Here is a 72,089-nt window from a genome sequence, read left to right on the forward strand (position 1 = left end):
GAGTGGATTACATGTAGATATGTGTGAGTTGATGCATGAGCCTACTGTATGTACGGTATGGTTTCTGTTTCTGTTGTGGAGTTGAGGGTTGTCTAATAGTTTGAGGGTTTTTGAAGGCCGCTTCCAATATTTATGTGTTTTACTGGACAATTATGATACCTTGTAAAATATATATACAGTATATACAGTATATATATATATACTGTATATATATATAAAATTGGACCATTTTCATTGTGGAAAAGTGAGTGTAGTATTGGTCAATTCTACAAAAATAATATCCATCTGAGGTGGATGATGTTGACTGGATCTTATCTCATTTTTCACACAAACCCAGCTGAGTAGTTTATAACCATTTAGAAACAACATAACACAATTATGATCAATTTGGGCTTCTAAGTGAAGACCAACAATTGAAGAGGGTAATAATCATAATTAGAATCACAATTCTCCCATGTGATTTTGAAAATCTAACAACACTGGATTGTACAGAAAGTGGGTCTACAGAAAGATGATATACTTTAATTCTTCAAGTTAAAACAGCAGTCAGTTGACTTGCTCTTGGCCTTTCTAGTGTTAAGAAATGCCAAGTCGGGCTGCATGGTGAAGCTCTGGTGTCTGATCTCGCTTCCATCCCCCAGTCCCTATTCTTCCTCCCTTCCCCATAGACACTGAGAGCAAGTCTAAATGGGCTGAAACCAGACTCTTGGCAGCTGCTCTCCGTGGCCTATAGTGAAGTGGAGACCTGTTCTTCACAGATCACTGGTCAGAGAGAGAGAGAGAGAGAGAGAGAGCATGGACAGCACTTCCTCCTGCATGATTGAGAAAGCAATAAATATGCATTTCTAAATTCCAAAATAAAAGCAATAAAAACACATTTCTAATTTCAAAATAAAAGAAATAAAACACATTTCTAAATTCAAAATAAAAGCAATAAAAACACACTCCTAAATTCAAAATAATAGCTATTTATTCAACTTAGCTCTCAGATTATGTAGATGCTTGGCAGGGTGGTCCATTGGGTCCAATTGGTTGTTCAATAATGTTTACATGTAACGTCAGTTATCCAATTCCGGACATGACGGGAAAATAAATCACAATGATGTACCAATATATTTCATCCTCTACTGTTTCACTGAAATGGGAGCTGAACATCAGAGCTCTCACCAAGAAGGCACAGCAGAGGATGTACTTTGTACGGCAGCTGAAGAAATTCAAAGTGCCAAAGGCCACCTCCTCCATCACCGTCTGGTATGCTGCTGCCACTCTCAAAGACATCAACAGACTTCAGCTCATCATCCGCTGCGCTGAGAAGATAATCGGATGCAACCTGCCATCCCTCCAGGACCTGCATGCAGCCAGGTCACTGAAGCGGTCTCTCAAGATCATGGCTGACCCCTCCCACCCTGGCCACAAACTCTTTAAGACACTCCCCCACGGCAAGAGACTGAGGTCTGCCAAGACCAGAACCACCCGCCACAAGACCAGCTTCTTCCCACCGGGAAGAAGCCTCACCAACAAGGCCCGGAAACCCCTTCCGCCAAGGACCTCACCAACAACCCCCCCTCCACACACACACACACACACACACACACAAACTCACTACCTCCTCCTAAACTCAACTGAACCCCCCCCCCCCATAAAACTGTAACTCATATCTAATTTAATGCCTGTTTAACTGGGACTGTAAATTCCCTGAACATTTAATGCCTAGTTAACTTAGCCTGTAAATTTCATGTACATTCAATGTAAACTCTTATCTAACTCTGACTGTAAATTCATGTAAATCCACTGCCTATTTGACGCCTATTTAACTCAGTCTGTAAATCTCATGTAAATCCAACGTAAATTCATATTTATCATCCACAGAACACTTCACCACTCATGTACATATTGTATATATTGACTCGATTTGATTGCACTTGCAACTTTGTGATTGACTTTAGTTATCTCTCCTACTTCTTATCTCTGTATATTGATGTAACCGCTACGCTGCATACAGACACTAAGACACATTCCTCGTATGTAACTTGCATACTGTGGCAATAAAAGTGATTCTGATTCAGGTGGTAGGAGGTTATTGGGAACCATCTTCAACATTGCGAACTCATGAGGGGCAGACACTGAAATAAGTGGGAGTCTGCCTTCAGCAGACTCCCACTTAGGGGGGCAGCTCACCAAGAACCAGGTCTGCTCAAGGTTTTCTTCCTCATTAAAGTTTTTTTTATCCTTGCCATCGTCGCAAAGTGCTGCTCCTGTTGGGAAATTGTTTCAATTGCCTCATGACCTCACAGTATAATCGGTTAATCGCCAGTGCATGTGAGAATTGTTTCAATTGTTGGGTCTAAAATACGGTAAAAAGCCTGGTCTTCTTCTACCTGCTCTGTTTGTAAAGCGCCTTCAGATAACTCTTGTTATGATTTGGCGCTATATAAATATAAATTTGATTGATTGATTGATTTATTGATTGATTGAGGCGTTAGGACAGGTCTTGTAAGGAAAACGAGGGGATCCAAAATAATACATTGCGTTGAATCGGATCATATCGTAACGCTGATTCGCATTGCGTTGAATCAAAATGGTGTCGGACCACACTGCATCACAATATGGGCGAGTCGTATCGTATGACATTGGTAGTTGCTTCATATATCTTTACCTCCTCCAAGGTTATGTTTTTGGTGCAGTTTTGTCTGTTTGTCCATCTGTCCGTCTAAATGATGCTGGAGAGTCCAAAAGTTTTATTTTTATTTTTTATAAATATATCAAGCTCGTTAAAGAATCCAAGAGCAACAAAAGGGCAGTGAACCCAACCCACCCCACAGTCCCCCCTCTCCACCCCAGTTATTTCTCATGTTGAGACACACACCACTGTTCATTCACTATCTGTTGCAGCGTCGACCTCTGCGTGACCCCACTGCTCATCCATGATAACAGGAAGCCAGGGCTGGAAGGGTCCTAAAGCCAAACCTGAAGCCGTTTCCTATTCATGTGGATCATCAGCCCGCGGAGGATCGTGGCGTTAACAGCGGGTCATGCAGGCATTGAGGGAGTTTGCACCATGGGGAAAAGATCCGAGTGTGAAGGAACGAAATGACAAAATTGCTCTTGACATTGCTGGGGAGTTTTACAGTATTTTGAATAAACTGTTTACTCTTTCCAATCGGAAACATTTGCATAGCTTGCCGTAACCTTGTTATTGATCCGACGATGTGCTAGGGAGTGCACATACTTTGTGGCTGCACACACACACACACACGCACACACACACACACACACACACACACACACACACACACACACACACAAATATCAGTTGGCTTTGGGGAACTTGTGAGGGATTATCAACATCAAAGTCAATAGAAATGTCAGCCTGGCTATCTTTGGAAATGCCAGCAACCCTTTGCATATCCGTACCACACGACCAATAGCACACACGCACGTGCACGCACACGCACACACACACACACACACATGCACGCACGCACTCGCACTCGCACACACACACACACGCACGCACACACACATGCACTCGCACACACACACACCTGCCCCCTAGCAGTGGAGGTGATTACTGCAGCTCTGCTGAGTGTGGCGTTTGATCGTAACATATTGGAAAGCACTTAAAGGTGAGCCCAGCACCGGCTGAGCAGCAGAACCAGATGACAGCACACCCAGCCGGGCTCTCCCGCGGCACCCTCCCGCGGCACCCCGGGGCCCCTCCCACGGCACCCCGGGGCCCCTCCCACGGCACCCCGGGGCCCCTCCCTCCCTGCACCACTATCAATTAGATGAACCGGATTATGCAAATACACCCAGCTCAGATTGGCTCTTTGGCTGGAGCGTATCAGTCATATTCTGCTGTTTCCAGCTCATTTCAGTGGCATATTAGTAGGCGGATAAGCATAGTCGAGAGTTAGGATCCCAGCAAAGAGTTTGAATACAATGTTGAAATATAGCTATACGTATAACGTGGTGCGTCCAAGTCCACTTTGCTCGAGTCCCGACTCTCAAGTCAAGTCCATGTCATTAATGTCAAGTCTCAAGTCTAAATGTAGAACAGCAAGTCATGTCCGAAAAAAATCAAGAGGCCAGTATCAATTTAACTATATATTATATATTTCTTTAATATCTAAAAGAAAACAAAATAATACAAAATAATAATACAATTCAAGGCTATCTTGGCTCAATTGTTGAGGTTCAAATCCGACCCGAGCTCCTTTGCCACATCATCCCCTCTCTCTCTCCACCTTTCCTGTCTGCCTACTGTCCTGTCCTATCTAATAAAGGTGAAAATGCCCAAACAATAATGTAAAAAAAAAAGTCTCAAGTGATTAAAACTGTTTGTTGAATATGTTGATGGGGACACATAGTACTGTGAGCCATTTATATGTGAGGGTTGGTGGGTGTGGGGGGGTCCTGCTGGGAGGTTTATGTAATGAGTAGTCTCGCTGGCTGTATGGAAACAGGCTGCTGGTATAAGCCCCTCCCCCTGCTCTACAGCTGCTCTCCCATTGGAGGCGACCATTTCAGTCGCTGCCGGATTTCCGCTCCGCGCTTATTACAAGCTCTGTCATTGGCTCCGACCATGTCAATCAGAGCGGCTTCCGCTCCCTCCTCCCGGTGTGTCGCTGTGGTGTATAAAGTACTCGAAAACCATACTTAAAGTCCCTGGAAACCAAAATCCACAAAAACGTTCTAACTATGTTATTTAGGGTCTTATGTTAGTAATTTTGTGCCTCCGAAATTATTATACATTACTTTCAACCCAAAGCCTTAAAATCGCCACTTTTCTACAAGATTCTACAAAGTACTTCCTCATTGAAGACAGCAGTGCGCGAGGTGCTAAAACGCAGGAGCTTATGACGTCATAAGCTCTATATAACCAACCTTTGTACACGCGCGCAATCCGCACCCACCCTCCTTTTGTCCGTCCGTTCTTTGCCCCCAGTGACAGCGCTCCCTCGCTGTCCGTCTCCCTCCCACTCTGTGTGCCGTCTGCCAAGCGCTATGCTTCTCTCTCTCTCTCTCTCTCTCTCTCTCTCTCTCGGGACTAGTGAGAGAGAGAGCGAGAGACACACAGGCTGGTGGCTCACACACACACACACACACACACACACACACACACACACACACACACACACACACGCGAGTGCTGTGTGAAAACACACCGCACGCGTCTCCTGCACGTAAGCTGCGCGGCGCGACCATTTGCGACCTTGTGCGCAGCCAGTTTTCATTAGGACACCATGTTAACAGATCTGTCAGTCCACACCGAATTGCGCGCAGCGCGCCGCTCAGCTCCGCGGACGCTCAGGGCCGCTCAGCTCAGCCTGGAGTTCTATTTTCCTGCGCGGCCGTCTGCGCCTGTGAGCGACTCTGTCAAGTTGAACAGATCAGATAAGGGCAGACAGGAACTCCGAAACCGGACATTCGTCAAATAAAATCAATTTCAAAGTGAAATAATGTTTATTTACGTTGTTGATTGCCCATTTGGAAGTGTGAAAAGAGAGAAAGAGCAGTGGGAGAGGGGGAGCGGCTTCTAGGGGCTCATTGCCTGCGGAGCAACAAGTAGAGAGCTAGGACTCGCCTTCTCTCTACAACAGCACGCACTGGGAAAACGGGAGGAGAACAGACAAATGATGCAATTGCATTTTATAATGAAGGTAGCCATTAACTGTTATCCCAAACATATTACTTTAGATATTTATGTCATCATTTACTTGGCCATGATAAGGAAGACAGGAGATCTGGGGCAAAATATATAGTGGACGAGCAGAGCGCGCAAAGAGAGCTGCGCTCTCTGTGTGGACACTTTAAGCGACTTCTGAGCGGAGGTGCGCTGCGCGGCGCATGCGCGCAATTTTCGCCTCTGGTATGTCCCCAGCGTCGATCTCTTTCTCCGTTTCCCTCCCCCCTCTGTCTCGCGCTCTCTCTCTCTCGGAAAACCTGCTGCAGATGGGACACGCCCACACAGTCCGCGGGAGAAAATACACTCTAAAAAATAATGATTTTTCTCATGAGTTTTGCCAGACTGTCAAACCTAAATTTATATACTTTGCGACGTTCATCATCGTTCAAATTTGGCTGGTGGCTTATTAACATAGGGTCCTGTGATGTGATGAACTCAAAATGCTAAATAATAAAGAAATATTTCTGGTTTCCAGGGACTTTAAGTAAAAGTAAAGATATCTTCCCAGAAAAAGACTTTGGTAAAAGTCAAAGTCACTCATTAGAATATTACTTGAGTAAAAGTCTTTAAGTACTTGATATTTTCTGTACTTAAGTATCAAAAGTAATTTTCTGATATTAAATGTACTTAAGTATTGAAAGTAAAAAGTACAAGTAAATGCTGCAAAAAAATCAAGCAAAAGACATGCCTGGGCTTGAGTGGAAGTCTATTTCTTCTTCTTGACTTTTATAGCCGCTGGCAAACAACGTTATGTTGCATTACAGCCAACAAATGGAATGGCGTGTGGATCGTGATTAACGTAACTTGCAAACTAGGAGCACTGGTTTGCCAAACCTGACCGACCCAATTTCTCCTGATTTTACTTTGTAACTAAGATGCTTGGGGGAAATGTAGTGGAGTAAAACTATCCATTTTATTTGGGAAATGTAGTGGAGTAAAAGTTGACAGAAATATAAATACTCAAGTAAAGTACAGATACTCAGAAAAAATACTTAAGTACAGTACTTAAGTATTTATACTTAGTTACATTACACCACTGACGCTGTAAATGTCCCCGGCCGCCGAAGTGAAAACAACAACACTATAGCTAGCAAGCTAGCGGCAGAATCCTACACGCTAGCTCATTGCTACACGCTGAAAAATGGCAAGTTTTGACGAAGATTTGGATTGTGCAGTAAAGAAGGCCTGCTTGGCACTGCCGCTAAGCGCCGCCCAAGACAAGTGTGATTGGTTAAAACTGAGCATTTTTTCACAATTCCAGAATATGGACCAGCGCTGCCAGACTCCTCTCACGGAAGGGAGGGGAGGCCGGCGAGCAAGACTATGTTATGAGTGAATTTGTTTGTGTATTTTATATTTTTATATATAACAGGTTATGTTTGTTTCTAAGTGATTGATATGTTTCTCCGCAAACGCGGCGATGTTTTGCGAGACACCCCCCAGAAAGCAGGCCCGCCCACAACACTCATGATTGGTTCTCCGATGCAAGGCTTCCAACAGCACCACCTAACGTTATGAAAAGATTTAAATAGTAATATTCTCAGTCTTACAGTAGTGAAACGGATTAAGACTGAGGGCTGAGTCTAGTTTGACTACATTGAGCAGTTGTTGAGCTCTGACTTTAGCCTATTTTTGGTCAACGTCATGAAAAGCATTGAAACCCCCCTGCGGTCGGTCTGCTGCGCTGTGTTTTCTAAGCCACACTGACCTTTCAGAGCGGGGGATCCCGCGCCTGAAGGGCACAGAGAAATGGATCCGTCAGGCTGCGTCTCCTCCCCTCTCTGTTTAGGACACAGGGTGGAGGAAGCCGAGGTGACCCTTCACCCCAAACTCACTCATCTCCATCCACAGGTCGGTAACAGGAGACCTACGGAGGGGTCTACGTGTCCGGGAACCTGCACCGCCCCGGGGTCTCTGCACAACTCATCTCCCATGTCCCCCCCCTCCCTCCCAGCAACCCCACCCACCTCCACCCGGCACCTCCCTGGGCCAAATAGGAAACAGCAAGAATGATGGCTTTGTTTAAAGTCCTGATCCTAACCCCCGTCCCCTTCCCCTTCCCCACCCCCAGGTATCAGAACACACGGAGCTCCGCGATGGAAACTTGAACTGCTAGTCTTAATTAAAAAGCTCCTATGGTAGGTCCACCCACCCCCTAGCACTATTACCAGTATCTTCTCAGTCCCATCCTATAGACATACTTGAACTGATATGTCTGATTTCATGCAAAATTCTCTCTCTCGTATACAGTATCTATATTTTGTAAACAGTCCTGTGCAAAAGTCATAGGCACATATAAAGAGGAAAAGTAAGAAAAAAGGAAAGAAGATGATTTCAAAAATAGTCAAATTAAACATTTCTAAATATAAACAATAATAATATAAAGACTGGTTTAGCTACTGACACACTAATGCAGAAAACAAACATCTCCACTATAATGCTGGCAGTGTCTCTCTCTCTCTCTCTCTCTCTCTCTCTCTCTCTCTCGGAGGAGCCCCTAAAGTTCTGAAAGGTAGGTTGTGTCTGTAATGCAAGGAAGCTTAATATAATCTAGTTACCTAACTAGATGATTGTTTAATTAGGTATCTCATTTTAATATAGGTGATTAAAAAATAACTTGTTTCAGACGTCCTCATTCTTGAAGGTAGCATCGCACGCGACAGGTGGCACTGGTGCTGTTTCCATTGAATAGACAGACCTTTTCTGACCAGGCTTGATGAAGTTGTTTCCCAAAGCATTTGGCAATAAATTAGTATAAAACTGCATGGCTGATGGCTGCTTTCTCTAACGTTATTATAATCCAAACAGGTCGAGGCTTCACAGGCGAACGTTTCATTGTTTTTACACTTTTAATTTGAAGGCGAACACGGGAAATGGTACGTGTGAAATGTTAGAATTGACAGACCAGTGTCAATTCAATCTACTCAAACCATTTCCCGTTTCGGCCTTCAAATTAAAAGCGTGAAACCAAGCTAACTTGGAACGTTGCATTTGACAAACAAATTGGTAACGTTAGTTAAGCAATGACTGGCTGTACAGTGTAGTCCTGCTTTGGGGCACGCGGAGCAGGTTTTCTAAAGTAACGTTAACGTTAGCTAGCAACCTAACTAGCTGGCTGCTGTCCACAACAGAGTCAGGTAAGATGCTTCCTACTAATGTTCAAAAGTGACTTTCCTGACACTGTACAAACATCTGACTGCACTGAAATTAAGTAAAGGTTGATGTTATTGACTATTCTAGAATAAAAATGAAAAGAAAGTGACAGATGTTTGTTATTTAGCCAACGTTGTTTCACTTTTTTCTGATGCGGTCGGCTTTGTGTGCGTCGCCATTAGGGGCTCGCTCAGGCTCGCTTCGTTCTTCTTCGTCGATTGTAAGGGTCGCAAGGTATCATGGGATATCCTAACAAAACAAAGGTACCATGGAATGGTATAGTTCCTCGAAAATTATCCATAACCAGGTACCTAGAAAGGTTGCAAATTCAGTGAACTTATGTATAAAACTGGTTTCAGACAGCCTACTTACAACTTCTTACCTAGAAATGCCACCTATATTGCTCGTTCACTTGAGAATCAGACAGGCCGACTTGAAAGGCTCATAACCAAACTGTGCCGCATCCTAGAGACTGAAGAATAAGTCTTCCTTCTAAACTAAAGGGATGTAATGTATACTTTATTTTAGGATTTTCCCCCAAATTTGAATGTATTGAATAACCATGAAATATGAATGAAATACATGGAAATACATGAATTATATATGGCTCCTTTTTGTAATTTTAAGTAATTGATTTGTTACAGGAGCTGCTGTGTAGGAGCCGCATTTGAGATGATTTAATTCATGCAATGTATTACAATTAATATTTTTTGCTCCAAATTCATCCCCATGAAAGAGGCCCAGTGGCCTATTATTTCTGGGCCTATAAAAATATTAAATTATGGTCTTCCTACTGTAAAAGGCATTCTAGATTATTTCATTCATGTGTTTTGTTGACTAATTTGTTCTATGTTTGTGTGTGGAAGAAAAAATATGCGCCCTCTGCAGGTGGTGAGGTGCGCTCCTTTAAATTGACGGCTGTGACGCGCGGCGGGGAGAAAGCGGGTTACAGCAAATACCGTCTTTGACCTCAGGCCTCCATGCTGCATCTGTGGTTGTTTGCTCTTGAAAGACACCACAAGGACATTGAAGCCCACCTGCATTTATATTTGTATTAACACGTTCACTGCCATTGACGAGATATCTCGTCTTACAAAATCCAACGGTTGACTGCCAATGACGAGATATCTCGTCTTAAATTTTTTTTTTTTTTTTTGACGGTGGGACGTGGATCAACGCCCCCCCACGTCTCCTATAAAAATATTGGAGCCACCGAACGTGTACAACCCATTCCACCGACCCACTAAGTGGCGACAGTGCTCTCCAGACTAGAAAAAGCAGAGCCAAAACTGCAGGGGAACGCGCGAGGAAACCATTCTCTCATACTGTAAAATGGATTGGCGAAAACGCTTTCGCTTTCGCGCATTATCGCGCTGGGAGCTGGCGGTGGGGGATTGCAAATTTGCATAATAGATTATGGGTGAAACACACTTTGAAACACGGCAGAAAGCCCACAATCGCACGCAGGCAGCTTCATTGCAGCTGAGCTCAACCGAAAACCCAGAAACGAACGAGCCTCATTCTCATACTGTAGGCGAAAACGCTTTCACGCTGGTGCACACGGGCGCACAACGGTGGGGGGTTCCAAAAATAGACTGGGTGGAAAACACACTTTGAAACACGCAGCATAAAGCCTAGAATCGCACAAAGCTTCATCAAAGCTCTCAAACCCAAGAAACGAGTGAGCCCCATCCACACAAAGTTGGGCCGCCAGGGAGGGAGGCTGCTCACTGCTCAGACAGGCAGTAGAAACTGCTTGTGACAAACGCTGCTGAAAGCCACCAGACACGCCCACGGAGGGAGGAGTTTGAAGGAGAGGGCGTTCAGAACTATATTGTTTAGATGTCTGATCTCTCACTGATGCCAAAAATAAATGGTTAAAGTGACTGTTCTGCCTGTTTGATTGAATTTCACAAAACTGCGATTATCTCAGCTTTCAGTCTCAGACGCTGAAACCATGCTGTACTCAACGGCTAATATCTACATAACTACTAACTCTACAAACTAACTCTTTTAGACAGAGAAAGCACACATTCTATTAGTACTTTTGTGAACTTTGTGTTCACAAAGTCCAAGCAGAAAATAATCCTCGGCTCTTGTAAAATGAGCCAGAATCCTCAAAAAAAACCTCTGGCAGAAGCTACCTACAGTAAAAAAAAAAACGCCTGGCAGTGAATGTGTTAAGTTTATTTTGTAATAAATTACAAGCAACTGTGAATGGTAACCCTCTCTCTGAATATTCTTTGGATATAGTTTTTGGGAAATAACAACAAGGCTGTGAGTCCGACATACTGCACCCGTTTCTCCAGGTGGTAAAAACTAAATGAAATGGGAACATTGGGAATGGGGGTTATTGGAAAAGCCCAAGTACAAGGAGTGTTGCCACTACATTAACAATCATTTGATGATACTGTATGGACATGCAGGGAGGGGAAAGGAAATTGAAGCCTAGCCTACAAAGTATTATGGAAAGAAAATCCAAAACGGCACTAACGATTGCCTTAGCAGTGTTCCCGTAAAACTGATTGAGTGCTTGGACACCTCTCGGAAGTGAAGTTGCCCGGGGGCAGAACTCTCGGGTGTTTTCCCCACTTCTCGTTCTTAGTGCAGCGCTGAACGCTTGTGATGATACCCCTGACTGTGGGGATGAGGCTCAGTGTCGGCCCTGGCCCCCCTCACCTCTGACAGGTTATCATTACCTGAGGAAGTAATAGTACAACTTCTGACAGCTGCTGGGGTGAGAAGGAAGGCTTTTGTTTTTCTTGTCTTCTTATAAACGTCATGATTTGGACTCAAGCTTGCCAGCCACTTCGTCTGAGTTTCAGAACAGGAAACAGCAGGAGATCTGCCACATTCCCCCACCTCCAGAAGAACACAGCCGACCAGCCATCCTTCCTGTCAGGAGTCATGTGCAGTGATGTGCTTCCTGTCAGGAGTCATGTGCAGTGATGTGCTTCCTGTCAGGAGTCATGTGCAGTAGGGGTGTGCCACCTTAGGCACCTCACGATTCGATTACGATTAAGGGTGCTACGATTCGATTATTAAACGATTATTACGATTATTACGATTAATCACGATTTTCGATGCATCTTTTTCACCAAACAGGATTTTTTTTAAGCAAGGTATATTTGTCAGTATCCATTAATTAAAGTAAACAAACAAATGTACCTCCATTATCTTCAGTTGCGACTGAAGTCCACACATCACATGTTACAGCCACCCTGCATGCTTTCTTCAGTGATTCCAGTTTCCAGTACTTCGGTTTTGGTCTCGTTTTACAGTTAAGGAACTGCTTTCCGGGCGAAATACCGTATTTTTTGCAAATAAAGCAAAAAAAAAATTGCAAAAAAATTGCAAAAAAAAAATCATCATGTGACTCATCGCGATGCATCTAAAAAACGATTAATCGGCACACCCCTAATGTGCAGTGATGTGCACTTTGGAGAGATTGATCACGCTGCTACCCCCCATTGCTGCTGTCTTTTACTTCTCTCTAGTCTTTGTTGTTTTTACTATGTTTTTATTGCGGTCCATTGTTGTTTTAGCTGGTTGTAGTTTCGATTTTATTCATTTTATTTTAATTTAATAGAGCCGTTTTGGTTTTAGCTACCTATTCTACTACTACTATTCTTAGCTACCAGTTCAGTGGCCTTGTGGTCTGAGTGTCCGCCCTTAGACTGGGAGGTTGTGAGTTCGATCCCCCGGCCGAGTCATACCAAAGACTATAAAAATGGGACCCGTTTGCCTCCCTGCTTGGGACTCAGCATCAAAGGGTTGGAATTGGGGGGTTAGATCACCATATGATTCCCGAGCGCGGCGCTGCTGCTGCTCACCGCTCCCCCAGGGGATGGGTCAAATGCGGAGAACAAATTTCGCACACACAGGTGTGTGACAATCGTTGGGACTTTACCTTTACCTTTACCTATTCTTAATCCCTAATAGTTCTATTTTTATGCTATAGTTTTGAGGTTACTTAGTACTCAGACCCGAGTATTGCATTTCACTCATTATGTTTGGCATGATGAATGACAATAAAGTATCCTTGATCCTTGATGTAGTGCTAAACTCTGACCTCCAGGCGGACATCGTAATAAGGCAAACAACCAATATAAAATAGTCAAGTTATAAATATAAAAAAAAAGTGTAACTGTTGCTGATGTAAAGTCAGGGTGCAGCCATCTAAGCAGTTTAACCTCTCTGGAGTTGGAAATGTTCCACGCATACTTCAGTAAGAAATTCACCCATTGACTTGCCATCTGTAATTATGTCCTTCTCCTTGCCTACACATCCAAACAATGACGGCATTGAAATCTAACTACTAATTAATTACCCAATTAACTAATTAAAAATAACTAGTATTTTGATCATTACCCAGTGGGTCTTTCCAAAGTAACCGGCATTTTTGAGGCGTTCATTTCCATGTACAGGTATCCTATTCATACATCAAGAAAACAGCACAGGTCACAGTTTGCAGATTTAATAGTTCGACTGCGCCTGGAAAGATCCCGTGACCCTCGGGGCAACATAATATATATATCAAATAAGCCGGCTCATTTTACAACTGGATAATGAGAGGAAATAGAGCTGGCAGAGTTTTGATCCACATTTCCTTTTCTGTTATAAATGGTCTAATCTAGATATACGGGTAATTGGCTCCTTGAGTGAGTGCAGAGATTTGGGGCGGATGTATTGTGCCTGTGGGCTCAGGTCTTAGGTTTCAGCGGTGCAGGGGGATGAATGGGTTTCCTGTCATTGTGGGTCAGATTCTGGGCCCTGTGGTAAAAACACACCAACACAACACCCAGATCCACTCATGTTAGGTGGAACGGGACCAAAGGGCCGGACACACCTACACCAATGCAGGATGCTCAAAGACAAACACAGGGAAACACAGAACAAACAAGAACAACAAACGTTCAGACAATCAAAGGCCTTGGAATGTGGTATAGCTTTTGAATTGCTGGCTAATGTGCATGTAAAGGAAGTCCAACTGTGTTGATGAAGGAAAAATGGAAGGGCAAAATAAACAACGGTGGATTTTGCGAATCTGTCTTTCTTCTACTGATTCATGCATGTAGAGTTATTGTTCATTTAAATGGACAATACCTCCTTGTCGTACTACGGTATATTCCTTTGGATTGTAGCCTTGGTGTGCTCAGATGTGTAAGATTAATGAAAAGGTATTCAAATGAACACTGGAGAAAGTCTGAACTGCAATGCACATTTCAAAATGTGATGATAATTATTTTTTACTTGACCTTATACTGTATAAAATGACCTATTGTAAGCTCTAGCATAATCACATCCTGTACATCATTCCAAACAAAGTTAGGAAATTCCCCTTTTGTTATTTTATTATTTTACTTTTGTTTATGCCTACAAATCAAATGTTACTTTGTACTTGAGTTCTTCCCTGGAAGTGATTTTGGTATAGATGGGCCACCATTGTATTTAAGCCAGCAGTATTCTACCTACCATTCTACCTGTATGCAGAATATATATAGCGAGACAATTATTTTTTCATCATCATTGTAAAGCAACAGAACAGTAAAGAGGATATTAATAATGATGTGTGTAGTTCTTCAGAGATCCAGCCTCTTCATTTTGCTCTCAAAGTGCACCAGATTGATTAATTTTTTACTTTAAAATGTACATTTTCTCCCGGGGGGTGGATGGGGAGCGGGGGCATGCCCCCGGACCCTCCTAGGGGATCGGCGGTCCAGGATATTCTGATAGGGGGCTGAGCCATCGCAAAGGTCTAATCCTAAAACCGCCCCTGCTCCAAAAGATATAGATCTGACGTGCAAGATCTCTGCACTAGACTCTCCAACATCCAACTAATCAACGAGAAAGAAAGCTGCTGATCGATACTAATTATTTATTAAACTGTCGTCATGTCTATTTAAAAAAAAAGAGAGCTACAGTGTTGCTGTAAAACAAGTGAGGTATTATTGTAAAACAAAAATGAGGTACAGTATGACTGTAAAACACTGCAGGGTTTCTCCTCACCAGAGGTAATGATGGCCTCATTTCTGCCAGAGATTTGGGAGGAACAGGAAATTCTATGGCTGTCCTCCTGTTACTGGGACACCACTAATAAAGGCTGGTGCCGGCCTGGGACTCAACGTCTCTCTCTCTCTCCATCTCCCTCTGTTTCTCTCTCTCTCTCTCTCTCTCTCTCTCTCTCTCCCTCTTTCCACACAGAGAAGCACTAGAATATTTGGGACTCATCAAAAAGCACATCCATCTTAAAAGGTCAAATTTGATGCTATTTTTAGCTGGGTCTTTAAAACAAGGTTATGAATTCTGCTCCAAAAAAATCTAATCTAGCCTCTGTGGCACTTTTTTATGCGCTCTGTCTCTCCCCTCATGAACTATGTGCTGTTTTGAGGGGGCGGGGCCTCTGATCAGATGAACTGTTGGGATAGAGCCATCTTTGGTGCATGTTTTCTGGACATTTCTTCCATACTGTGCAGCTATGCTACAGACAAGGGGACCTATCTTAGCGTTTGCGCTCGTTTTAACGCCCTGTGCAATGCAAACTGGGGGCGGGCACAAGCGCATGCCTGTTATAATTGTACTGGGCATATAGGCGCGCCACATGCCAAAGCAGGCGTTTCAGCGCTAAAATGTGGGGATAGATGGCATTATCCTATCCTCAGCAGCAAGTTCTCGCGGTGAAATCGCGCGAGACAATTTGTGTGTGGGATAAATACAACAACAAACAGGCAGAAGATCATTGTTCCCAACTGGAGAAGCAGAGGGGTGGACTTGCTTGGTGTTGTCCTTGTAAAAAGGATGTGTCGTGTCATATATTATTTTGTGGTTTTCCACTTCAATGATGAATTTTCCTCATACATGTTTGTCCTCTGGCTTGATCTTGAATGCTGTAAGCACCTCTGCCCTGTTGATTTCATGCCTGGCTCCGCCCAACTTTTTGCGGCTTTGCTCCGACATCCATGAAAAATAGAAGCCTTGCGTATCTGCTTCGGAGAGCTCCGGATCGTCGGAGCTGGGACGGAGTAGACACGCAACGCAGCGGAGTAGGTGGAAGTTGACACATTGATTAGAGTGGAAACGTATCGGCTCCGAAGCCGTACCGCAGCGCAGACGGACCGAACACGGACCTAGTGGAATGTAGGCGTAATCTCCACGCTGCACAGCGCAGAAACGTCATTACGCACGGACGTTCCACGCCAGGACATCAAATTCTGCTGCTAAAATTGGGTAACCAGCAGCCAGAAGAACATTGCAGTAGTCCAGGCGAGAGATGACGAAGTGCCTGGACCAGGAGTTGTGTCGCTTCCCTTGTGAGAAACGGACGGATTTTGTGGATGTTGTACAGGGAGAACCTACAGGAGCGAGCAGTTGCTGCGATGTAGGCTGAGTTGGACAGCAGATTGTCAAGGATCACTCCAAGGTTCTTAGCTGTTTAAGAGGGAAACACAGTAGTGTTGTCAATGGAGATGGAAAGGTCGGTGAGGGGACCGTCTTTCCCGGGGAGGAAGAGTAGCTCTGTCTTACCAAGATTCAGCTTGAGATGGTGTGGACAGACATCCAGGCACCAATGTCTTTGAGGCATGCAGCGTTGGTTGGGCATTGTAAAAGTGCATTTCTGTCAGCGGAACAGTGATCATAAATGCAGTATAGATTATACCGGACATGTATTGGAAACATTTGGTAAGTCTGCTTGTTGCACAACACTGTATTGTCTGATGGTGCTGCTTGGTTAGCTAACGTTAGCTGCTGCCTGCAAATGCTAACGTTACTACCGGTATAACTTCCCATCTTTCCAATAAAACACAAAGTGAATGTTACTTGTTTGAAATATGTTGGCACACTAATCATCATAATTGGGGATGTGTCGGCCCCCCAATATTTAAATATTCTCAAAATGGATCCCCCCTCCCCCCCCTCCGCAATATCAGGCTACCATAATAGGGTGACGTTCCGGTGGCATGACCCACAATTGCTCGCGCTGCTCGAGTTCCCCATGACACACACACACACACACTGTTGCTCACTCATCACTGATGATGTGACATCAGAGTAGGACTGTATGACATCATCAGTGATTTATGACCTCATCACTGTCTGTGACATCATCAGTGATTTATGACATCATTGGTGATATTACATCACTAGTGACCTGGCCACCAGGTCGAGCCGTCTAGAACTGTGTGACATCATCAGTGATATTATGACCTCATCACTGTCTGTGACATGATCAGTGATTTGTGACATCCAAGACCTCTAAAGTTGTATGACCTCAGTGACCTGTCCACTTACTTAGTCTTTCTTTCTTCCTAGTGGCCACAGCGTAAAGGCTATTTCAGCTCAGCAGCAGCGGCTCAAGTGTTCAACATGTTGGTTGGTGGAAACGCCCCCACCGTTGCTGTTCTACTGTTACAGAGACCTTCACTGGTCAAATCTTCAGAGTATCTGTGTTAAAGTAGAGAAACAGCATGTGTGTGTTACATTACCGGCGTCATATTGGCAAGTGCGTCACACGGACATCACACTAGGATTACATATGACGTGAGGCAGCGTGTCTGGTCTTCATCTTGAAACTAGGTCGAGACCACCATTTCAATCATGAGAGACCAGAGGGTAGAGTTAACAAGCAAGCTTTATTCAAGTATGGCATGGCGATAAGATATATGGCATGAAACGGCATGGCAACTAATTCTGATGGCATGGCAAAACTAGTTCTTTGGCGTAATGACTCCGTGGTAAGATGCCTCTCTTCTTGAGGCATCTGCTCGGACTAGGATGGCAGTATTTATAGCCATGCTCAGCACGTCATCGTCCTCTTTCCCTGATCTTCTGGTCGCTGTACCTGAGCTGATCGCATCCCATTCTCTGAAAGCTGTGTTTCGCCCCACCCACCTCCCCAGTCCACCACCAATGTATTGACTCCTGAAGAATCCCCCCAAAGGGGGATTCTCTATCCTAGTCCGAGCAGATGCCCTCTCTCACCTCAAGAAGAGAGGCATCTTACCACGGATGACACCTTGACTCTGTTCCAGTCCAGACTCACTCTGACCCTCTGGAGCTTCTTCTTCACTGGGAGAACAGTGACTGGGGACCTGGTGGGAAGTGTGCTTCATATTGACCACGACACAAACATATTCTCCATAATCCAGACCATGACTCCCCTTCCTCTGGACAGACTGCTGCCACACCCACAAACCTCCCAGCCCGAGTCACGTTCCTGAGTTAAAGCCCTCAGATCCCAGGACACCGTAGTAGTTAGTATCCAAGCCTATCTGGATTGTCAGCAGAACTGCTCTCTTTCCACGTCTCACACTGGTCAGATCTTCGGACATGATTAGTTTTGGATGGGCAAGTGTTTGGGTCCAGAATCACAGGGGTGTAGTAGGAGACCATCTCCTTCATCTGGTCACAGACTGTGAAGCTCAGTTTGCCCAGGTGTTTGGCCTCGTCTATCAGAGGTCCTGAGACCAGCTGTGCATCCTCCAGCAGGGGGCGCTGGACTCTTTCCACTGTATCCTTGTCGTTTTGCAGGACTGAGACATCTTCAGCTCTCAGCTCTTATGTCTGCTCAGACCGTCCCTCGGTCTTCTCCTTCATCGTCTGACTCGTCTGCTCCTCCTCCTTGCTCAGTGCAGCGATCCTGACCTCCTCTTTCTCATGTAGAAACTGGTGACACTTGAAACTCCTTCATCTGCCTCTGTGTGTCGGGGCCTGGACCTGAATGTGTTCTGCTGTTTGATCAGTTTCCTTTGACCAGTGGGAGTCGGCAGAACCATCTAGGCTGCTACATCACTACATTAAAGATCCCACCCACGGACATTCTTGGCCAGCACCTGCCGCGAAAGCAATGGGCAATTCTCAACCGCCTGAGGACAGGCGTATGACAGTGCCCACTACGAGTGCGGCGATCCATTACAAACTGTGGAACACATAATAGCCCTAAACACCGGCCACCGAATGGCGATTGTGGTCTGACTGACGTGGACAATGACACACTGGACTGGCTTGAAGGTCTAAGGACAAAGGCCAGAAGAAGAAGTTTCCTTTCACTTTGTTAAAGAGCTTGAGCTTCACGGACTTCAGTGATGGTCCAAAAAGAAGCGCTTGAGTTTCTCAGAGTGCAGAGGCTCAGATCCCCCAACGCTGCCCCCTATGTTACTTTAAAGGACTTTATATTTTGTCTTCCACTATTAATGTGCATACTTGCACTAAGTCAAATTCCTTGTTTGTAATCTGATTACTTACTGTGGCTATTAAAGTGAACCTTAAACATTGAATCTTGAATTTCAGTTGACTCCTTTACTGCTCAGTGTAGTACCGGTGCACGGGATACTGAAAACTGGAAGTTGGCTCTTAGGTCGTTTGGCGACTTCGCTAAGAGAGTCATACCGTCTGTGAAGAAACTCGCCTTTAACAGTTCTCCTGGTTCTTACTTCTGGTTTCTACGAGGGAAGAGCTCTGGTCCCTGGTAATCCCACCATTAGTCTTGTACAGACTATCTCCGTTTAACATTGTGCCAGCGCAGGACAGTCTGCCTCCTCTTACTCTCACTCTGGTCTAGCGGGAAAAAAGGCTGTTATCTTTACAATCATCCACCAAAAAAGTACCAAGCAGTCCTGCTTTATTGCACAATCAAAATTTTCATCAAAACATGCCATTTTCAGTGTACTAGCTTGTTAGCTAGCGTTGAGAGTGACACGCAGGGAGTGGAAAGATTGAAATGGTTTCTTAGTTTTTATGCATTGGCGTTGATTATGTCAACAAATTCTGCCTTGAGGGAGGCTCCGCCCACAAGGAAGCCATCCACGTCCTTCTGGGAGGCGAGCTCCTTGCAGGTGCCACCCGTCACAGAGCCCCCGTAGATGATCCTCACAGAACTGGCCACAGCCTCGGACACGTTGGTCTTCAGCCACTCCCTCAGTTTCTCGTGAACCTCCTGGGCCTGCTCTGGGGAAGCGGTTTTGCCCGTGCCGATGGCCCACACGGGCTCATAGGCGAGCACCACGTTGCTCCAGTCCTTCACGTTGTCTGCGATGACTTTGGTCTGAGCGAAGACGACCTCCTCCGTGGTGCCGGCCTCTCTCTCGTCCAGCTTCTCGCCGACGCAGGCGATCACGCCGAGGTCGCTCTCCAGAGCGTGGGCCGTCTTCTGACCGATCAGCTCGTCGCTCTCTCCGAAGACGTGGCGCCTCTCCGAGTGTCCCAGGATCACCCAGTTCACTCCGCAGTCCTTGATCATCGCAGGGCTGATCTCGCCGGTGAAGGCGCCCGTGGCGACTTTGTAGCAGTTCTGAGCGGCCACACCGATCTCGGCGACCAGCGTGGACCTGGCAAAGTCCAGGTAGATGGACGGGGCACCGCACACCACCTCGACGTCGGGATCCAGCGTGGCGTTGTTCAGGGTTGCCATGAGCTCGCCAAGGCTTCGCTTGTCGCCGTTCATCTTCCAGTTTCCGCCAACAAAGAATTTCCTGCTCATGTTTGCGCTTTGGGATAAGAGGGCCTACGGGGTCATATTTATACCGCCAGCAGCGGGGGATTTATGACATCACTGATGATGTCACAATGGGTAAGTAGCGAAAGACTTAGAACATCACTGATGATGTCACTAATGTCTTGGTGGCATCACTGATGATGTCACAATACATGAGTAGAGAGGGATTTATGACATCACAATGGAAGAAGATAGCATTTGTATTATAATAGTCCTGTCGTATTGCTCAATATCTTATACTACTAGAATAGAGCGGCGTTCCGGTGCGGGCCTGCGGGGGCAGTAGCGATCCCCAATTGCTCAAATGAGCAAGCAAAGGCTGTTAAACGATGCCCTATCATAATGATAGGAAATCACACCCATGTGAGAAGTAAGCGGTGCAGACATCATCAGCTATCAGTGTCTGCCATCTGACATCACAGTTGCTTAAGTGACATCACTGGTGATGTCACAATGTCTATGCCATCACTGATAATGTCACAATGTTTATGACATCATCAGTGGGTCATCATCAGTGGGCCAAAACTCTTAAAGGAACACTCCGCCCATTTTCAACCAGCTTTGTAGTATATGAGAAAACTGTAAACGGTTTTGAAGTCTGTCATTTAATTTGACAGTTATTGAGTGTTAAAGTGTGGACCAGTGACATCACTGGTCCACACTAACTCAAATTAATAACTCATTAACTCAAATCAACTCTCAATAACTGTCAAACTAGATGAATGATGAATAGTTTGACAGTTATTGAGAGTTGATTTGAGTTAATGAGTTATTAATTTGAGTAGTGAGTCACATTTCCAATTTGTGTGTGCAGTCTGACTCGAAGCATTACAGTTTCTGCTGTACATACAGTTTTAGCGGAGAAGAATAAAAAGAAAGAATCAGAACACTATTGCAATAGGCATCCACGCACTTCGTGGTTGGACCCCTAATAATAAAAGTTGGATATAGTTCACGGGGTTCTACCCTCCACTACATCTGTGGTTATAAAAATCACTACACTGTCCTGCCTATCTGTCCGTTCAGGTTGTTATGAAGCCGTCTAGGTAGGAATACTAGTTGCGTTCAACCATTAAAACCATGGCTTCTCCAGTGTAGCTCCGTTTGTCGCAGTGGCATTTCTCTTCCTCTCCCTCTGCTGCTCTGAAAGGCATGAAACTCTATATAGCCTCAGTGTTCAGGCCTCTCTTCTCCTCCTCGTGGCTCTTATCTGCAGCTCTTTAAGAAACGGTCAAGGTTGAAAACAGACGGCTTCCATTAGGAATTTTCATGCTTGCATAGTTTCATTCAGCTCGGCTTCAGACGTGGAATGGACGGGCCGGTGCATGCGGCAATTCAATTGGAGCTTTCTCCTCTTCTACCCCCCTAGCCCACCCCCCTCTTGGGTGCAGCTATGGGGCGCTGCCACACTCCGCACTGACTGGACCACTGGATCTGGAGGGTGAAATCTGACTCAAACTCTAAAATGTACGTGGGTGAGTGGGATCATTATGTGCTTCTTCACAGAACTTTTTTAAACTTGATTGTGGAGCAATAGTGCACGGAGCACAAATAGTCGACTTCCCAATGTTCCCATTCTTCTCAAATGTATTTTTTTTTACAAAAGAAAAACCAACAGAGTAAAACGAGATGGAGAAACAATGCAACAAAAAGACAAAAAACAACAACTTCCTACCACATGCGGTCGTTTAACCCGCGTCTCACTGCTGCAGCCACACATTTTCACAATACAAACTATAACAGGGTAATCATACACTGTTGCGCTGTTACCATCCTGAACACAGTGGGTGACGTGTGGTCGCCCTGAGGTACACCACTCGAGCGGGGGAGCTTCAACTCAAGCACATTTCATGGATAGATTCCTATCTGGGGGGAATGAGCAGGAGTTGACTTAAAGGTCCTTACACATCAAGAGCGATGCGAATATACGGCACGCACAAAAAAAACGCTCCCGATGTGTAAGGACAATTTAAAATGGTTCCACATTTTAAATTGTACTTTCAAGCCTGGCCAGTTGGCCAGTTGGCCAGCCGGCAGGAAAGTATCGCGGGACTTGACGAGACTTGGTGAGAATGAGGTAATTTGATCCCTGGGAGACACCAGGAAACAGTCCCGGAGGGAATATCAGTCTGGTGGTTGTTGAGGGATGAGATTATGACGATATGTGGCGAAAACGGGAATAAAACTGGCTATTTAGATGCAGGAAAGACAGGCTCCCACTTGGCCCCCACGGAGCTCTATTTTACGACTGGCTTGGAGAGTATTGATCTCAAAACAACGCGTAGGACGGCCAGAAACGCCGCGGAGATCGCTGGGTGAGTCGTCAGATCATAATTAATGTGAGGAGAGGGGTCCAGGTTAAAAAAAAACGAAATTCTCCTTTAAGCTAATTAGCTAATGATGTGATGTCATCAGTGATGTCATCAGTGAGCCTGAGGAGCGGGCGAGCGGGGGAGAGAGCCTGACGAGCCTTCTGTGAACGGTTGACCTATCCACCTTATGTTCAGACCTTACAGTGGTGCCAAATTCTTCAGGGTCCTGTTAACACTTCCGGCGGTCACGGCGCAAAATAAGAGAGTTGTTTTTGGAGCGGACAGTGCAGGGGGGTAAAATAAAGAACGTAGCCTACTACTTTGAGCCGGTACACAGCAAGCAAGCGAGTATCCACTGTTAGCCAGGTCAGATAACGTTATCGTCGACAATGACGAGCACTTTCTTGTAAAACATACCTGGACTCCAACAAAGAAAGCTTCAGGTGGTTTTCTCTCCTCCGAGCGCTCGAGCCACTTACGTCTATAAGACCCGCAGACGTTAACGTAATTCCCTGGAATGCGAGACTTAACGAGCCAGTTACATGGCGTTGCATTCTTAGACATTGCCGTTTGCTTTTATTTGGTATGTTACTGTACATACAATTGGCCAAATTATTAGTTAATTCAGAGTTAGATGATATTGGAGCAGCCAGCCATTTTATTTTATTTTATTTTTAGCGGAAGTCGTGACCAGTAGCGGAGGGTACACCGGGGCAGAGGGTGCGCCCGCCCCGGGCCCACTCCCATCAAAAAAAAAAAAAAAAATGCATGCCAGGCCAGGCCAGGCCTGAGTGTGAGAGCAATTCAATCAATAGACAATAACATTGGTGTGTTTAAAATGAGATATTCCACTAAATATGGCTAAAACAGATTCAAACATGCAAAAAAGGCAAATTTTTCTTCTCCGCCGGCTTTAATTGAAAAAAAAAAAAAAAAAAAGGATGGGGGGGCCCCCTAAGAGCTTCGCCCCCCCTGGGCTGATAGGGTCGCTCCGCCCCTGGTCGTGACACAACCACACAACCGGGGTCAAATGGGCGTGGCTACATAAGGTCAATAGAGCTGCTGGTCACAGCTTGCTAGGCTACTTGCCAAATGGAAAACCAAGAAAGGTGAGGCGAGATGGACCAATACCGTGCGGTGGAAAAGGGGCTTTAGTGGGCTGGCAGCTGCTGTGAATGATGAAGCAAAGTGAAAGCGGCGGTTGTGAACCGTCTCGCGCGTTTGAAGCCGGGCGTCCCGGCCGGGGTAATGGAATTTTTATGAACTGCGGATCCAGGGCTGTGTGGTTTTGAGAGAGAGAGAGAGAGAGAGAGAGAGAGAGAGAGAGAGAGAGAGAGAGAGAGAGAGAGAGAGAGAGAGAGAGAGAGAGAGAGAGAGAGAGAGAGAGAGAGAGAGAGAGAGAGAGAGAGAGAGAGAGAGAGAGAGAGAGAGAGAGAGAGAGAGAGAGAGAGAGAGAGAGAGAGAGAGAGATAAGTGGTTTGGGCAGATGTAGTGTGTCGGTCGAGATATGGGTGGGGAGGACCTGCCAAAGATAAGCTCACGATAATAATATATAATAATAATATAACCCCTTCCTGCCTCTGCGATTGACACCTTGTTAGGGAGCAGCTCTGCCCTCCTCCCCCAGGAAGGAGGAGCATGGCTTTGATAACAGCGTCACACAATATCACAAACCCTAATCATGATTTGTGCGAGGGAGGGAATTGACAACAACTCCTTGGGGAGAATCCGCCCCCGCCCCCTCTCTGTAATCTCCAGATTGGCATTAGCACAGAGATAACGGCATCATAGGCTTATAGGGATTCAGCAGGCCTCATCTAAATTCTAATGCTAATGATATGAGATATAGCATAGCAACCGCTGCAGCGTACAGCATGCTGAGTGATCTTCACTTGCTCCCATGCAGCACAGTCACAGGCACTGACACTCGTGGGCGTTCAAGAGCCGCAGCAGCAGAAACAGCTCTGTTGACCTTGACGGGGGTGTGTGTGTGTGTGTGTGTGGGGGGGGGGGGGGGGGGGAGGGGGGGTGTGGGTTGAACAAAAAATGAACATTAAAATAGAAATAGTCCCTGAGGTTAGCATTGGAGGTCCCTTTTCCTGGGCGGCTGCCATTCCTATTTATAGCTAGTGTACATACTCAGTTCCAACTCCTGAAACGTTCACAAATCACGTTTTAATATACAAATGCTGAGCACATAATATCATTACGGGGCAAAAAGAAAATCAATGAGATACTGTATAGAATATTTACAGTAATGGAAAGTTAAACATTGTATCCGATTTGACGCGAAGCCGAAAGCTAAACATAGAGACAGTCGGCATGTGTGGGAACGCCCACAAAATGTTAAACGGCTGGCGCGCGAGTGGGGTAAAACCGCCGATATATCTCATGGGCTGACTCACCAAAAGACGGTGCTGCGGCCCTAAACTACAGGTTTGGGGGTTCTAGAGCAGAACACAAGACGTCTGCTCAGATGTGCGTTTACTGCGGTGGTTAAATCCCCCGATCGTGTCTGCCTGGGCTGGGCTATCGGCTAAATTCTAACTTTGCTGAATGGATAGAACGGGGGAATTTACCCCACCCTGACCCCGCCCCCAGCCAGGCTGAGCCAGCTAAACCCAGCGTCTATTGTGGGCGTTCCTAGAGCCTGTATGGGCGTTCCCAGACATGCCGACTGTCTCTATTCCACGCCGCATTGCACTGTGGGAGTAGCATGAGTAGCATGCTTGGCTTCTTCCTCGAGCGGAGGATGTTGTTGTGAAACTTCAGTCATTCCTGGCTGCACGACGAGGCAACGACAGACATGACAACCTCAGCGCACCGAGACAGGCTCAGACAAGCGGCCTCTGGGACATGAGGAGATGGTCTGCCTCGCCTTGTGACAGAGGTGGCAGAGCATTTTTTATTGAAAGAAAAACACTGGGGCCTCTGGCCGGGTAGTGTTGATGTGAAAGCTGCACTCTCCCACCACCATACCACTGAGACGCAGGTTCGATTCCCGGCTCGGTCAGACGTTCGTTCCTACAGACACTGTGGGTGGAACGCCGCTGCAGGTACGAGTGCTGGTTAGCTGCACTGTAGCGCCTCCTCTGGTCGGTCGGGTGTGTGTGTGTGTGGGGGGGGGATGGCGTGGGGAATGCGATACGTCCTGCTGGTGAAACCCCTCGCTGTCGGGTGCAGCTGGCTGGCTGCACATGTATCGGAGGAAGCATGTGATAACCTACAACTCTCAGATCGGCAGAGGCGTGAGGTGGGTTGGGTCCATATGTGAGGTTGGACAACAGAGTCCGTGCAGCCAGTCAGGTTGAAGCATTCTTTAACAAAGTGCACCCTGGGGTGCTGCTGCTCATCGGGCGGGCTAATAATAACAACAGGCAGGTCTAGAAAGGCCCACAGCAATAAAAGGCGTTGCTGCTGACAGACACACACACAGGTAAACATGTGATATCACTGAAGGCCTGTGTCCTCAGGGCATCACAGGGTCACTCTCTCACACAGCAAGAGGAAAAACAGGATACACCGTTTAGAGCTGTCAGAGGAACATTTGTCTTTCCGCAACAGGCGGAAGATGTTGTCGACTGAATTCAACTTTGGCCTGCGAAGCAGCACATACAGTACATAGTCAGCTGATTTTTACATTATGGATTATGTAACAAAAGCACCAAAAGTGGTTCTTCAGAGTGATGACTGGTCTCAGCAGCACAACCTTTCCCTCATTTGTGAATCCGAGTACCCCCTTTGCACGACTATTTTGCTAAAGCTGTGTTCACACCGAGATATTTATTTTTCGCTCTGTCGCTTGATTCAACCCTTTGGAATCGCTCTGTCGCTCTGTTTAAATCGCTCGTCAACAGGCACACGAATTGACGGACATCTGGGGGCTATAACGTTACGCAATGTCATGATGTTTGTCCACTACAAGCCACCGTAGCTGTTTACAAGCTAAGCCTATCAGCGTGCTCCTAAAGTGAGCTGCATACCGGTCCGGTAGTACAGACTTCACTTCATGTCAGCTGTCAGCCTGTCAATCAGCTGTCAATGCGGTTTGTTGCCACACAATAAACCAGCGGTTTGTTCCAAGCCAGTGTGATCCTTGACTCGCTCTCACACGGCAGCCAATCAGCGTTGAACAGCGAGCGACTGATGCCAGCGTAATTTCGCTCGAGTTGGGATATTTCATCCCGGGCGACGAGCTTATTTTCTCCCTATCGCTCTGTCTCTGTCGCTCGGACGCCCAGCGATTTTTCTCCCGGGCGAATATACGCTCATTCGCTCGTTTGCATTGACTTTGCATGTAAACTCGATGCCAGCGAAAAACTTTAATAGGTCGGTGTGAACGCAGCTTTAGAAGACTGCAAGAGAAAACTATATAGCATAGCAATGAATGATAAGCCACCTTTTGAAGAATATAACATTACAAATAAGAAATGGGTGTGAAAGCATTGCAATTACTGCCTCCTGAGCAGATTTCATGATTTATTCTTACATTTCCCCCTTTCTCTCAAGTACCCCCTGTAGTACCTCCATGTACCCCTAGGGGTACGCATACCCCCATTTGAGAACTATGTCTGCTCTCCTTTGCTTTGCGGCTTAGCCCCGTTTGCAATTGCAATATGCAGGGGTTTGGTTATTTCCCACATTTGCCAGCATCACCCACCACCCAACTACATCCCCCACCACCCAACTACATCACCTACCATCTAGTCTCGCTTGCCAGACTCTCCCAGCAAAGGGGCGGGGAGAGTCTGGCTGGGAACGCTTTCACTGTGGACTAGAGGGGGAAGAGGGCTCTTTACAGCCATCCACAGAACGTACCATGCAGGCTGGCTTCATTGCATAATCCACATCAATCGGTTTCAGCGCGTAGCACCGAGCTAGCGGAGAGAGCTGTTGTTGTTATTGTTTCAGAGGCAGCAGTGCGCGCAGGCATTTGAGCTCGGCAGATTCCACACGCACAGCAGCAGAGGCAGACAGATTCCACACGGGGGGGGGGCGTGGAAAGGAAATCCAAATATGGTCGCAGCCGCAGTCAGAGTGGGTTGGAGCCAATCCAGCACGACTGAAATAGAGAGCCGCAGGAATGAGTCCGGAAATCATCGATGCTAATAGTCCTGGTTCTTCACTGTTTTCGCCTATGGGAGTTTTGAATGGGTTTTTGGCGCGATGCTTCTAATAATCTCTCTGGGCAACGCTGGCTTAATCAAACACGAACCAGTGTTTAGTAATATCATCTTCACACATGAAGACCACTTTTATGAGTTTTGAAGCTTTTACGTGCCGTTAAAAGGGCGGCTAGCTAGCAAACGGCTAAATGAGACTACACTGTTGAGTCGATGGGGATATAATACGTCAATAACGTCACCACTTCAAAGGACGAACACGGAAATTGTCTTTCCCTCACCTGGTTCAGCCCGTTCAGCCCGGGGTAATCAGTGCACACATCAACAACAGTCAGGTTGAGTGCTGACGTGACGTGGAAGCCTATGCGACAGTGTGTAGTTCTGGATTAGCTTAGCTCGAGCTTTTTACTTCTAGGCCTCGCATTTACGCTACAAAACTCATGAAAGTGGTCCTCATGTGTGAAGGTTATCCGACTGAACTCTGGTTCGCGTTTGATTGATCTTGCGTTGCCCAGAGACCGTATTTGAAGCATCGCGGCAAAAACCCATTCAAAAATCCCATAGACAGAAACAGTGAAGAACCAGGAAGTCCGGGACTTCCGCGTTCTGACTACAAAAATACGTCATCCCTGCGGCTGTCTATGATCGGCACCAATGGGAGAGCCAAGTCCACCATGCTGCTTCCACCCAGTCAGAATACACACCATCCAACTACCTTAACTTCCCAAGAACCGTTCAATATCCCAAAGAGCCATATTATGTTCTTTGGCATATTCAAAGTTTCAACCAGAAATGGTTCTTCTGGGGCACCACCCCGAAGAAGCACTTTCCGTACGCAATTGGAACCTCATTTAATTTATTTTGTGTGTGTGGTGTGGGTGGTTCCATCTCACTCCTCCAGTCTCCCACCAGTGTTCCAGGCAGACTGGTGGTGTGACTGGTCAGAGTATAGGGAGAGGAGAACACACACACGCCCACACAGCCCTCTCTGTGGACACCATGGGAAAAGGTTGCTGGTAAACCTGTAACACACTAAAAGGCAGCGCCTGACTTGACACCACCGTGAGAAGAAACATCAACAATAGGGTCCAGTTTCTAACAAAGTCAGGAAGAGGCAGCGTTCAGGATCACATGTGCAATATGGCCGCCGTCGGTTTGGAAGCTGTGGTGCTGATAAAAAAAGAGAGGCTGTAAGAGAAGCCTGGAACAATGCCTGTGGCAGCTGAGCCAGACCAGGGTAACAGGCTATTCTGAGAGTCAGAATGTGAGTCCAGGCAAAGGTCTCTCCAGGCTCCCACCACATTCCCATCATGCAGAGGGGGGGTTCCTGCTCCGCTTCATTTAGAGCCAAAGACCTGCGTTTGATCAGCAAACACTATGGAGGCAGAAAGATACGCCACACAAGAGCTACAATTTCCCTGTGTGGCATAATCTTTTTTTTTTAATTATATATGTGTGTGTGTGTATATATATATATATATATGTATATGTATATATATATATATATACATATATACATATACATATATATATATATATATATATATATATATATATATATATATATATATATATATATATATATATATAGAAGGCCCTGACGGTTTGCCACACACATATATATATATGTTAACAATCGGCACAAAACACACGTTTTACAAAGCCATGACAGTTGCAATGGTGAGGTTGTCTTTATTCTCATAAAGTAATCAATGTGGGATATATAAGACTTTTTTTTCTATAAATATAAAGGTTCTCTTGGTAGCAAATGCAAAGGAAGTGGTTTCAAAGATGGGGCTGTATTGTAGAGCTTCAACACTAAAAGGATTATTGTCAAACGTAAGCACCATGCGGAAAAACATTTGACAAGAACGCAAGTGTGTGTGTGTGTGTGTGTGTTGTGTGTGTTGGGGCAAAATACTGAAATACACCGCCCAGTATTTGGACACTGTACATGTCTCCTGCAGTGGAACAGAACTCGGAACTCAAATTTCCTCCGCATCACGTCTGAAATTTGCGCCCCTTACAGCTCTGGAAATCTTACTAGCGAGAGAAATAGTCACATATCATCCATTTTAAATGTTGCACACGTTTCAGAACACATGACGTGTGCGTATTAATACACCCTCTCCAATAGAGTACCACAGCGATGATGCTGTCCACAGTAGGTCAGGTCATGAGACCCCACCTCTGGATCCTTAAACCCTCAGCCGGCTCTTTGCGATGATGATGATTAGCTACAACTCCATTACGTCCAAAGTATGAAAAAAAGTGTTTCTTAAAAAAAACAAGGAAAGCATTTTTTGATCTTTAAATACAAATATATACTTACAAAAATCTCACAAAAATGTTTATGTACATTAAAAACATACCGAGTGTCTCTGGTAAGTCCAAGAAAACCAACGAAAAAGGCGATAGCACTTAATTGGATAGTCTGCCTACAGAGAGTCTACAGAGTATTAGTAACATTTCAACAGCTTATTAGTTGACAATCAACCTTTGGGCTTTGTCTGTAAAGGTTTTAACAGCTTATTGGTTGAGAATCAACAAATAGATTATGTTTGCTTCCTGTTCCACCCACCTGCACCTAATATGTAGATATGTTCATGAATTGTCACTTAGGCCATGCTCACATTACGGGCAAATCTGATTAGCTGATAAAGTCATTAATCATCATTATCTTGATTGGTTTCCCAAATATGATTTGGGAGTGTGTCCGCACTGCCACAAATCTGATTCTCAAGTCGGATCTGTGTGTCCAGACCTAAACAGTCTACCTGCATGGGCTCCTATGGTAACGACGTGGGCGTCAGTAAATACGTACGTTGGTGACGTGGTTTTCCTGCGCAGAAGCATTTGATCATGAGTTGCGAGTGACGTTCAAATCGGATTTGGTGGATTTGCGCGTCCGCACTGAAGTCACATCAGTCGAAAGCAGATTGGAAACTACCTCCATATGTGGTTTGGGACAAGTGACACAAATCAGACTTGGAGCATACAGACTCATAAAACCAATCTGGATAAAGTCATTAATAGGTCACTAAAGTTCACAAATCAGATTTGGCCTCCTAGTCTGAACATGGCCATAGACTCTATTCACCTTATGTAGCCACGCCCATTTGACCCGGTTGTGTGGTCGTGTGACGACTCCGGCAAAAAAATAAAAAAATAAAATGGCTGGCTGCTCCAATATCATCTAACTCTGAATTAACTAATAATTTAGCCAATTGTATGTAACATACCAAATAAAAGCAAACGGCAATGTCTAAGAATGCAACGCTATGTAACTGGCTCGTTAGAGTCTCGCATTCCAGGGAATTATGTTAACATCTGCGGGTCTTACAAGACGTAAATGGCGCGATCGCTCGGAGGAGAGAAAACTATCTGAAGCTTTCTTTGTTGGAGTCCAGGTATGTTTTACAAGAAAGTGCTCGTCATTGCCGACGATCACGTTATCTGACCTGGCTAACAGTGGATACTCGCTTGCTTGCTGTGTACCGAGCTCAAAGTAGTAGGCTACATTCTTTGTTTTACCCACTGCACTGTCCGCTATGACGTTCTTTCATATTTGCCGCCGTGACCGCCGGAAGTGTTAACACGACCCGGAAGAATTTGGCCCACCCCAGCGTCTGAACATCAGGTGAATAAATAATCCGTTAAACATCTGTTAAACAGTTGAACGTTAACTAATAAACCGTTAAAATGTTCCAACTCCTCTGTAGACTCTGTGTAGGTGGCCTATCGAAAAACAACGTGTCATCGACAAGGCTTCTCATTCAGTGTGTCAGTAAGCGGTCAAGTGCGAGGTTCCACACAGGTCACACCGTGGTCTCTCCCTGTTTGCTGTTGGCCAGTCTGGTGTAGAACCTCCTCCAGGAGTTGAGGGTCTTCCCGGACCAGATCCAGAACCCGGAGGTGATGCCCACGATCAGGGTCATCAGGTACTTGATCATGAAGACGGTGAAGTCGGGGCTCATGTTGGGGCCGCCCTGCGCGGGACAGGGGACGGCGTAGGTCTTGCAGGTCTGACTGACCCACGTCCTCTCCCACTGCTCCCTGAAGGTAGAGATGAAACCATGTGACGATGTCATATCACGATTATAGATGGTTTGAACTTGACAACATTAACCTTCTACATTGCCCCTAGCTGACTTCCTGTTGCAGTGTTTGTTAACTCATTCTCTGCCAAAGACGTACCCGGACGTACTTTTAACAATGGCGTTCTGTGCCAAAGACGTACTCGGACGTACTTTCATGTTTTGGCTGTTTACATTACATCAGACACTTTCCCAGCCTGTGACATTGTTTCAAGTCAAACTGATAAAAGGAACCCGCTAGTTTAGTATTTATGGGTGGAGCCTGTGGTCGAAACAGAGTCCGATCCAGAGTTCTCGGCTGGCGACGATGGCGAGGAAGACGCCAGCGTTTTTGTTATTGCTCCACGATGGAGCGCCATGGCGACGAAGGCTCCCCTTCACAGTGTTCTGTGACACAGATGAATCGGAGGAGGAGAAATGGGTGCCACTTGGAGAGAGCGATGACGATGGTAAAAAGTAGCCTATTTTTTGTATCGCGTTTGAGATGAAATGATCACACACACAACATTTGAGTATAATTGTCACGCATTGTTTATAACTTATGCCGCCGGCATGACTCGCTTCACGTTTCCTCTTGCCAGCTCTCCCTCTCAAGGGAGAGCTCTGTCACACTCAAGGGAGGGGGAATCACATGGATACGTCAAACGCGTCAAACCGCGTCACACACCCGTCCCCAGCAACCAAGGCGAAACATGTGTCACATAAACATTTCAAAGTTTACAGCACTAACGTAGCTATTGTGTGATCTTCTGTGCTAACGTTAGTTATGAGAGGTAACGTGACAGCAGGTAACGTTACAGCACTCGTTATTCCTGTGTGTGTGTGTGTGTGTGTGTGTGTGTGTGTGTGTGTGTGTGTGTGTGAGAGAGAGAGAGAGTGTGTGAGTGTGACCACATAAGGGTTCGTTCCATTTGTTTATGCTTTTATCAAGCTAAGCTAAAAATCCACATGGCAACTGTAAAATACATTCTCTTATTTTTTATTTATTTATTTGGGAAAACAAATACTGTATATGTCTGATGTGTCACTGAGGCAAAAAATAAAAGGCTCAAAAGAGAGTTCTGCTTGAAACGGTGTCCTTCACTAAAAACCTCTTTTTCTCATATTTCTGTCCAAAGGAGGGCATTTTTAGTGAAAACAAGCTAACTTCCACTGCTTGTAACTAAACAAGGAAACATGGGAGAGTTTCAGTTTTTTACAAGGGGTAAGAAGAGAGTCTCTGCTTTATTGTGAGATATGTTGTGTCATTTTATTCCTAGCACAGAATATTCTGTGGGTCCTGGAAGATCAGGAAATATGCTCAAAATCCTGGCACTGGGAGCACACAGACCGAAATGACCCTGGCAGAGAATGAGTTAATACAATAGCTGACAGGAAATAAGCTAGGTGACAGCCGCACACACTTCCGTGAAAACCGTGACCAAAATGATCACGGTTATCAGTATTATCACGGTATTGTTAAAAATGTGCTGAAAATGTTCAAAAGTACTGATACACTCACTTAAATCATTTCACCAAGGCTGTGCGTCTGCATCTGGGAGACTGTTGCTAAATTTGCTTGATGATGGACAGTATTGACTGTGTTTTCCAAAGCGCTGTAATCACGGTAACACGGCTTTAATAATAATGAAAATTTGAAACAGCACATTACCATAAGGGAATTTGATCACGGTTTATCATTAAACCGGTTATCGTTTCTTACCGACTATGGCAAGCTCACCCAAATAATAGACTGGGAGACTTCATAAGTTAATTTTTATAAGTTTGGAGCAGTACTGGAGTAGTCTAATAATTATTTTATAAAGATATTTAACTCATTGAGTGCCAATGACGACAGTTGTCGTCAATTCGAATACTAACGTAGAGTGCCAAAGACGACGATTGTCGTCAATTGCCTTTTTTGACGGTGGGACGTGGATCAAAGCCTTATGTATGTCCTGTACAAATATTGTAGCTATTGAAGCTGTATAACCTATTTTACGGACTCATCAGGTGGCGACAGTGCTCTCCAGATTAGAGAAATGTCCGAAATATAGCCTGAAAAAGCCCCCTGATCAAAGAGAAAGCGCTCATGCTGCAGCCCAGAGCCATGTAGATTGCTCTGGCTGCAACTGACGGTGCCTGGCAACAGCAGTCAATCCGCGCACACAACTGAGCTCCTCTGCCTCTGTCTGTCTGTCTGCATAGTTTCTTCACACGATTAGCCGCCAGAAAGGCAGCACCCGACGCCGAAGTGCCAAACCTTTCCCTGCAGTCCGGCTTGGCATTTCCTTGTCGCGCTGCCTGGGAGGCGGCGCACAAAAAGCACTCCGAAAATAGACGCTGGGTGCGTGAGGCTGTGTGTTACTAGTGTGGGGAGGAGTTTGTAGCTGAGGGGGGGAGAGGGGGGTGGGGCACCCAGGGCAGCACACAACTACACCACGTCACTACATCAGAAAATATTAGCTAGAGTCAGTGAATGTGCTTGAAATGCTGCATTTCACAAAAGGCTGAATATCTCAGCTTCTAGATAGAAATGCCTGTATTTGCTGTTTTTGACCTATCTTCTCCGGCTGATAACTAAAGAACGGAAAATGGTATCAATAAACTTTTTTTTGCTGATGATACAATAGAGTCTCCTTGTTCTTTTTGCGTGTTCGGTGTTTACATAGTAATATCACACAATATTCTGTGGGCCTCGAGAAATCACTGAAAACGCTCTGAAACTCTGGCACTGCGTCCGTTCTCCAAAAGTGGCTGGCACTCAGTGAGTTAACCTCTTTCTTTCTTCCCCTCATTTTTTCTTTCTCTTTTCTTTCTCATTTGTCTTTTTTCTCTTCTACCTCTAAATAAAGTCATGGTATGTCTGATATACGGTATATCGGTGTGTGCTTGATGTTACCGTTTTGACCATCCTGTTGATTCTGTCATTTGTCAAATGTTAAACTTCAATAAACAGAAGTTAAAAAAAAAAAAAAAAAAAAAGAAAGGTTGTGGGTTTCGTCCGTACCTGAAGGCCTGCTCGTAGAAGTAGCAGGCGATGACGATGGTGGCGGGCACGGTGTAGAGCACGGAGAAGATGCCTATCCTCACCATCAGCTTCTCCAGCTTCTCCGTCTTGGTGCCGTCGTGCTTCATGATGGTGCGGATGCGGAACAGCGACACGAAGCCGGCCAGCAGGAAGGAGGTGCCCAGGAACAGGTAGAGGAAGAGCGGGGCGAGCACGAAGCCGCGCAGGGCGTCCACGCTGTTCACGCCCACGAAGCACACGCCCGACAGCACGTCCCCGTCCACCTGCCGGGGATGCAGAACACATGGGTATTGGCAAGGATCTCACGATACGATACGTATCACGATACGATTGTATCACGATATATTGCGATGCGATACATATTGCGATATTCTACAGAATCGACTCAAAATTAAATAATAGAGCTAAAGATACAACACACTGTGTACCACCCAGGTAGTGTAATAATATGTACATCACTTTATACTGATAAGTTAGTGGACAAATTTAGTCAAAACTACTGAGTGTTGAGTGTTACTGAACGCATCGATATGGGAAATATCGATACAGTATCGATTAGGGGTGGGAATCACCAGATGCAGAGACCTGGCATGGCATGGCCTGCAATGCATTTTTTTTTTTATTATTAATATCGCAATACATGGCGTCCAAGTATCGATACAGTATCGGGAAATAAAATATTGCGATATATTGCCGTATCGATTATATTGCCCAGCCCTACCAGATATGCGATATCAGTCAGTGACATCATGCATTCCATTGTGATGTCATCCAGTCCATTGTAAAATATGCCCCCACACACACTCACTCACTCACTCACTCACTCACTCACTCACTCAGAAAAAACTGTGCCCGCTAAAGCGTGGTGAACTTTTATTCGACCAACCAACCGAGTGACTTATAGAGCTGCTGGTTGCAACTAAAGAGAGAGAGACATCTGTGGAGGTAGGTGGGTTGGGGAGGAGTTATTTGTAGGCCAATAATATCAATAAAGGATCACGTGGCCTGGATGGCTGTAAAAGTATTTCATATACTCCATTTTAAATAGTTCCATTTGTCAGACTAATAACCTGTTTGTGTCAAAGATAACATAACTTATGTATATAAACAACAGTGCTATACTGTTTTGTTTGTTGCTTGCTTTTGTCTACAAGGTGTAGAATACAAATGAGGAGAAATCCGCTTGTCTAACCCTCTGCATCTCTCTGTGCTGCCCCTGTTCCTCCTCCTCCTCCTCTGCCCCTGCTCCTCCTCCTCTGCCCCTGCTCCTCCTCCTCTGCCCCTGCTCCTCCTCCTCTGCCACTGCTCCTCCTCCTCTGCCCTGCTCCTCCTCCTCTGCCCCTGCTCCTCCTCCTCTGCCACTGCTCCTCCTACTCAGCCCCTGCTCCTCCTCCTCTGCCCCTGATCCTCCTCCTCTGCCCTGCTCCTCCTCCTCTGCCCCTGCTCCTCCTCCTCTGCCCCTGCTCCTCCTCCTCTGCCCCTGCTCCTCCTCAAATCCACTCCTTTTCCTTCTTTGAAAATATATTTAAACATAAATCTGCATTGAGGGGGCAAACATTCAGAGTCTGAATTAAAAAGTGAATGTTATCAGTCCACTCAGTGGATAGGGACTAGCAGCTGGGCTCTACAGCGGTCATGGTCCAGCCACAACCACGTAAGCAATGACGTAACGTGAGGTCTGCACAACACAGGTCCTGACAGTTGACTCAATTTTTCTGCTCAATGGCTGCAGTGAAAAAGGTCTATGCAGTTAACTCATGAGTGTGACAGAAATACACTGTAGAAATTGTTATGGAGATTTGTCCATGAACCAAAAAATAAAAAGATAAATAAATGAATCAATGTGAGGTAGCAGACTGGATCCAGACTAGTGTTATGGTGGGGAGGCAAATGATAATGAGGGGTTGGAAAACAACACCCTCTATGCAGGAATGGCTGATTGAACTGGGAAGGGTGGCGTCCTATGAACATCTGTCCTATAGGATGCACAACAGATTGAAGGTCTTCACCTTGAAATGGGGGACATATCTGGCTACTAATGTAGCGTAGGACACTATCATAGGGAAGGACTCTGGACTGATCTTGAGCTACATGATGTAAGATTCAAAAAGTCGCTGTGCCTTTTTGTTTTGTTGTTGGTTTTTTTTGTCTGTTTTTCCTTTTAAGTTATTTACCGTAATTTCCGCACTATAAGCCGCAGCAGCAAAATTGCCTGTTTGTTACATATATAAGCCGCACCGGACTATAAGCCGCAGGTGTTTTAATGTTTTTTTTTTTTTTTTTTTTTAATTGTGTTTTAATGTTTAATTACCATATGTAAGGGTTCATGCACAGAGGGGATTGTCGGGAAAGAGATGGCTGTTTGAGGAAGCTCCCATTTATTAACATTTCAACAAAACAACATAACACAACACCACCTGTGTTTTTTTTTACAGTGCACACAGTGTCCGCGGTGTGGTGAAAAGAGGGCAAGAGAGGAAATTAAAACAGAAGTGGATTTATAGTTAGAAAGAGTGCTAAAGAAGAGATAATTTTTTTTTTTTTTTTTTTTCTGAAAAAATCCATAGATAAGCCGCACTGTTATATAAGCCGCAGGGCCAAAAAACGGGGAAAAAGCCGCGGCTTATAGTCCGAAATTTACGGTACTATGTACTATGTATGAGGGACTGTCTAATACTGATGATTGTTGCGAAAATAATAAAAAAAAATGAATGAATCAATGAATCAATCAAACTTTGGATCTGGATGATTCACACAAGTCACCAAAATTGATGTGGGGAAAAAAAAAGCCATTTGCCAAAAAAGCGAGTACGGTAGTTTGCTCCTGACCTGCCCCACAGCCAGGATGGTGATGGTCTTGATGGCGGGCACGGCCCAGGCAGCCAGGTGGAAGTACTGAGAGTTGGCCTCGATGGCTTCGTGGCCCCACTTCATCCCTGCCGCCAGGAACCAGGTGAGAGCCAGGATCACCCACCAGATAGAGCTGGCCATGCTGAAGAAGTACAGCATCATGAACAGGATGGTGCAGCCCTCCTTCTTGGTGCCTTGCACCACGGTCCTGATGTCGTTGTCAAACCTGCCATTAGGGGTGGACAAAAAAATAATCAATATTATTATCGATCGCGATCAAATATGGCTCAAAAACAATGTTTTTTTATACATTTCTGATATTTTCAATAGACATTATTTACAGCATCAGTCTTTACAGGCCAAATGCATTTAAGCAGAATGCAGTAGATTTGGCACATTGGCTTTTCAGACATGTTTGTAGGTGCAGACATCCGTTGTGACATGAAATGGCCATTCTTGAAAAAATACGCACATCACTTTGAGGGGCGCTGGGTTAGATATAAATGAGAGTAGAAATAATATAACCCATATCATAATGATGATATGGACTGATATGAAGAATAGATGGTGATATCGCTTGTGGCTATATGGTATAATGATGATATGGACTGATATGAAGAATAGATGGTGATATCGCTTGTGGCTATATGGTATAATGATGATATGGACTGATATGAAGAAATTGAGGGTGATATAGCTTGTGGCTACATGGTATAATGATGACATGGACTGATATGAAGAAGTTGAGGGTGATATCGCTTGTGGCCATAGGGTCCAGGCCTACCGGTCATTGCAGACCACCTTGTCCTCTAGCAGGAAGCCAGCGATGTAGGCGATGGACACCATGGTGTAGCAGCCTGACAGGAAGATGATGGGCCGCTCCGGGTAGCTGAAGCGCTTCATATCCACCAGGTAGGTCAGCACGGTGAAGAGAGTGGACGCACAGCACAACACTGACCTGTAGGGCGGCACAATACATCAATATTAGTGTCCTCTAGAGAGAGAGTGGCGTCAGCGCAGGACCAAAATGCGTGACTCATCAGCCAATGAACAGCCAGGAAGGGGTCTCGCGCTACTTTTGAATGCTAAAATAAAGCTGATTGGATAAATTGGATTATTAGAAGAAAAAAAAAACTTTCAAAGTATAACACAAACTGTCCATTTTGCTGCAACTCGACAGTGCTGCTTAATCCGGGACCTTACTTCCTGGAACTCTTGAGAGTAAAAAACTGGTCCATTGGAGTGAATGAAGATGTCGCGACTCTATCATATACACGGGTCTGATCAATATTATTATCCATAGCCTCAATAACAATGATACTGTACATTTTTCAACACAATTCAACATATTATTTTCAATATACATTACGGTATATATGTTCTTGTCAAGTTTTTCCTGTGGCTGTGCGATAATTCAGTATTGCCATTTATTGTCTTTCAGTGAAATCATATCGTAATGCTATGAAGATATTTTAATCGTGACACACACTTCTGCTGTCTAAATTGATGATAACAAGCACATTTTTATTTAAAACTCATAAAATGAGGTATATTACCATTTGGTTCAATGAGATGAACATTCATTTGATTATTTAATTTGATTTGGCATACATGAACCATATCGTGATATATAGATGTTGAGAAAAATCCTTATGATTATCATGGTATTGATTTCAATCATATCGCCCAGCCATAGTGTTAACACACTAATTGAATAATATCGTAATATGTATCCTATTGAGTGATATGAAGTATCGTGATATAGATTTTGGGCAAATCCAGTTTTGCCAGATCTCAGTTGCTTGTTTCTCTCGCGAAATCTGGCAACCCTGGCCGTATGTATTAGGGCTGGGCGACGTGGTTGAAGTCAATCATGACGACAACGATTTTTGTCTTGTATCAATATGTATATCATGATATGGCTCACGTATGTAAAATCTTGTTATATCCAGTTGAAGTTGAACGGAATGGTCATGTTAGTTGTGATTAGAAATGAAACAGTATGAACATTTCATATCATGATTATAGTGACCAAAATGTTATCACGGTTATCAGTATTATTATCGCGGTATTGTTAAAATGTGCTGAAAATGTCCCAAAAATACCAACCAAAAATAAAATGAGCAGCACTGTTCACTTTTTGTTTGCATAACATTAAAATAATAACATAACAGGATTTGGTGCAATTTTCAACACGCAACGCGTTCACTTTGAATAAACTTTGAATAAACAAGCGAACAGCGATCTGTGCAGCAGCGGTAAATTAATAAATCAAACCTACATGGTTTTAATGATCATTCTAATTTCATACGGTAATACTAACCGTCAGGAATTTTATCAGTTTATCTTTTTTTCCATCACAGTTTATCATTAGATTAAACCAACATTTTTTCATCCCATGATGTGATGAATGGAATGAAAATGGAAATATTCAAATTATACTCCTTAAAAATGTTTCATACTTCATTTTGTCAAGTAAAGTGAGTACAATGTGCTTTTTATCATCAATTTAGTCAGCAGAATATCCCAAAATCACCACATCATCACAACATAATTCCACTGAAATCACCATCGATCACAATATCATTCCACTGAAATCACCCTATCATCATATGATTCCACTGAAAGAGATACATCACCATGTCATCACAATATGAATCCACTGAGAGACGATAAATAACCATATCATCATTACGATGATTCCAAAGAGATCACCACATCATCACGATATGCTTCTGCTGAAATCACCACCTCATCACGATATGATTCCGCCAAAATCACCACATCATCCCAATTAGGGATGGGCATTTTAAGTAATTTAAATACTCAGAGTACTCCCCTTCTATTATGAACGAGTAATCGGGTACTCGCTGGGGGGGGGGGGGGGGGGGGGGGTGTCCATGTGGAAACAAGCGGAACCCAAGTTTGCAGTTAATTTCACATTAGCCATATGCCTGTAATAATATATATTACTATGGTAATAATGACAGAGCAGGGGTAATCTGCTGTGTAGGGGGGCTGTTCACACAACGTTAGCGTTTTGGCATGGGAAAAGCCCTGCCTGGAGCCCAGACCGTGATAAGAGTGATCTGACGTTAGCTAGCAGCTGTTAGCCTCCCTCAGTAAACTCCGGTGGTTGGATAGTTAATGCTTTGTTCGAGTAGTAGACAATTGTGGGAAAAAGCGAAGGCTCATTTCCGATACAAGTCCGGCGGTATAATCCATACTGCTTTATTGATCACTGTTACGTAAATCCACTGATTACAACAGCTGATCTTCTGCCAAAAAGTGTTAACTGCAATAAACGATAAACGATAATATTGAATAATCGCCCCAGCCATGTATGGTCCAGGTCTCCACTGACCAGATGCCGATCCAGATCCGGGAGAAGCTCAGCTCGTCCTGGCTGAAGTACATCATGCCGTGGGCCCTCCGCGGCTCGCAGGGCGCGCCGCAGTTCTCCTGGCCCAGGAAGCGGTAGTTGAGGTAGGGCGGCACCCTGAGCGCGGCCGGGCAGCGGAACTGCCCGGGCCAGCCCCCCGCGTTACCTCCTCCGCGCTCGTGCGTCGGCGGCGGCTCGGTGGGGTACGGGCCGCCGCCCGCGCCGCCGGCGCCCGCCTCCCCGGCGGCGCCGCGGTCCGACATGTTCTGACCCACGCACAGCTCGCCCGCGCCGTGCACCGGGAACGACTCGCACGCCAGGCTGTCCGGCCACTGGAAGCCAAACTTGTTCATGAGCGCCTCGCAGCCCTGCCGCGCGCGCTCGCACAGGGAGCGACACGGCGGGAGCGCCTGCTCCAGCACCGTGCACACCGGCGCGTACATGCTGCACAGGAAGAACTTCAGGTCCAGGGAGCACTGCACCTTGACCAGCGGGTAGAACTGGTGCACCTGTATGAAAAAAAAAAAAAAAAGGCCCAGAAATTATACTTTGTAATTGAGCAGATTGAAATAATTTAACCCCCTGGGATATTGTTTTGTCTTTTTTTTTTTTTCATTTATTATTTCTTTCTGTTTTTGTTCTCTCAAATTCTTTCGTTTATTGACTTTGCCACATTTATGTAGGCTAGTTCAGTGGTTCTCAAATGGGGGTCCGGGGACCCCCAGGGGTCCGTGGCACTTTGCCAGGGGGTCCGCGAAAGGTTTTCAGGAAAATAAAAATAAAAACTTTTTTTTTTTGCAAAAGCTTCATAGTCCAACGAAAATATTGTATGCTGTATGCTTTAAATCTAAAATGGTTCATGGATTACATTATAATCTAACAAACCTATCAATTTAAAAGTCAAGCACGTTACAATTAAGCTTAGCCCAAAATCACAAATCAGAATGAGGGGGTCCCTGGCATATTTTCTATCTTGTAAGGGGTCCTTGGCTGAAAAACATTTGAGAACCTCTGGGCTAGTTGTATAGAGAGGCAAAGTGACCGATACTTCCCGCTTCAGCACTGTACCAGAGATTTTCATCCGCCATTCATTTTCCCATACACATTTCGTCAAATGCGTATAAAAATAGTTGCACTGGTTCAAACCAAACGATACAGATATATTTAGAAACAGGAGAGATCGCATAACATTTCACTGGGAAAATGCGGGTTTAAATAAAACATTTGTTCTATGTTGTTTTTTTAAAGTTTTGGTCCGAGAGAAATGTTCTATGGTCTATGGTATAGCGTTAGCTGAACCGTTTGGTTCGACGAAGTACAACTATGTTATAAGCATTTAACGAAATGTCTATGCGAAAATAAATGGTGGCTGAAAATCTCTGGTAGAGTGCTGAAGCAGGAAGTGACGTTCCACTTATCCACCTTATTTTTGGCGGCCATTTTTGCCTGATCTGCCTGATGGGTACTTCTTCCGGTGTGATCCTCCCAGCCTTGTTGCTGACAGCTTGACACCCGTCTGGGCGAACGGAGCAAATCACTAATCAGGTCCAGCTTGGCAAAAATCTCGTCGATAAATATCCCTTTAAGAGCGCAGCGCATTCATGGGTAATCGCCTGCTGTGGCTAATATTAGACGCTAGTTAGTTATGTTACATGGCAGAAAAACGCCACTGAATGACCAAATTGATATAACTTTTAACCATTTCGGGCAAAACCGTTTCCATCAGCGTTGGTTAGTTGTTTATAACGTGGCTGGCTATATTTCTAACGTTCTATCTATCTATCTATCTCTGCACACTGAGAATACTGGGAGGCGGCCATAGCATCTCTGTCGATGATTTGATTCGACGGTTCTGGGCACTGGCGTTGGCGTTGGCCAATCCCGGCGTGTTCCACCCCCAAATCGATTGTGTTCTGGTGCAAAGCGAGTGGCTTCCAGGACGAACAGGCTCTCTGAGCCTCGCGCCACTAACGTTATTTTAGAGCAGCGCAGTATATACAATGTTCCTGGAACGCGAGTTTAACGAAACAGTTACATGTCCTCTGCATTCTACATCAAATAAAGACATTACTGTTTGTTTTATTTTGTATGTTAAATACTTATTGGCCAAGTTATGTTCAATCCAGCCAGGGTACAAGGGACTGAGAGTGTAGGCGGCCATCTTTTCAAATCAAGTAGAATACCATTTAGGAAATGGCAAGCTGCAGAAATAAGTCACGTTAAACCGGACCTTGTACGCACAATTATTTTTTACAGTGGGGCATTCAAAAATAAGGTGGATAGAGAGCCAAAGTCACGCCCCCTTCTGGTTTAGGCATACAAACCCGAGGGATTTCATCCGCCATCCCTTTCGCCAGACATTTCGTCAAATGTTTGCTATGAACATAGTTATACTTGGTCAAACCAAGCGATCCAGCAATGATTTAGAATCAGGAGAGAGTCCATAGAACATTTCACTGGGACCAAAACTATTAAACAAAACGCTGAAGAAGAAAATCCGCTATTTTTTAGTTTTGGTCTGGAGTGAAATGTCGTAGTGGTATGGTCTCTCCAATATAGCTGAATAGCTTTGTTTGACCAACTACAACTATTTTTTACAAGCATTTTACGAATTGCGGATCAAATCCCTTGGTTCGTATCCTCCGGAAGGGTGCGTTGGCTCTTTATTTGAAGACAAAAAAAAGATAAGAAAATACAAAGTATAAGAGCACCTCCAGGCCGGCGTCCTCCTGGTTGGTGTGTCCCAGCAGGTTGGGCATGATGGTCTGGTTGTAGGCGATGTCGGTGCACAGCGGGATGGAGATGGGCTGACAGAAGCCGTGCTCCGGGATGGACATGCCGCGCTCGCCGCCGCCGCCGCCGTACTGCGCGTCCACCAGCAGCAGCAGCGCACAGACGCACCACAGCGTCCAGACAGCAGCACGGGGCCGGGGTGTGTTGTAATCCATAGTGAAGAGACACCACAATGCGACTTTATTCAGTCGGCTGCTCACCTACCTACCTCCTCCGCTCCGCTCCGCTCGCAGGCAGCCGCAGCTACTTCCCCGAATAACTAAGCTCTTTGTCGGCTCTTATATGCTGGAAAACGTCGCTCCTTTCCAACTTCACCGTGCAGCAGCAGCCCCGCCGTCTCGCCTGTCCCCTCTCAAACGAGACCCGTTTTTGATGATAATATATCCCGGTGAGTCGGTGACGGATCACAAACTCCGTTTCTGCGGCGGAAATCCACAATAATCCCCCGCGTACTCCCGAATATCAACTCCCCGGGGCAGAGCCAGTCCTCCTCACACATCTGCGGTCTGCCCGACACCCTTTCAAGCCTTCTCTGTTCTCCTTCTCTCTCGCTCTCTCTCTCTCTCTCTCTCCACACACACTGACACACACACACACACTGTTTCCTTTCTCCCTGCCTCTCTCTCTCTCTCTCTCTCTCCACACACACACACTGTTTCCTTTCTCCCTGCCTCTCTCTCTCTCTCTCTCTGCCTTGTGTCAAGCAAATCAGAATAAATATCACACTTCCGGTCATAACTTTCAAAATAAAATTTTACAATGTGCTATGCAGGAGGGTATAAAAACAGAACAATGTAAAATAACAGCAAAGAGTAAATTAGCACCCCGTAAATACCATACCTAAGCAACTGAAATGCATTGTACTTGTGTAAGTGCTTGAGCTCCATGTGTGAACATGGTCAATGAGTCACATTAAATAAATGAAATGAAATTACTTCCTGTCTCATCCTGTGTCTCTCTGGCTGCCTTGACACAGCTCTCTCTTGTAAAAAAAGAAAGAAGGGTGTTCTCCCTGCTACCCTCAGGGAGGAGATACAGGGTTCCAAAAGCACGCACAAATCGCTTGAGGAACAGTTTCTTCCCGCAGGCCACGAGACTCCTTAACATACACAAATAGTGTAGTAGTCGTACCGTACCGTACTGCAGCTGCTACCATTATGTATGCCTAATGTTTAATTGTATGTCTAACAAGGTACATGCTATTTGCACCTGTATGTCAATTACGTCGAATTTAAAATGTCTGAACACGTCTAACGTATGCACAATGCCTAATGTTTATTTGTATGTTTAATAAGGTACATGCTATTTGCACTGTATGTCAAATACGTCGAATTAAAATGTCCGAACATGTCTAACGTATGCACATAACATGTGCACCTATGTGCAATGAATATGCCACTGACTTGTCTTATCGCTATTCTGCCTCATTGCCTATTGCTGCTTAGTATTGCTTATTGATGCCTATTTCTTATTGCCTATTGCTCATTGCTTGTTGCCTATTTGTACTATGTCGTAAACGGAGTCCACAGCACAAGAATTTCACACGTGATACTTGTACCATGGAGTGACAATAAAAATCTTGAATCTTGAATCTTGAATCTTGAACCTGGGGAGACTGGGAAGGTCTACATCTTTTTTGGTTTGTTCTCTAGATTCTACATACTGTGTGTGTGTGTGTGTGTGTGTGTGTGTGTGTATGTGTGTGTGTGTCCTCACATTCGATTATGTGTTTCATAAACAGTGTGGTCCGCGGGCGCCCCCTAGTGGTCCGCGAGTAGATTTATCTTTTTTTCCCCTCCCACTATCCAATCAGAGAAATGTTACGTTTTCTGGGAAACAGAAGGTCAGATCGCGATGCCTATTAAGAACTATGTATTTTTATATGTATCGAATCCAACGCCACCACCGATCCGACAAGCGGTTCTTGAGATACGCGAAGGACAGACATATAGACAGTTCTGGAATAAGTTCAAATTGCATTAAATGCGGCACCGCACTCCATCGGGGTCCGAGCAGTGCACTCCCCAAGGTTGAAGTCACAATAGGACAAATGTTTCTCAAGATAAACTGCTTTTTGTGTTGCCAGTAGGTGGCGCTATGTCAAATTGCACAAAATTAGGCACTGTTCTATGTCAGGTTCCCAGCAGCGCACTCCCCAAGTTTGAAGTCGATCAGATGAATGGCTATCGAGATAACCCGCTTTTTGTGTTGCCAGTAGGTGGCGCTATGCCAGATTCCACAGAATTCAGCTCCCTGCACTCCGTTGAGTCCCCCTAAGCGCACTCCCCGAGTTTTAAGTTTTAAGTCGATCAGATGAATGGCTATCAAAATAAAGCGCTATAAACAGCATTTTTTATGTTGCCAGTAGGTGGCGCTATGCCCAATTGCACGAAAACAGGGCACTGCACAATAGGGCACACTCCCAAAGTTTGAAGTCGATCCTACCAACGGTTCTCGATGGCATGCAGCAGAGGATGCTCATCCATAAGCAGTGGTGGAAATGGCCAGGTTTTACTCTGGGAACCCTACTTACACAGGATAGGGGTTCCCGGAAGTGGTGTGGCCCTAGAGGTCTGAATGCGTGACTCATTATATCCTATCATTATAGCCACGTAAAAATCTCACTTAACTAAGATCACTGAGCTCTACTGATTATTTCCCGTTGATTTTATTCATGGAAGACCCCCCCCCCCTCATTCTTGACCATTAATTGTCAACAACTCTACTTACAGCACCATTCACTCTTAACGACTGTATTCACAGCAGTGTTTACTCTTCTCACTTAGCCCAGATCAGCCAGGGCTTGAAGGAGCACACGCTTGATTGAACACAAATGTATTAATATCGAACGTGTTTCGCACCCGAATCGCACAAAAACAGGGCACTGCACTCCATCAGGTCGCCATCAGCGCACTCCCCGAGTTTGAAGTCGATCCGACCAACGGTTCTCGAGATACACGAAGGGCAGAGAGAGACAGAGACAGAGAGACAGACAGACACTATCGTCATTATAGACAGTTTTAACTTGACAACAATAACAACCGTCACAACCCACCTGAATATCCGGTTTACTTCCTGTATACATAGCTGAGCACAGGCTGATATTCGGCTCATATTAAATGTTAACGTTAGGCCGTGTCTCCGACAGACACATTAACAAGGTAGCCTATTTCGGTCTTTATGTCTTGTAGTAGTTAGTAGTAGTTGTTGTTGTTGTTGTTGTTGATAGTTGCCATAACAACCACCCCTGTCGGAAAGACGTGCACACGCTGGGTAGGAAGCGTTGTTGTCCCGGAGGCGATATTTTCTTTTGGATGATGGCGAAGGCTATGCAAAGGCATAACCCGGCCCTCTCTGCCTCTGATTGGCCTAGCGTCAAACTTCCATCCAAACACATTCGCTTGGCTATCCTGCATTACATCTCTTTCTACAGTCTGTGGTCAGTACTTCATTGGAATTTGATTATAGTACTGTGTTCATTTGGCACCCCTAAATTAGTGGGTGCAGTAATTCCAACAAAATTACCATGGCATTCGGCTACATTGAACAGTTCTGATTGGACATGAAGTTATGGCGTTGAACTTGCAATGATTTCACATCAGATATGTGGAACGAGACGTGATTGGAACAATTAGTTCCAGTGTTGCATTTAATCCGACATATTCAAGTAACAAGCACAAATGCGAAGTAGCTGCTACAATGTAGGCTACAGATCCTTTCCAAAAAATTAGCATATCATGGAAAAGGTAGTTTTTTCCATAATTCCTTTCAAAAAGTGAAACTTTCATAGATTATAGATTCGTGACACACAAAGTGAAATATCTCTAGCCTTTATTTGTGTCATTTTTCATCATTTTGGCCTACAGCTCCAGAAAACCCCCAGAACAGTATTTCAAGAAATTAGAATAGTGTGAAGAAAATCAGCAGTTACTTCTCAGTTATGACTGACTCCAGCCTCAGTCCACTCCCTCTGAATCTCCGCCAAATTTTTTAATCGTCTGCTTGACAATCCGCTGAAGCCCACGGTCATCCATGGTATTTCCATGATATTCAATTTTTTTGAAAGGATCTGTATTTGTATGTACATGAATTCAAGCTTTCTCTCTCACACACACACTTTTGTAACATTCATGGTGGCAGATGCAGGATCCACTCTACTCTGCCACCCTGCAGTTATTAAATATGGCCCCCATTGCCCCCTTTTTCCATCAATTGACATGAACACAAACACAGGCGCACACATGACACGACTACCTTGCCTCATTTTTTAGTGTGGTGAAATTGTTGGGGACCGGCCAACCGGCAGAATGACCTGCTGAGCTGCTGGTCACAACTCTTAAATTAAATAGGATTTGAACATTTAATAACTTGTCAAATACTTTCCATTGACATTTGTCTGGCCATGTCTGTGCACTGTGCAGGTGATGGAAACGCAAATGAGCGTCTTTCTAGGACATGGATCTACTGGCTCCACCCCTGTACGATCTGCTTCCAGCTCTGCGAGTAAGTCCTGCCCAGCAAGGCCTGTCATGTTTGGTATTCACCTCTGTAAATCAGTCCTCAGATTGACTGTTACCTTTTCCATTCCATACACAGGACGGAGAATGCAGGACTCTTTCCCAAGAAGAACATTGAACCAACCTCAAAGAGGCAATTATTTTTATTCTTTTTTAGTCATCTCTGGTGAAATGTGTATTGACGAGCAATAATGACTTGAAATATGTTTAACTTAAAGTGGAACTGTCATGGTGAAGCCCATGCCCTATAATAGTAATATGCCAAACAGTAACATTACCTGGATGAAATTAGTATTTGTTTGTAAATATTGTAAATACATTACACCTTGGGGGCTACACAAGAGGTGGTGGTTAAGTGGAGCACTGTTTGGGTTGGAGATGTGTGTCTTCACTGGTCTGTCGCCCATGTCACTGCAGCGTCTCAGCCGTGCGGGGAAGCCTTCCTGCCTGGGCGATAGTTAACACTCTGTGTGCTGTGTCCACGTAATCCTGCAATCTCTCACATTGTAAAATCCCTTCAAACAGTTGAATAACAACACAGAGACATTTTATTAGCTATAGTGACTTTATTGGGAAACATTGTGCAAAACGTTGGTACCCCCGTGTGTTTTCTCACCTCTTCTCAGTTCTCAGTTTCCTGGTCTGGACTGAGGAGGCGAAACGGAGGCAGATGGGTCCAACCCATGGTCCAACCTCACTTGTAGACGGGGAGCAGTGGAACATGCCAAGTGTGATTCAGTAGGGGGGTTTAATTGATTACAGTTTTTCACAATTGCTTAAACACATTTCCTGATAGACTACCTCACTTTCTCAAAACCCGAAACACAAATCTCAAAACTCACACACAAAATGCAAAATCCTACACTTCTCTTGCAAAAGCACACTTTGCCCTCAAAACAGTGTTAACTCTTCACTACCGTAAATTCCGGACTATAAGCCGCGGCTTTTTTCCCGTTTTTTGGCCCCTGCGGCTTATATAACGGTGCGTCTTATCTATGGATTTTTTCAGAAAAAAAAAAAAAAAAAAAAAAAAAACTCTCTTTTTTAGCACTCTTTCTAACTATAAATCCACTTCTGTTTTAATTTCCTCTCTTGCCCTCTTTTCACCACACCGCGGACACTGTGTGCACTGTAAAAATAAACAACGGTGGTGTTGTGTTATGTTGTTTTGTTGAAATGTTACGGTAATACGGTAAATGGGAGCTTCCTCAAACAGCCATCTCTTTCCCGACAATCCCCTCTGTGCGTGACCACTTACATATGGTAATTACGGTAAGCAAACGGCCACAAGCCCATCAACTCCCTCCCCCGACTACCAGGAGAAAATCACAAACTTCGGCGAATTCACACAAAGGAAGATCAAGGAATATTCCATCGAACCGGAGCAGATCATAAATATGGATGAAGTGCCTTTGACGTTCGACCTGCCACTCACTCGGACTGTTAACAAGAAGCGCCCTGGAGGATTCTTTCACCAAAAAAAAGCTTTGCTCGTTCTCGACAGCATGAGAACGAGCAGTAGATGATCATGAGGTGGTTTTTCAGACGTGTCGATATAGCAGTTTATCGCAAAAGTGTAATGGAAACACATTTTTCGCATTTGCACGTCATGTGACCCATATTATCCCTTGGAAAAGGAGCGGAAAATAAGTTTGGTAAGTAAGGTTCGATAGCCGTGTCAAAACCTCCGCAGCAAGTGGAAAACTTTGAAGCAACGCTACCTAGCAGAAAGACGAGTGTTGTGCGAAAGCGTAGCCGGGCAAATTAGATAATGTTTAATGGCAGAAATCGGTCCATGGTGACAGCAGGCTGCCTGTGTGCGCGCATTTGGCACAGCGGCGAGATGAGAGGATGAAAAGCACACACTGGTGCGGTGGTGCTGTCTGAAGTGAATACAGTGACTGTGAGTAGGCTAATACATTGCACACGTTTCAGGTGCAATTATAGAACCAAATCAGCCTTTTCCCCCCTCCATCTCTAAATCGGACCAGTTGTAGGCTATTAGGCTACCTTTTTTCCTCTGCCTGTCGCGCTGACTGCATTCACGCAGCCAGCAACATTTTGCGACTCATTTTCTTTTGAATTGATAATCAGGCTCGTTTATATGCATTGTAACTTCATGTTGGGATTTCCATTGACCATTGGTTGGATTTGAGCATGCAGGGGACGGGATATGGGGCAGATCCCCGTGCGTAATCACTGTGGCAGCTGCTGCAACGGGGAATCACTCAAACGCAACTTCAATGGAAACGCCTACAAGTCGCAATTGTACATTGTCGAAGTTGTAGAAATATCGCAATTCTTTTGCGAAAAACTGTAATGGAAACACAGCTATAGATGAAGAGGAGTTCGTTGGTTTTGAGTGACAATGAAGGAGAGAGGAGAGTGGTTGACGAAGCCACCCTGAACCTGTTCGTTTCCGACACTGAAGATGAGGACTTTGGTGGTTTCAGTACGCAGGAAGAAGAGGAAGACGAGGATTAGTGACTTGACTTCTCTGGTTACAGGTTTGCTGCACATATAGCCTATTGTTGTGTGATTTTGTCTGGGGATTAGTGACCTGACTTTTGTTTTGTTTTGTTGAAATGTTAATAAATGGGAGCTTCCCCAAACAGCCATCGCTTTCCCGACATTCCTCTCTGTGCACGAACCCTTTCATATGGTAATTAAACATCAAAACACCCGCGGCTTATAGACCGGTGCGGCTTATAGAAGAAAAAAATAGTCAATTTTGGTCCCGCGGCTTATACACCGGTGCGTCTTATAGTCCGGAATTTACGGTAAATGGTATTTTCTTTTCAAATGACAAACACATACATCATATGAGTAGACATTTCTAAGCACCCATTGAACACTGGTGTGCAGAATGGAAAACACTATATGAATGCTTTATCAGTAGAATTATGCCTTTGCATGTTCAGTTTCAGGTTGTGCACATTGTGTCTAATGTGTTTAAACAATTGTGAAAAACTGTAAAACCAATTTTTGAGGGGTTAAACTACTTGGAGTCATTATAAATGATGACGTATGGGAAAGTCAATGTAATAATAGTTGTGTTGAAGGGGACTCTTGTTGTATTGTGTGGTTCATTGAAAACTAATTATGTTTGTCTCTGCATAGGAGGGGCTGCATCCTTCAATGATGCTTCTGACAGGGGAAGGCACCAGGCCTGCTGCCTAACTGGACCCATTTGCAGGGGCTTAGCCTACTGTATGTGTTTGGTTTAGTTCAGTTTTGTCTTGTCTTGTCAAGTTTTGAATAGTGAATTGTTTATTAAGGACAATAAAACCTTTTCGAGTTGTTTGTTGGGGAAAGCCATAACAAAACTGCCTAGAGATCCATTGTGGGGGGTGAGAGAGAGGACAGGGAGAGAGAGGACAAGGCAGGAGAGAGGACTTCAAGGCAGGAGAGAGAGAGGACAAGGCAGGAGAGAGAGAGGACAGGGAGAGAGAGGACAAGGCAGGAGAGAGGACTTCAAGGCAGGAGAGAGAGAGGACAGGGAGATAGAGGACAAGGCAGGAGAGAGAGAGGACAGGGAGAGAGAGGACAAGGCAGGAGAGAGAGAGGACAGGGAGAGAGAGGACAAGGCAGAGAGAGAGAGCGGACAAGGCAGGAGAGAGAGGACAGGGAGAGAGGACAAGGCAGGAGAGAGAGAGGACAGGGAGATAGAGGACAAGGCAGGAGAGAGAGGACAGGGAGAGAGAGGACAAGGCAGGAGAGAGAGAGGACAGGGAGAGAGCGGACAAGGCAGGAGAGAGAGGACAGGGAGAGGACAAGGCAGGAGAGAGAGGAAAAGGCAGGAGAGAGAGAGAGGACAGGGAGAGATAGGACAGGGAGAGAGAGGAGAGAGGACAAGGCAGGATAGAGAGAGGACAAGGCAGGAGAGAGAGAGAGGACAAGGCAACCAGTCCACCACCATCCCCGCCCCCCTACTGTCTGACCTCCCCTCCAACCTGTCCACCCATCCCCGCCACTGTCTGACCTCCCCTCCAACCTGTCCACCCATCCCCCCTCCCCCCCCGTCACCACCATCCCCGCCCCCCTACTGTCTGACCTCCCCTCCAACCTGTCCACCCATTTCCCCCCCCCCCCCGTCACCTCTGCCCCCTGTCCTCTAACTCCCCTCTGCCCTTCCTTCTAACTCCCTCCTGTCTCCCTTCCCGTCCTCCAACAAAATGCCCTCCTCTGCCATCTATCTATGTACCTCCCGGCCTCCTTCCTCTCACCCTGTTCGCACTCAACCACTCTACTACCATCTCTGCAGGGACTGACCCGCAGAGGAGAGAGGGGAGCGGGCACAGTCCCTGCAGAGATGGTGAGAGTGGTTGAGTGAGAACACGGTGAAGGAAGGAGGCCAGGAGATGGCAGGGGGATGGGAGGGGGGGAGGGGGGAGGAGGAGGGTGGGGAGGGAGGGAGGGGGCAGGCCCGCGGGAAGTAGGGGTGCTGCAGGTGCTGCAGCACCCCCTAGATTTTTTCCAAAAAAAAAAAAAAAAAAAAAAAATTTTTTTTTTTTTTTTTAGAAATGTAATTAAAAATATTTTGCAGTGCACTATGTTCCTTTCTTGTTTAAGAATGTTTCGGGAAATTAAAATGGAGCCTATTTAAATAGAATTATCAACAATAACAATCAAGGAAGTTACATGCTTGTAGGCTAGAGAAGAAGAAGCGCGCATGCACGCACATGTTGTGTTGAACCAACCAACAACCAATACGAATTGTTTAATCTGGCAATAAAGAAATGTGAACTTGACATGCTATTTTTATAGCCTACTCAAAAATGCACCTCCCACTATACAGCAAAGAGAGGAGTCAATGTTTCTTGATATATGCCATTCAGATCAGAATAATTAGTCTAGTCATTAAGTTTGCTGATAATATTTCTATCATGTTAAGTCTGTGTCATGTTAACTGGTGTATTCAGAGCAAATAGGGAGATATAGAGCATTATCATCATGCTATATATCTCCCTCTTTGCTCTGAATGAGTGAGAAAAGGAGAAAATACTGAATAATTACATCACAACAGTATCCTAATGTTAATTTAAAATGAGATATTCCTCTAAATATGGCAAAAAAATGTAAAAAAAAAACGCCCACATTTTTTTCGGCGGGGCCCTTGCGGGCCCCACCGAGAGTCCCTTCCTCCCAGCACCCCCTGCTTAAAATGACTTCCTGCGGCCCTGGGAGGGGGGGGGGAGGGAGGGATGAGATGGGGGGAGGGGTGGGGAGGGAGGGGGAGGGGTGGGGGTGGGGAGACGACTTCAAATCCCCTGCAGGAATTGAACCTGCACTTCTCCGCATACAATGCGGTCTGTTAAGGTGATCGCCTTAACCCCTAGACCATCAGCCTAGGTAACTTACAATGGATCTCTAGGCAGTTTTGTTATGGCTTTCCCAATGAAAGACTTGAAAAGGTTTTAGTGTCCGTACCGGGATTCAAACCACAAACCTTTGGGTTGGAAGGCATGGTCTTTCACCACTGGACTACAGCCCAGCTCAAACACACAGAACATGCAGCAAGTCAAATAGATGTGCTTAAGATTGGGGTTTTCTTAACCACGACCATACCCTAACCCAATTGATATTGGGGGGGGGGGGGGGGGGGGGGTATATATATTTTTTTAAATATTTTGTTTTCAATTATTAATATTATTTTCACATTTACTAATCATTAACCACTCTATTCAGGAATTGACTGACTAATCAGCAACTATCTAATGATTAACTAATATATTCACGAACTGACATGTATTAATCATTAAAGAAACAGTTAACTACTCTGAGTCTGCACTGAGTGCTCATAAGTGTCAAAATAGAAAACCAGATTCAAACAGAGGCAGAATGGTTCCAGGTCCATGTTTATCATACCAGAATGTTAGCACAACAATACAAAACTCACAGCAACAAGTAGACCAGTGGTTTATTGATAGTATTCTGTGACATCACCACACAGACATCTTGGTCTGATTGTAATCAATTAACAGGTGATTAACAATCTAATTACACACAGCAGAGTGTAAAGTGCCATATTGGTCGGAAATGCATGTGACATCATGGGAATACTATGAATAGACGAGTACAAGTGAATCAGTTGTTATTAAGCTTTATATGAGGCGGACAAGTCTGTTGTGGCCTTCACCTTGTCAGTCTCACGTGAGCATGGGCGCCTGGCCAATCCCGGCGCTTGACTGCTGCGTAGGCGGGCACAGGGCGTGGTTGTTGCGTAACCTATGTGCGAATAGAAATCACGCGGATCTGACAGATAGTGCAGTCAGCAGCTATGATAGCACGAGCCAATCGGGAGGAGGAAGTCGGGGGGAGGAAGTCCATATATGGTCCATCCGGTGATGGGGCACAGGACATTATGTCATCACAGGATAACGCGATTGGCTGGCTCTGTTCAAATCTGAGCCAGCCAATCGCGTTGTCCTGCGCTGTTTGGGACCGTGTAACCAGAGAGGCTGCTGGAGAGGAGAGGAGAGGGGAGGAGGAGAGGAGGGGAGGGGAGGAGGGGAGGGGAGAGAAGAGAAGAGGAGGGGAGGAGGGGAGAGGAGAGAGGGGAGGATGAGAGAAGAAGAGGGGGAGAGGAGGGGAGAGAAGAGGAGAGAGGAGAGGGGAGGAGGAGAGGAGGGGAGAGAAGAGGAGAGGGAGAGGAGGGGAGAGGAGAGAGGGGAGAGGAGGAGAGGGGGGAGAAGAGGAGGAGAGAAGAAGGGGAGAGGAGAGGAGAGGGAGAGAAGAGGAGGGGAGGGGAGGGGAGAGGAGGAGAGAAGAAGAGGAGGGGAGAGGAGAAGAGGAGAGGGAGAGAAGAGGAGAGGGGGAGAGAAGAGGGGAGAGGGGGAGAGAAGAGGAGAGAAGAAGAGGGGAGAGAAGAGGAGAGGAGAGTAGGAGAGGAGGAGAGAAGAAGAGGGGAGAGCGGTGCCCAATTTCGGATATGCGCATGGTCATAGCGCCACCTACTGGCAACACAAAAAGCGGTTTATCTTCGAGAACCGTTCATCTGATCGACTTCCCATGGTGCATCGTCTCCAGTCTCCACCCTAGAAATAAGCATGCAAAACACGCACCAACTTCGTCTCCTTAAAAGTGACAGACACCACAGACGCAATTGAAGCATTAATAAACTTTATTTCAGGTAAAACAACATTAAACAACATTTACAGAAGGACATTACATCTTCCATAATAACATTACATACATGTTGTAACAAATAATCCAACAGCTATTCTACTGTATACTATATTGTTTCACTTTATGAAGTGACTGGCAACACTTCTGTTTTCCATACCACTTGTGAAAATGATGTATTTTCAGTGCAGCATACAGAAAATAAAAAATAAAGAAAATGAATATGCAAGTGAAGCTTTGTTTCAAAACTTTAAAACACACAAATTCAGTGTTCAGCACAGCAAAGATGCATGTTGGATCCAAAATGTATTTTTCCAACCTAGAATGAATGTCTAAGAAAACTGACAAGGCCAAAAATAGATGTGTTTATATATTCATATATGAATTCTCTTTGATAATGTTAAGGGGACATTCGTGACCCTGTATGCAAACATAGTGGAAGCGTCACTATTTAATTTGACAGAAGGTGCTTCACCACCTTATATAGGCTACAGTCAAAAAACAAATACATGATTCATTATTCACCTTTATTTGAAACATGACTATTACAGTAGTCATATTCCCATGCTTGTCCAATGTAGTAAACCAGGGAATATTTCCCCATTTCCATCTTGGATTTTAATGGTCGATTTCTTTCTTTCTTTTTTCCTTCTTCCTCATTTAACATCTGAATGCAACAATTCCAAATTGTTTTAACTCCCTTACAAAAAAGTAAAATGGGAAAACCTACATGTGAATTTCAAATGTGTGGTTTGGATCGGTGTTGCCAGATCAAACAAACAACCAGGTCTTATAAGCTCCGGGCCGGGGTCTGAGGCCCTGTGGGGAGAAGGGTCTCAGATCCCGGGGCTGGAGGAGCTTGAATACTCGGTTGCTTGTTTCTCCCGCGAGATCTGGCAACACTGGTTTGGAAACGTGTTGGTGGAATTTCCCATCAACCTGCTCGTTTCACATGTGAAACAGGTATTAATCGATCTAACGGCAAGGTGGAAATGTGACAAAATAAAAGCCCCTGGGGGTGTCTGGGTAGTGTAGAGGCAAAAGCACTCGCCTAGTACCACCACGGAGACACGGGTTCAATTCGCGGCAGCGGTACTTCCGGCTTGGTCAGATGTTTCCTACACACAGACTTGAGCCTTGACTCCAGTCCAAGTCATGGGACTCAATTCTCCACCTCTGGGGGGTTTTCACATGTGACTTTTTTTTTTGTAAGGGCTGCCACAGTGCTCAATGTGCAACTTCAACATACTTCTCCCAGCCTTTCCTTCATAGGGCTGTATGTGAAATATTTGAGGAACATTCAAGTTGGAAGAGTGCTTTCAGGAACTCAGCCCACACACACACACGACTCAATAATCTAACTTCTCAACATACAATATTGCAAAGCCGCTTCAGGGACAGAAGTAGGGTGGGGGGAAAAGAAGCGGCGCGCAGAACACACGCACACGGGGAAAGATATAAAAAATAATTATACCGCCTCTCCGCTCCCTCCGAGCGGCACGTCGGCGGGCGATCTCAACGGTATTAAGCCTCTTCTGTCACGCTGCTTTAGTGGCATTACCGACCGCCTCTCCTCCCCTTTTTCACGGCACCCTCACAGCCCGGGCACCACACTGACAAGCTGCAAGAGCACTTCAACTAGTGACTTTTCAGTAGGGGTGGGAATCGCCAGATGCCCACGATACGATACTAAAACCATACTTGAGTCACGATACGATAGTATTGCGATATTGCGATATATTGAATATTGTGATATATTGAATATTGCGATATATTGAATATTGCGATATTTCGATATAATGCGATTTCTTACTTTTTCAACTGCAAATGATGTCACCAAAGGAATACTTTGTCAACATCTGGTTTATATAAGAATTTGTTTTCAGTCTGTACCTCTGACTTCAACCATTTCATTGCAGCAACATTGTCAAGTAGACAGCTTTCATAAAGTCATGTCATAGTTGCATGCACCTGACAAACTGAACTGTTTGTTACAGTCTACTTACAGTCCACCTTAACTGGACGTGTGTGTGGACTACTGTACTTAGGTAGTTTTTGAACAATGCAACTTCACTTGCACAAAACATCTTGTGCAGCCCATTCAGTAACTGGGGAATTTGTAAATTACTGTTATGACAAAACTGTTACTGTTAAAACAAAATTAAAATATGCTACCGTTTGTTTACTGCTGGCCTTGGAACGAAAGTTTATAGCAGCCCGGTGGCCTGGCATGGCCTGCAATTTTTTTTTTTTTTTTTTGCAATATCGATACAATATCGTCAGGCAAAATATCGCGATACTATGGTGTATCGATTTTTTCCCCCACCCCTACTTTTCAGTCAGCTCAAAGGTTCAAAATTGGGGAGGGATCATATTTACACTTTATTATAAGGAAGGCTGATTTGTTCTGTGCATCAGGCAATGAGAGGGTTGTATCATTAAGGGCAATGCAGGTGCATAAAAGTGACCATACAGGCTGGAATGTAGGGCAAATAGTTTTTTCTTTGATATTTTATATTTTTGAAAAGTGCTTTCTCAAAATGAAATTGGTGGAGAGTTTAACCTGTAATCCTCAACTCTTTTTGCCTTCTTAGATCCACCACTCTTATGGGTGGAAGAATTAAAGCTGGACTGGAGCACAGTCGGTGTCAAAAGCTTTCTACAAAGGCTCGGTTTCAGGGTTCTAAAGGCTCGGTTTCAGGGTTCTAACGCCTCACAAAATCCACGCTTCGCTTCGCTTCCATACGACACAGTGGTGTCCCGGTTCGGTACGTTTTCAATACAGCAAAAAAGTAGAAATGCAAGAGAAATTTCCTTGATTTTTAAAATCTGTAATTTCTTTTTTTGATTTCTTTTACTTATTTATGTGATTTGTTTTTCACAGTCTAGTTAACATTTTTATTTCAATTTTATGGTCATGTTTTTAACACCTCCGTTTTAGTCTAGCATGAAATCCTTGCAGAGTCGCACTGTTCTGAAGTGAAAGATTCTTCGGTTTGCAAAGGCGTATTGAACCTAAAGCCTCGTACCTAAACGCTTCAATATGAATGCGCGTATTGTTACACACCGTACTGTACAAAATGGGGGTGGGAACTTTATCGTAGCAGGCAAAGACATCGTTATAAGGTTGTGTGCGTGTGTAGGTGTGTGTGTGTCTGAGAGGCCTCGGAGAGACACATTTCCCGTAACGCACATCCACACTTTCCAATCGTCCACGGAAAGACTGGTCACTCCTGCCAATGAACAGTGCACGCCGGCCAATAGTATAGTTTCAATCCATTTCAAACGGATGGTTAAAGAGGAAGCCATTGACTTGATAGTACTTCACATTGATCGCCATTACTCTTGCCTCTTAATATTCGTCGGATATTTGCACGCACAAAACAACAACAGAAAGCCCAAGAAACGCTATAAACATCCTTCCAGCCCGTGTGACATCGCACTGCCACCGCCGAGCTCCGTAAAAGGTTTGGATATGAAAACGTCCAGATAAGAAAAACATCCAATTTACATTTGAACATTTTACGGATGATTCTTCAGACAAGAAATATAATATCAAATATAATCGCGCTATTGAAAGAAAGCCATATCTCATATAATATTGCAGACTTTTTTTTTGGATGGCATCAGATAAAGTGAAACGGAGGATTGTCATGGGCCAGATGAGACATCGCACGACCATATTGCCTCTGTGTTATACCCCTCAGATACATTAGCTCATAGGCTAACATGGAAGCACCAATGCTTAGGTATTGCCCATGTTTATCGTGCGCGCACGCACACGCACACACACACTCTATCAAGCACGCACTCATAATTGTTATCTGTTATGATATTGCGTTTCGTATTCTTACACACATTGGTATTGGTATGTGTGTGTACCATCAACATCTCCAGCAGAGGTCAAAGAAATGATAGAGGCTTTGCAGCTGTGTCACAAACCTTCCCAGCAACAAAGACTCAGGCTCATCACACGGAGGTCCAACGCAGAAGTGCACAAATCATGTCTAAATTATGGAACAAGCAGACTCCAAAATGAGAGCCAGCTGGAACAGCTTGTTTGTTAGCAGGATTATGGGGGAAAAACTGCTGGGCAGATGTTCATGAAACTTGGTGGAAGGGTGCATCGTGGGGCCAAGGAAGAACGCAGTACATTTCAGAGCGGGTCCGATCTTATTCGGGTCAAGGAAGGGGGCGTAGGAATAGAGGGCCCTATCTTGGTATAGGCGATATCCCCTATTTACGCTTGCGCACCTGTTTGCGCGTGCCTTAACGCAGGCAAGATAACAGTCCATCTTGCGCATTTGTCCAGGTGTTATGCCGAGTTTTGCACCCCCCGCCCGGGCAGCTAAAAAAAAGCATCCCCACCTCACGGGAGCATAATTGTAATGATTTATACAGAAACATAACTGTTTAAAAATGATATCATTGTTTGGGTAGACGTGACCTCCCTGTTTTTAAGTTAAAACAGCCCCAAAATATCGTGAGGATGCCATACTCACAGGGGAGCATAACTTATCACAACAACGGGCACAAGCGCAGATTAGAGGCGTGCCAAATCATTTATGCACGGTGCAAATTGGATTTGGGCGGTGTTAACCATCAGAATTATTCACAGGTGTGGCCTGGCAATGCCTGGGCGTTACATCAATCAAACCAGATTTCCGTCTTGCTGTCCATGTAATACAGTTTGTGTGAGGCATGCTGTACTTGTACCCATGCGTAATTTGGATAGGTGTAGGCCTATTGACTGTATATATTATCCCTATCTCATAACGACACCATCACATCATATACCTGTTAAAAACATCTGAGTTTTGATGCAATTTGGGTTATTTTGTTGACTGGGGTGGGACAATAGAAACGTGTTTGCAGCGGGTAAACGACAGAGACAAAAGAAAAGATTGGAGGATTTACAGTGGACTCAATTAAAACTCGGTGAAACACTGAGTTGCCAGATCGGCTGTGATGCCAACGACCCTCCGGGTTATAGCAGGTGAAGGTGAATAGCCTATTGCTACCAGTTTTCTCAATTAATTTACCATAACCCCTCCTTGCGATGTGATAAAAAGTTTCTCAGTGAATTATAGTTGATTGCCTCACCGAATAATCTGCTGGTTACCCAATTTTAGCAGCAGAATTTGATGTCCTGGGGTGGCACGTCCGTGCGTAATGATGTTTCTGCGCTGCGCAGAGATTATGGCGCGCTCAAGCGGAGCAAGTGTTTTAGCGGATAAGAGGTCCTTTTCAAAGCTCTTAGCGCAAAGTAATTGCGCGCTGCTGACGATAGGATAATGCCATCTACCCCACATTTCAGTGCTGAAACGCCTGCTTTGGCATGTGGCACGCCTATGGCCAGTACAATTATAACAGGCATGCGCTTGTGTCCGCCCCCAATTTGCATCGCGCACGGCGTTAAACGAGCGCAAACGCTAAATTACCGCTTTTGGGAAGATAGGGCCCCGTAGATTGTCTGGGTTCGAGGGGTGGGTAGGGGGAGTGGCTAGGGGGATGTGGGTGGTGCACTTCTAGCTTGATAAGGGACTTAAACGATCGACTTAATTGTTTCAGTACCTCTATGGTGAGCTAGCTAACAAGCTGATATTATCTAAACATAGAAATCAATAAGATCGATCAGTGACAACGTGTTCAGATCTGTTGAGACGGACAGGTTGGACATTTAGGATGCTGTTCACGAAGCGGAGAACCTCCAGTATGGCCGACGGAAGGTGTGTTACATCAACCAGAAAGCCCTCTATCAGAATTCATATTGATATTAACATCACAATTGCTGTTACCCATTATTGTCTGCAGTTACAGCAATTTGATCATAACCTGATAACAAACGCATCTAAAATGTTTATATTATTATTATTTTTAACTGCGTGCATTATTTTGTTCATACAGATGTGTTTTTGCTTGTATGCATGTCCTCTGTATGTCTTTGTTTATGCATGTGTGCCTTGGCAAGAACAGTATACTGGTGGGAAGATGTAGGAATATTAAAATTGTCCATTATATATTTTCTAGATGAGTATATTGAACATACAAATATACATTCTTAAATAGGTAGCTAGTTACAAACACAAAACACAATATGTACCAATAGTAAAGTCCTTTTGTTGATATTGTGACAATGATATAGGAGTTATCATAACCTTATAAAAAGTAAACAAAAATTGCAAATGATAGCCTGAAATCTTAGGTACCGTCAGATAACGCACACATGCATACATACTGTATGTACACTCACACACGCTTCTCACACACTCTCACTCTCACACTCATATACACACACACACACACACACACACACACACACACACACACACACACACACACACACACACACACACACACACACACACACACACACACACACACACACACACACACACACACACACACACACACTGTGAAGGTAATAACTTAAAGAGAGAGGTGGGACTCTCGTTTGTCTGGATCCTCCAGAATCTTGATCTTTGTTGACAGCAGCCATCTGAAACACAAACACAGAGACAAAGTACAACCTCGGTCAGTAACACACACCAGAGTTACACACACCAGAGTAACACTTGTGTATGTCCACCTTAAAGGAGCTAAATGCGATATTGGGCCCTAAAAGTAAACAGTGTGTTTATAAATAGTTAGGTCAAAGTTCTTTAGTTGTTCCAGTGTAATAAAACCCATTGGGCGGACTTAATACGCAGCAATGATAATACACTAACAGCAAATCTCTTGTCAAGTGTCTATTAGTTGAATTCAATAAGTGACGAGCTGCATTCCAGTTTCATTTTGTTCTAGTCAGGAGGATTGTAGTGTGTGTAGTGTAACTGTAATGGAATACAGTTACTCATACTTTGTATTCTGAATACATGTATGCTGTTACTCCCCAACCCTGTTGATGTGCCACAAAAGGATTTGACCATGAACTGAAATGTAAGAGGAGCATATGCCACGTTCCATTTGCACTGGGAACTAAGAATTTCCCAGTTGAATGATGACACCAGAGTTGATTGCGTTCCAAACCAACCAGCCAGGGTTAGCCCTATAGCCAGGCTAGCCACTGTTAGCAATACCAGTTGACAACAACGCATTATGCTGTATGTTTTGCGCATACAAACACTGTAACACGTCCACAGATAGAAGTTAGACATTATTGTGTGTACAACTGATTTGATGAGACACAAATAAGACAGAAGTGCTAATAAAGAGTGTATAGGACGAATCGGCGTGACGTCACAACCAAACAGTCGCTATCTCCAGCTCAGACACATTGCTGGGGTTTAGCGGCTCATTTGTAAACAGCCTCTCAGAGCCAATCAGGACTCTCTACTATTTCACATACCCCCAAGTTGGTCCCGCCTACATTAGTTAACCCTTTACTGGCTGTTTTTGAGATGTTTTTGGCAAGAATTGATCATCTTTGTTGGGCGAAAAAATATATATCTCCCCGTGACTCGTCGACTACCTCTTGGGAGTAGTGGATGACTACTAAAATGCAGTAGTGGTGAGACAAAGAAACGAAGAGGGGGTAGAGGCAGGGCCGGTTCCAGAACAAGATGACTAGGGATGCATCCTAGATAGGAAGGGGTGCGCATGCACGGGCCGACCCGGGTGGCCGAAAAATTTGAAGTTATTTTACTAAAAATAATGCATTTGACCATCATTTCAAGTAGAATGATACCAGCCAAGCAAGACTATTTCAAGTGTTTCAAGTGCTTTACTGAAATATTTGGACCATATAATGATAATACAATTATCTCAACCTTAAAAGGTTACATGTAGGTGCCAAAAAGCCCTAAATTCACATCAAAGAACAAAGAAAAACAACAATTATAATTCAAGTTTAAACAGTAAGTGTGCAGCTGTAGCATTTATAAAAAAAAAACCAAAAAAACACTCTTTTCAACTGAGCATGCTGACAATTAAAATAAGGGTGCAATGCGTGCTTTTGCACCCCTGTAAAACCGGGCCTGGGTAGAGGGTGAAGAGGAGGAGTATGGAGGCCTGTGAAGGACACAAAGACCCCAGTAGAGCTGACTGGCTTGGAGCTCCTACAATCCTCCTCTGACCATACTGCACTGATCAATAATGCATGGCCTCTCCTAGGTCCTCTATATACCCTCACTTCCCTCTTCACCACCTCCTTCCTTTCTCTGCACTGCCCCCCCCCCCCCTCTCTCTCTCTCTCTCCCTCTCTATGTCTCACGCCCATCCTTTGGAAGCCAGTTCCCAGTAGATTGTAAGCCTGTATATGCCAGGAATCTCAAATCTCCTTTATCTGCTGCCCCTGTAGCTTCCTGGCTCAAAAACATGTACATTGTGTGTGTGTGTGTGTGTGTGTGTGTGTGTGCGCGTGTGTGTGTGCGTGCGTGTGTGTGTGCGCGCGTGTGTGTGTGTGTGTGCGTGCGTGCGTTTGTTTGTTTGTATGCAGACTTGTGCATGTACATCTGAATTTTGAATCCAGTCTCAAATCAGTTAGGTATCATAAGTTGGGTATCATAAGTCTTAAATTGTCAAGATTTATGGCCTTAAAAATGATTAAAATGTCTTAAGTATAGACCATTTCAATTTGATGACAAACATATCCTACAGTAAATGGATGGACCCTCGTTAATTCCCATTACAGTGTTTGCTAATACAATAGCTGACACAGGAAATGAACTAGTAGGGTCCAAACTGTTCTCTAGACTCCTCAGTGAAACCATCTATTAGGGACGGGCATTTTAACTAATTTAAATACTCGAGTACTCTCCTTCTATTATGAACGAGTAATCGGGTACTCGCTGTGTTAAGCAGTTAATTTCGAATATCTATTACTATGGTAATGACAGAGCAGGGGTAATCTTCTCTGTATGGGGCTGTTCATACATAACGTTTGCATGTTTGCATGGTTAGCGCTTCATTCGAGCAGACTTATGAAACAAGGCTCATTTCCAATAGGCCTACATGTCCGGTATAATCCATTCTGCTTTATGATCAGTTGTAAATCCACGGATTACAAGGTCCGGTGTTCTGCCAAAAAGTGAAAACTGACCAGTGACCATAACGTTAGCTGCAGCTAAATAGTGATCGCCATGAAGCAATAAAGTGATTCGTTCTCCACATTTCTTGTGGCTAACGTTATGGGACGACGACAGTGTAGTCAGTAAACTAGTGCCACGTTTTCTGCCACGAGTTTTATCGGGCGCGCGTTGTGGAGAAGCGTGCATCTGTCTCGTGTCATTAACGGGAGCGCATCTCCACCTGTCAATCTTCGTGATGAGCTGGGAAACTTCCTGTTAAAACTTTCAAAATAATACGACTTAAACAAAAGTAAATAGCTTATTGATGCACGTTGGATGAGAAAAAGGTATTTCAACGAACAAAGCAGCAAAACTTGTATCAAAATACTCGTGATGGATTTGAGAGTGACACGAAGAGAGCGGAAAAGAAATCTGGTTGGTTGGAGCCAATAGAGAGCCGCAGGGATGACGTATTTTTGTAGTCAGAACGCGGAAGTCCCGGACTTCCTGGTTCTTCACTGTTTCTGTCTATGGGATTTTTGCCACGATGCTTGTAATAATCTCTCTGGGCAATGCTGGCTTAATCAAACGCGAACCAGAGTTCAGTCGGATAATCTTCACACATGAGGACCACTTTCATGAGTTTTGTAGCGTAAATGCGAGCCCTAGAAGTAAAAAGCTCGAGCTAAGCTAATCCAGAACTACACAGTGTCGCATAGGCTTCCACGTCACGTCAGTGCTCAACCTGGACTGTTGTTGGATGTGTGCACTGATTACCCCGGGCAGAACGGGCTGAACCAGGTGAGGGAAAGAGAATTTCCGTGTTTGTCCTATGAAGTGGTGACGTTATTGACGTATATATCCCCATCGACTCAACAGTGTAGTCTCATTTAGCCGTTTGCTAGCTAGCCGCCCTTTTAACGGCACGTAAAAGCTTCAAAACTCATAAAAGTGGTCCTCGTGTGTGAAGATGATATTACTAAACACTGGTTCGCGTTTGATTAAGCCAGCGTTGCCCAGAGAGATTATTAGAAGCATCGCGCCAAAAACCCATTCAAAACTCCCATAGGCGAAAACAGTGAAGAACCAGGAGTGTTAGCATCGATGATTTCCGCACTCATTCCTGCAGCTCTCTATGGCAGAACTTGCAGGGAGCGGAGAGGGATTTTCTTCCGCTGCCGACCGCGCCTCTTGACTTCCTGTTGCACCACATTGAAACGGGGCTGCTGCCCCCCAGAGGTTAGAGAAAAAAAAAGTTTTCGTTCAAGTCCCACCCACTTGTGGGCTTCCCTCCTCCTCATCTCTTCATTCCTCTAACTTTGGAAAGCAGGCAGTGGTCCCCCAACGCTCCTCTCCCAAACACACGTTTCATCCCCCGTTTGTGCCTGATCAAAGAGCTGTCACTATCGGGAATAGCAAATGTGGAAATATGAATAGCCCGCGGGCAGCGGGGAGCATGTAGACATACAGTAGAGGACTGTGAAAACCTGCTCTATCGAGACTCCAGAAAAAAGAAAGACAAAAATCCACAGCTGCTGTTTTGAACACGCAAAGTGTTCTCTTGTTCTCCCCTTTCAAACGGCCCAACGCTGGTCGGATAATCTTGCAGAAATGTCATTAAATGGGTGAAAAATGTAATAAAACCTGCTACTGTAATACATTGCCAAATAATAAAATGTCTTTATAGTGTTATTATACATCTTATACTATAGCGTATTTGTTTTTATGGGTAATGTTACGGAATTGCAAAAAAAACAGTGCACCTGAACGCAACATGCAAGATCCCCGCTGAATAAGTGTCCAAATGTTCATGTCATTCTGGCCAATACTCTACTTCTGTTATAACATTTCAGTCTGGAATATGGAATATCTTTCAATAATCTTTATGACTAAAAGGCTAAAAGTAATCTCATGTGTAAGAAATTACTGTTCTACATTGAAGTAGAAATTTAAATAATTAACTTGTTGGTTTTGGATTTATTTAGCTTCAAGAGTGCATTTTTGTTCTTGTGTGACCCTCAACACAGGCTTTGAGAATCCCGGGCCACTTACTGATACTTATGCTTAAATTAACCCACTCATATTCTGGTTTATTTCAAGAAAAACATTTCGGCTAGTGGACATTCTAATTGGCTGGTAACTTTAAAATCTAGCAGCCATATTGGCAGGTGGTGAAAAAAGTTAATTTCAAGCCCTGCAGGGAGAGCAGGTGGTGACATAGGAGTGAAAAAAGGATCAAATATTGGTGGTTAAGACTGAATAATGACATCACAATTGTTAATTTAAAATGAGTTATTCCTCTAAACCTGGCTTCAAATGCCCCAAATTCTTCACGCTGGTGCCGTTCAGCCCTCAGCAAAATCTGGTAGCGAGGACATTTTTTTGTGGCCCTCTCTATCATCAAAGTTACCCATCCATGGGTTACGGCATGACAATATTTGTTCGGCCCCCGGCAACAATCTGAGTTTCTCATGTGCCCCCCCCCATGAAAAATAGTTGCCCACCCCTGTACTATATGACCACTTGTCTCTACAGTGTTTCTCATACAGGCTCGGCTCCTCCTCGTCCCCTCTCCCGCCATTGTCCAAAGGTCATGACCTCTGCCCCCTGGCCCCCAGGGAGGTCCCGTCACGTCTGATCCTATGTAATGAAGTGAGTCAGACGGCCATTAAACGCCACTCACTGAACACCCCCAACTGCTTTCATAAGCTGCTTTACGATGGCTGTGTGTGTGAGCGAGCGAGCATGTGTGGTATATGAGCGAGTACCAGAGATGTTCCCAAGTCCAAGTCCAAGTCAAGTCTCAAGTCTTAGGTCACAACAGTCCAAGTCAAGTCTCAAGTCTTAGGTCACAACAGTCCAAGTCAAGTCTCAAGTCTTAGGTCACAACAGTCCAAGTCAAGTCTCAAGTCTTAGGTCACAACAGTCCAAGTCAAGTCTCAAGTCTTAGGTCACAACAGTCCAAGTCAAGTCTCAAGTCTTAGGTCACAACAGTCCAAGTCAAGTCTCAAGTCTTAGGTCACAACAGTCCAAGTTAAGTCTCAAGTCGTTGGTCACAAGTCCAAGTCAAGTCTCTAGACGTGTCTCTTATGGAAGAGCGTTCCATCATCTGCTGGAGTGAGTGGAAGTTGGGCGGCTGTACTTGGCCTTGACAAACCCAAATCCACTCGGGAGAACGGGCAAATACATCTTTTCCACCGAGAAACTCAGCTGTTGCATACTCCTGTACTCGAGTCTATTACTGCAATAATAACTGCACTTTATGGCTGTTTAAACTCGACGTACGTTGACGTTACTCCTCGAGGCGGACGAGCACGGAGGCGGCCATTACTGTTTTCCCCAGCAGGCGATTGGCCGGTTTACGATGTCATCTATGAGGTGGGTCGTTGATTGGCTCGTACGCTTTGCAGTTTCTGCAAAAGGCTTCCCAGGGTTTCAGAATGAAATGAAATGTGAGTTCACATGACCGGTAGGGCTGGGCAGTATAATCGATACGGCAATATATCGCGATATTTTATTTCCCGATACTGTATCGATACTTGGACGCCAAGTATCGCGATATAAAAAAAAAAAATTGCAGGCCATGCCATGCCAGGCCTCTGCATCTGGTGATTCCCACCCCTAATCGATACTGTATCGATATTTCCCATATCGATGCGTTCAGTAACACTCAACACTCAGTAGTTTTGACTAAATTTGTCCACTAACTTATCAGTATAAAGTGATGTACATATTATTACACTACCTGGGTGGTACACAGTGTGTTGTATCTTTAGCTCTATTATTTAATTTTGAGTAAATTCTGTAGAATATCACAATATATCGCAATATGTATCGCATCGCAATATATCGTGATACAATCGTATCGTGACCCAAGTATCGTGAGATCCTTGCCAATACCCAGCCCTAATGACCGGCTGGTTTACCAGGCTAAGTGCACGTTCCCACCATACACCAAAGCAACGCCAAAGCCACGCAGTTTCAATTCAGCGTCCTTGTTACAGGTGAGTCTGTTCACACCGGCCGCACGCCACGCCAAAGCCACCCTGATCCGATAGTTTCAGCTTCTGTTCTATTTTACAAGCGTGCCGCGCGCTGATCCCGAGCTGCCAGACAGGCAGTCAATGCAATTTTTGAGGGGTGGGAGGGGCCGGAGCAGCAGCTCCGAGCCGGCCGCTGAGGAAAAGAGTTTCTGGTGTGACCGCTTTGGTGTCAGATCAGCTTGAGTCTGCTTCAAGCTTCAGTTCGGCATGGCTTTGGCGTATGGTGTGTTCGGCCACTAAGACCTTGTTCACACCATACGCCGAAGCTACGCTGAAGCCATGCTCAAGCTACGCTGAAGCCACGCAGTTTCATTTCGGCATCCTTGTTAACAGGCAAGACCGTTCGCACTAGCCGCATGCATGCCACGCTCAAGCCACACTGAAGCTGCGTAGAAGTGTTTCTTGTGGGACCGGTTTCAGCGTGACACTCAGCTTCTGTTAGGCGCCGCTTCAGCTCTGCTTCTGTTAAGTGCCTGGTGTGAACAAAGCCTAACTGTCTGAGCGACTTAAAGTGCAACTCGAGTCCAAGTCCCCGTCTCTGGCGAGTACATGCGTGACAATTGGGAATTTGGATTGATTTTGATTAACCCATTGATACCTGATGCAGCATTTGTGTGTATATCCCACATTTGTGTGTGTATCCCTTTAAGAGGTTGACACGGTTCGCGGTCTTAAAGGGATACACACACAAATGCTGCATCAGGTATCAATGGGTATCAATTTTTTTTCATGAAAGCAGCTCCCCACTGGAAATACACTGGACAAAAATACATGGCAGAAGAGTTTCCAGTCATTTATGATGACAGGAATGCAGTGTTATGGCCAGCGCCGTGTTATGACTACAGCAGACTACAGCCCACTGTCTCCACAGACTACAGCAGACTGTCTCCACAGACTACAGCAGACTGCAGCCCACTGTCTCCACAGGCAGTGTTGGGCAAGTTACTTTCAATATGTAATAAACTACATATTACTAGTTACTTTCGTTTGAAAGTTACTTTACAATATTACTTTCTGTGTAGAGTAACTTGTTACTTATTACACTACTTTTGCATTACTTTTACCAAAACAACAGCAGCAGCAGAATGACATCGCTGTCCCGGAACCATCCCGAAAAATAATTTAAACCGTCTTCAAGTCAGTGTAAACAATCCAAAATTCTAAATTGAATTATTTTCCTTTGTTATTGTCATATATAGTGTTTTTTTTGTGCATAAAAACACACAGTTTGATTAGGAAATGATTGTATCTTTATTTAAATATGTGCTTTGATTAAAAAAAGTAACTCAATTTGTAACTTGAGTTACTTGACAAAGTAACTGGTATAATATTACTGAAATTCTATAAGTAATAAGTTATATTACTGAGTTACTTCTAAAAGTAATATATTACATGTAATATGTTACTTTTGTAATGAGTTACCCCCAACACTGTCCACAGGCTGATGATAACCCACAGTGGCAGGAAGGAAGCTACTCCAGTTACACACACCACACACACACACACACACACACACACACACACACACACACACCTCACACAGCTGTTTTCCATGTGCAGCAAATACAAACACAGGGACACCATTTTTGAATTCAAAGGGGGTGGGGCAGAATTAGTACAGGCCCTAATCCTTAAAATGACTTTTTTATGACTTTTTCTTCATAATTCTGACATGTTTTCATTCTGTAATTTATATGTATTTATAATATTTATATAAATAATTGATATAAATATATATATATATCATAATTTATATAACGTAAATTACGTCCTTGAACACGTAGAAGATAATCACACACAGTCCAGGCTATTTTCTGCAGCTTGTGTGTGTTTGTACTGCTTAGAAGAATCAAGACAAATCTCTCAAGCTGTTTTCTCAGCTAAATATCCCTTAATACATATAAGAATACATGTATTCTACATGTAATACCTACAGTAATACATGTATTTCATTAGGAAGCTCTGTCTGCTCTGCTTCTTCAGACTGAAGGCTAACACCAACATGGTGTTTCAGGTAGAAGTCCAGTCCTGACTGAAGGCTAACACCAACATGGTGTTTGTGGGAGAAGTCCAGCCCAGACTGAGGGCTAACACCAACATGGTGGGAGCAGGAGGAGGCCAATGTTTGGCTCATCTAAACATCTGGATCCTGCCGGAGCACTAAGCTCCTGCCATTACACCAGCTCAGCGCAAATCTACACACAACATCTGCCAAGCAAAACACCACCACAGAGACACATGGGGCCAAAGCTTACGTCCAGTGCAAGGGCAAGGTGTTATGTTTGCTAGTTTCTAGCACTCAACATCTAATTTTATCCCCTTTTAATTAAGATTAAAGCTAACCAAGATAACTAAGATCCCAGATCCCATTTGCACTCACATACACCATCAAACACACACTGAGTGATGTTATACTGAGCGTTTGACTTCTGGGCTATAGGCCAGCTACAGGACTCGCTGGCCAAGCTTTTTTGTTTTGTTTTCTATCTTGGCTTTGTACTGTTTTTACGCCATTTGCTGTAATTATCCTTTGTGCGCATTGCATTTTACTATTTCTATTTCTGTTTTGTATGTAATGTGTCTGGACCCCAGGAAGACTAGTGGTCATCACCTAATGGGGATCCTTTTAAATAAGCCAATAAACAAATAAACCAATTAAGCCAATTAAAAGAAAAAGAGGGAGATTTTGAGTGCTAGAAAACTAGCACAAATAACGCTCGCCCTTGCCTTTGCACTGGGCGTAAGATAGACCAATGGGTGACCATTCCATTGTCCCGCCTAATTTCATTTGAGGGGTGATTGGACAGTGAGTTTTGGGGGATAAATAAATGAATGAACAGAAAGCACCTCCATAGATCTCCCCCCTGATTACATCGTCCACAAAAGGGAGAGCTGGGATTTCGGATGAACAGCCGGTTCACCTTGAGAGCCTCCCAGTCTCTAAGCAGCAGATTCCAGAGGGGCCGCTGACCCACACACCCACAGTTTAGATGGGAAAGTTGTTTTAGCGTCACGCTCACAGCTTAAGGCCTGAACATGCCAACGTTGGAAAGACTTCTGGACATGACAGGTCCAAAACAGCTAGATCACTGGTTCCCAAACTGGGGGGGGGCGCGGGGGGTGGAGGGGCGTGCACAATTCCACGTCACATTGCGTGTCAGAAACGAAGCAGAGCAGTGACACATTGTTCCACTCAGATCTTAACTGCTCAAGTTTTAAACTCAATGTGAATGCAGCAGCTGACAGCGTGGCCAGAATGACAGACAGAAAGGTCAAAGGTCAAAGTAAGGAAGTAGATTGATGATTGACATCAGTCATTTTTAGGATTACAGACCCAACAGACTTTTAGATTGAAGATGCTGATGCCAAAACATTCTAAGTATTAGGAGTTTCCCCCTAGACATCCATTCTGATCAGGGTGGAAATTAGGCTTGAGCGATATCCAAATTGAAATATTGCGATATAGTCCCGGCCAAATATCGCAACCTTATATTTC

The 72,089-nt window shown here is 44.7% G+C and overlaps 1 protein-coding gene and 1 pseudogene across 2 annotated transcripts; both read right to left on the bottom strand.

Moving 5' to 3' along the window:
- Positions 1-19,574: 19,574 nt before the first annotated feature.
- LOC310798760 (triosephosphate isomerase B pseudogene) lies at positions 19,575-20,318 on the bottom strand (annotated as a pseudogene). The gene has a single exon. The product of its transcript is annotated as a triosephosphate isomerase B pseudogene (transcript).
- A 9,731-nt stretch (positions 20,319-30,049) lies between these two features.
- On the bottom strand, positions 30,050-44,456 carry fzd1 (frizzled class receptor 1). Its single transcript, XM_083661165.1, has 6 exons — positions 43,819-44,456; positions 41,090-41,616; positions 38,510-38,683; positions 37,705-37,951; positions 34,855-35,138; positions 30,050-31,824 (listed from the first exon to the last, which is right to left on the bottom strand). Exons 1-6 carry the CDS (start codon positions 44,053-44,055, stop codon positions 31,587-31,589), a joined length of 1,707 nt encoding a protein of 568 aa, XP_083517291.1. The 5' UTR covers positions 44,056-44,456; the 3' UTR covers positions 30,050-31,586.
- Positions 44,457-72,089: the final 27,633 nt, after the last annotated feature.

This window comes from Poromitra crassiceps (genome assembly GCF_964638095.1).
Source record: "Poromitra crassiceps genome assembly, chromosome: 26".
Taxonomy (NCBI): domain Eukaryota; kingdom Metazoa; phylum Chordata; class Actinopteri; order Beryciformes; family Melamphaidae; genus Poromitra; species Poromitra crassiceps.

Coding starts and splice junctions, on each gene's coding strand:
- fzd1 (XM_083661165.1), bottom strand. CDS start 44,055: ATGGATTACAACACACCCCGGCCCCGTGCTGCTGTCTGGACGCTGTGG. Junction 41,617..43,818: donor AGGAGGACGCCGGCCTGGAG/GTGCTCTTATAC, acceptor TTTTTCATACAG/GTGCACCAGTTCTACCCGCT. Junction 37,952..38,509: donor AAGGTGGTCTGCAATGACCG/GTAGGCCTGGAC, acceptor CCCTAATGGCAG/GTTTGACAACGACATCAGGA.